This window comes from Ovis canadensis, chromosome 2 (genome assembly GCF_042477335.2).
Source record: "Ovis canadensis isolate MfBH-ARS-UI-01 breed Bighorn chromosome 2, ARS-UI_OviCan_v2, whole genome shotgun sequence".
Lineage (NCBI taxonomy): Eukaryota > Metazoa > Chordata > Mammalia > Artiodactyla > Bovidae > Ovis > Ovis canadensis.
The window spans coordinates 167901609-167973697 of record NC_091246.1 but is presented as its reverse complement, the minus strand read 5'-3'; the positions used below and the strand labels follow the sequence as shown (position 1 = coordinate 167973697).

The following is a 72089-nucleotide window of genomic DNA, read 5'->3' as shown; positions in this document are numbered from 1 at the left end:
AACGCTACTTTTGACCCTGACACGGCACACTAACTACTTCTCTAATTTAACTGTGGGATATCATTAAATGTCTCCAGTCATCCAAGGTTTCCACTGAAACAACTGACTATATTTGGGTAAAATTTGCCACATATAGTCTAACATGGGCTATGCACTGAAAGAGCCATCCAAAGAAGATTATCAAACCAAGTTTCACAATTGCCCTGTGAGTGAACTTGTGTTCTGGAAACCTGACACTTGACTGAGTTCTTTATTTACCAGTTTCAACTTCTTCCCTGGATTATAGTTTTAAGAACAATTCAGGAAAGACTTCAGGGCTTTCCTTTGTGTCCAAGTCTCTTCAAAATAAGCCTTCTCTTTCAAGCGTGACACTGATGAGGCAACTATTAATGTCTCTCTGTACTGCTCTTAGAAATAAAACTTTCACATATCTGGTCTCATTTATTCAGAATGTTAGTTTTTGACAAGTTATTGTGGAAATGAGTTACTTATTTGTATTGATTCATTTGAAATCCATACATCTTCTGAATGTTATTTCAGTTAAACTAAATTAATTAGATAGGTATTAACTGCTTGCAGTATATAAAGAACTGATTTGGAAGAGTGGGTAATATAAAGAAAATATTAGCTCATTAATGCCCTAAAGTGAAAGACTTTATTTTGGGGGGGGGGTGCCTCCAAAATCACTGCAGATGGTGACTGCAGCCATGAAATTAAAAGATGCTTGTTCCTTGAAAGAAAAGTTATGACCAACCTAGACAGCATATTAAAAAGCAGAGACATTACTTTGCCAACAAAGGTCCATCTAGTCAAAGCTATGTTTTTTCCAGCGGTCATGTACGAATGTGAGAGTTGGACTATAAAGAAAGCTGAGCATTGAAGAATTGATGCTTTTGAACTGTGGTGTTGAAGACTCCTGAGAGTCCCTTGGACTGCAAGGAGATCTAACCAGTCCATCCTAAGGGAAATCAATCCTGAATATTCACTGGAAGGACTGATGCTGAAGCTGAAACTCCAATATTTTGGCCACCTGATGTGAAGAACTGACTCATTAGAAAAGACCCTGATGCTGGGAAAGATTGAAAGCAGGAGAAGGGGACGACAGAGGATGAGATGGTTGGATGGCATCACCGACTCAACGCACATGAGTGTGAGTAATCTCCAGGAGCTGGTGATGGACAGGGAGGCCTGGAGTGCTGCAGTCCATGGGGTCGCAAAGAGTCGGACACAACTGAGCGACTGAACTGAACTGATGCCCTAAACTAATTTACATTTGGGTTGAGCAGACTAAGCAAACAGTCTGCCAACATAGAACAGCCTGCATTGGCCAACATATTCCAAAAAACACCTGTTGAATGAGTGAATGAAGAACAAATAACTGTTTCAATGTGCAACCCAAATAACAGGGAGAGCAAACAAGTACCTAAGATCTTGCTATTACAGCCTGAGAAAATCAAGTTATCTGGAATTATGAAAGTGCATTCCCCTTTCAGAGCACTCCCTTTTTAGCCTAAGAAGTAACTGGCTGTGTGTATATGTAGAGACTTGAAATTGAATGTAAGGAAGTCATGTTTCCCCTTCTTTATCCCAGTTCTCCATCCTAGATCCATGCCATCCGCTGAACAAGGCCTTCGGAACCTCACTATCCCAGATTACTTTTGGGTCCAGAGAAATCTCTTTGTAGTGCATCAGAAAACTGTGACTATAACTTGAAGACTAAAGAAATTACTTGAGTCCCCTACTTACTTACAATGGTTCAATTTAGGATTTTTTGACTTTACAATGGTGCAAAACTGATACACATTCAGTAGAAACGATACTCCAAATTTCGACTTTTGATCTTTTCCTGGGCTAGCAATACACCTTAGGGAAACAAAACTTGCTACCTCAAAATATGTATTTGGCATGTCAATTATTTTGAGAAAAAGAGTCAAGGTGCAAAAGACTCATTCCAACAAGGTTTTCCTGTATGCATCCTCTAATTTCTTCATGGTATTTTGTCACTGAAATGCTTTGCATTCTTTCTTTCCCTGAGTGTTTATGATTTTTTTGTTGTTGTACAGGTTTTGAGCCTGATTAACTGTTTCCTTCAAACAAGTTAAGAGGTCTTGTTCTCCATTGACTTTCTGATACTTCTTCCAAAATTCATTAGTCCTATTTCTAAATCAGTCATCAAAATCAATGAATAGTTTTTGGAGTCTAACCCAAAGTCTTGGAACCAAGATGTCTACAACATAATTGGACTGACCATCAAATGTCTCTTGATGAGTCACCATGATGATTTAATGGTTCCATGGGAAGTTTCTATAGCTCTTCTCTTCTAGATTTTTTTCATGTGCTCTGAGATCCTTAAGAAAATCAATTTAACACACTTAACATATTAGGCTAAGCCTGCCCATATGATTTGAAATTTCCATAAACCAGAAAATAGCTTTTAGACTTTAGAGGTATGCAGATTAAAACTTCACACATTTTGAGCTGTAAAAGATCAAGTGGTCACATGACTTCTTGGAGTCTTCAACAAGTGAGGAATGTTGATTCAAACTGTGCCCTTAGGGAAAGAGAGTTAGATTGGACGTGGCAAGGGCCACCCTGGGCAAAGCTACTAAGAAACATCCAATGAATTTGACATGTTCAGAGCCCTGCGGCCTCCCTCTCTGGGAGCCTTAAACATTGAGCATTGGGAGAATATTTGGCATCAGACAGTACACCTCACCAGACCCTCTTGTGTGGACAAGTTAATTAATGACTTATCTGCTTAAATCTTCACCCCACTCTGGGGAAAAAATAGTAGTGAGGATGAGGGAGTTTAAGATACTTTTATCATTCTCTTACTTTCCCAATCTGTGGACTAAGAGGTGATGAAACAGGGCCCAGAAACAATTTGAGTGTGTAGAATTGTAGGAACTACCCGATTTCTCAAATTTACAGGGATACCATGCTTACCCAAAAAGGAATATATTATATAAGAAAATATCAGACTCTATTTAAACATAATACATCCATACAAAAAATAAGACATTGTCAATTTTGTTAATTCTATTATAATGACAGTAAATGTATTTTAAGATATTTTTAATAGAATGGATGGATAAGAGTAATTGAAGATCTTTATTGAGTATCTCCTTCGATCCAGAATCTCAGAGGAAGAGACAGCGAACTGACTTTGGGGAAGAAGAAGGGAAAAATAAGAAATTCGCTTGGGTATATGTAGAGACAAGTCAACAAAACCCACCAAATTGAGAGGTGGGGTTGGAACACATAGGTAAGAAAGAATTTTTGTTTTTAAGTTTAAAATAGCAAATTAGCACTGCTTGGTTCTTGGTAGAAAGTAAGGTAGGAGAACAGAGACATTATCTGTGTTCACAAACCTGGTTTATGACATACAGCTAAAAGCTGAGTTTATCAACTGGAATTCATTCTGACAGTGCTGGAAATGGATACTATTATACTTATGTGTTGTCTCAAAAATTTGCAAAAAAATTCTACCAAGCTAAGCAACACATTGCAGAAAATGTGACAAAACAAGCAATACGATTTGCTGTCTCTGTATTCATACTACACTGGCTACCTTATTCTGTTTCCTACTGTTTACCATTTAAATAAAATTTGTAGGTTGATTCAGCTGAGAGAAATCAAACGAAAAAGTAGCATGCTTTTTAAAGCTCATAGTCTTATTTTATGGACTAGCATTTGTTTATTAGGGACATTTCACTTTTCAAAAAAGATTATTCTGGGGGGAGGGGTGGAAATAATAATTATGAGAGAAAATATTTTTTGCAAAGAGTATAAAATTTAAAATCTTCAAAGCTAGATCTGTAAGTCTCGACAGAACTTAGAATGGGAAAAAATAAAACTGTGTTGATGCAACAGGAAATCTTATAGGAAATACCTCTAGAGAAGCAAAATGTGGGTAAGAGATAAAGATCAAACTCCAGCCTGGTGAGGGCACAAGGTCATTCTAGCATTGCATTCTGCAGCCCCATACACACATAGGCACTGACAAATTCTGTTAGAAAGAAAGACTCCACCATTCTAATTTTAAAAATCCAGACTTCCAGCGGTAAAATTCTGAGTTATTTTTCCATGGATGTTGTTACAAAGAGACAAGCAATATATTAGAAAAAGCAAAAAAATTGACCACGCCTAACTTATTCAGTTGCCTAACTTATCCAGCTGCCTCAAAAGTGGTTTCCTTGGGACAGAAACAACTGGTTGACAAAGTACAGCAAAACTTCAACATAAAAATAGATCGATTTAGGTGGTATCCTGTCAGTAACCAATCAATTTGCCCCATATTTAAAGTTAGTGGACTAGATATTTTTTGTCAATATGGAGATGATTACAAATGCTTTTTCTTAACAAAAGTATTGTCATGTTTTCTGTATGATCCCTGCTAAATTGCTATAAAGTATTGTTAAAGAATAGAGAAGGAAATGGCAACCCACTCCAGTATTCTTGCCTGGGAAATCCCACTGACAGAGGAGCCTGGTGGGCTACAGTCCCATGGGGTCATAAAAGAAATGGGCACAACTTAGTGACTAAACGACAACAACAACAATTGTTAAAGAAAGAGGTACTAAGGTAAGGACTTGTGATATTTCTACAAAGAATCATGGAGTAAACTATTAAATGTCTGAGAAAAAAATCAATCAGACCTATATAGAAATACGTAACATAGAAATAAATGTGGGAATTAAGACTGAAACAAAGAGCCAGTTTATCCACCTACAATTCCCTAATCTAGTGGAAGATGAATAATTGAACTTTCATTTCAAAACCAGGACATCTTGGTATTATGTTATTAAAATATTTTAGAGTATGGCAAAATTTGTGGTTTCATTCTTATTTCAATTGTTTCCCCCTTTGGCTAAAAACTTTAAAAACAAAAATGAATATACTACCCAAAGCAATCTATAGATTCAATGCAATCCCTATCAAGCTACCAATGGTACTTTTCACAGAGCTAGAACAAATAATTTCACAATTTGTATGGAAATACAAAAAACCTTGAATAGCCAAAGCAATCTTGAGAAAGAAGAATGGAACTGGAGGAATCAACCTGCCTGACTTTAGGCTCTACTACAAAGCCACAGTCATCAAGACAGAATGGTACTGGCACAAAGACAGAAATATAGAACAATGGAACAAAATAGAAAGCCCAGAGATAAATCCACACACCTATGGACACCTTATCTTCGACAAAGGGGGCAAGAATATGCAATGGAGAAAAGACAATCTCTTTAACAAGTGGTGCTGGGAAAACTGGTCAACCACTTGTAAAAGAATGAAACTAGAACACTTTCTAACACCACACACAAAAATAAACTCAAAATGGATTAAAGATCTAAATGTAAGACCAGAAACTATAAAACTCCTAGAGGAGAACATAGGCAAAACACTCTCCGACATACATCACAGCAGGATCCTCTAAGATCCACCTCCCAGAATATTGGAAATAAAAGCAAAAATAAACAAATGGGACCTAATTAAACTTAAAAGCTTCTGCACAACAAAGGAAACTATAAGCAAGCTGAAAAGACAGCCTTCAGAATGGGAGAAAATAATAGCAAATGAAACAACTGACAAACAACTAATCTCAAAAATATACAAGCAACTCCTGCAGCTCAATTCCAGAAAAATAAATGACCCAATCAAAAAATGGACCAAAGAACTAAATAGACATTTCTCCAAAGAAGACATACAGATGGTTAACAAACACATGAAAAGATGCTCAACATCACTCATCATCAGAGAAATGCAAATCAAAACTACAATGAGGTACCATTTCACACCAGTCAGACTTTTGTGATCCAAAAGTCTACAAGCAATAAATGCTGGAGAGGATGTGGAGAAAAGGGAACCCTCCTACACTGTTGGTGGGAATGCAAACTAGTACAGCCACTATGGAGAACAGTGTAGAGATTCCTTAAAAAACTGGAAATAGAACTGCCTTATGACCCAGCAATCCCACTGCTGGGCATACACACCGAGGAAACCAGAATTGAAAGAGACACATGTACCCCAGTATTCATTGCAGCACTGTTTATAATAGCCAGGACATGGAAGCAACCCAGATGTCCATCAGCAGATGAATGGATAAGAAAGCTGAGGTATATATGCATAATGGAGTATTACTCAGCCATTAAAAAGAATACATTTGAATCAGTTCTAATGAGGTGGATGAAACTGGAGCTATTATACAGAGTGAAGTAAGCCAGAAAGAAAAACACCAATACTGTATACTAATGCATATATATGGAATTTAGAAAGATGGTAATGATGACCCTGTATGTGAGACAGCAAAAGAGATAGAACAGTCTTTTGGACTCTGTCGGAGAGGGAGAGGGTGGGATGATTTGGGAGAATGGCATTGAAACATGTATAATATCATATATGAAACAAATCGCCAGTCCAGGTTCGATGCATGATACTGGATGCTTGGGGCTGGTGCACTGGGACGACCCAGAGGGATGGTACAGGGAGGAAGGAGGGAGGGGGGTTCAGGATGGGGAACACGTGTATACCTGTGGTGGATTCATGTTGATGTATGGCAAAACCAATACAATATTGTAAAGTAGTTAACCTCCAATTAAAATAAATAAATTTATATTAAAAAATAAAAACTTTAAAAACAGAGCTAGTTATGTCTGTGAGATTGAGGAAATGTTACAATCACATGTACACTCACTGATTGGAACTACTGTAATTGGAATAAAAAGATGGCCAAACTAGCAAGCTATTGGTAATGTCAAGTTAAAAGAGACAAGAGAAGGCCAGTCTGTAGTTTAACTATAAAGGTTCACATATATTAAAAAGAAAATAGTGGGCAATATCATTGCTATGGTTTCTAATAATCTTAAATACAGAACATGAAAAAGAGCAATGGAGATTTGAATGGAGAAATGATATGCATTTCTTTGGATTTAATAATTACACTTACTAATTAACACACTTTAATAAAATGTTGTATTAATAAGCTAACTATACTTCAATTTTTAAAACAGGAAAGAGTAACATGGAAACTTACATTACCATATATAAAATAGATAGCAAACAGGAATTTGCTGTATGGCTCAGGAAACTCAAACAGGGGCTCTGTATCAACCTAGAGGTGGGGGATCGGGCAGGAGATAAGAGGGAGGTTCAAAAGGGAGGGGATATATGTATACCAATGGCTGATTCATGTTGAGGTCTGACAGAAAAAACAAAAGTCTGTAAAGCAATTATACTTCAATTAGAAAATAAATAAATGAAAAGAAAATGGGAAAGAAAAAGTCTCTAGCTAAAAATGTATATTTATATTCAAGTATTTTAAGTGAATGAACAATCACCTTTTAGAAATATCTTTGATAATCTATGACACAGAGGCTCTTAGGTTGTGGGGGTGCTTACTGAAACAAAGGGCCACATATATAAATACTTACAAAGATCTGATAAGTAAATATAAAAATATATAAGTTAGAGGGCTCTGTAATTAACAAACAGTATGACTTTGGGAAACTTATTTAACCATCAGTGACTCAGTTTCCTAGTCTGTAAGATGGGGGAACTTTTGCTTTACAAGTTTCTTATGAGGGTCAAATGAGTTTATACATACATATAGTGATTAGAATAGAGTCTCATACACTGTAGGCTCTATATAGGGTGGGTTTACTTTTGTTATGATGACAACATGGAGAAGAGAGTTTATATATCCTAGAAGTTTGATTAGACAGAGCTGAGTCAATTCAACATGGGCTAAAAGGAGAGGAAGAAAGTGGACAGTGAGGAGTCAGAAAGGATATTATAGGCACTAAGAACAGCTTTTGTCAGATGCAAAAGTGAAAGTTATAAAGCCCTGGTAAGCTTTATTTGCAGAGCTAATATGAGGGGAAAGTGAAGCTCTGATATGAGATTATGCAAAAAAGCTTAGGGCTAGATCATGAAAGGCCATGCAAGCCAACTAAGGCACTTATATCACATCTTGCATGGATGATGGAGAGACACTAAATATGTCTAATCAGGGAAATGACATGATCAAAATGGATTTATTTCTGGAAATGAAAAGATTGATTTTAGAACATCTTAACTGGAAGATATTGAAAGACCATATGTCTATGACTATTTCTGAAGTTAAATGACTATTAAAGGTTAATGTATAAATAAAAAATTAATTCACCAAGTTAGCTTCTTATCAATAAATAATAATTTAATGCCTTTATCTAAGTGCTTTCTATAGCAATAATCTATGGTGAATGATCCCAGGAACCACCGTGACCATAAGTTTTGTTCAAATCTAATGAAAAGATTTAGTAAAACAGAATCTATATGAAAAATAGCAATGTGGACCAAATACTGAGCAGAGTGCTCAATGATGCAATAAAATTTATAGGCTATCCACCAAATGTATATCTAAACTTTTTTCAGGGGAAGTAAACCACAGCCATGTCATCTTGCATTGACATAATACTGTATAAGCTACTTTCAATGCCACTCCTTTTCTTATTAGTGTTAAATTTTCCATCTTATTGTAGTGGCTGGACATTTTATTCACTGAGAAAACACTATTAACTTGCTTGCTATATGCAGACACACTTCTAATTGCTTTATAAATTTTTGCTCTTTTAATCCCCAAAACAACCTTGTGAGGTAGATGCTTTTAACTCCACTGTATATACTAGGAAACTGAGCCATAGACATGTTACAAAGTCCACAAAACAGAGCCAAAATGCGGACACAGGTGACCTGGATTCCAAGTCTGTGTTCTTAACCGCTCCATTTACTCTCACATATGGAAATTTTTATTCTGGATGGAATCTGGATAACTTTGACTATTCAACAAAGACAACATTTCAAACTTATTCTAGCACTATTCTAGCACTGCTGATGATGTTATAAGAGGAAAATCATTCAAATTGTCTATAGATTTCAAAGCTGAGTGAGGTTGTTTCTAAGTTGCCTCTTCCATTTGCTTCTTTATAAGCAAAGAGACCACTCACTGACTTGAGATGAACACTCTTCACTCTTCCTTCTTCTTTATGTCCTGGCCCCTTCTCTACTCTGCAGTGATTCTGCTGAAGGGACAACCCTTCCCCTCCTTGGGTAAGTGACATGTAATTAATGGGAAGCCTGTTTTTACAGTGGTTATTCTGGACCTTGCTTTCTTATGACTTCAGTGCTCTGTCTGTGTTGATATCTAAAGGACTCACAGGTTTAATCTTCTCTGGATGAAATGCCCACCTCCAAACAGAAGATAGGGAGACAGTACTTCATAAACAAACCACAAACCAACCCAGGCTCCCTGTGCAGAAAAGAGCTACATATAAATAAATGTAATAGACAAAGGAAGGAATGAAATTAAAAAAAAAGAAGGAAGGAAGAAGGGAAGAACGGAGAGATATAGGATGATGGGAGGGAGAATATATCCCCCAGCTTGCAGAGATTGTGTAAAAATGACTGACTATGCAGCCATGAGTTGAAGCAAGCTCTGGGAGTTGGTGCTGGACAGGGAAGCCTGGTGTGCTGTAGTCCATGGGATAGCAAAGAGTCCGACACGACTGAGTGACTGAACTGAACTGATGCAGCCCTGAGACGAAAACGCCAATCTGTTCCTAGAGCCAGTCTCGTGACTGCTAGAGAGCCTGAACAGGATCCTTATATAGAGAGTTCTCACTGAGAGATAATCCTGCTTCTTGGCCACATTCAAGTAGGAAGCAGAAGACCAGAGCCAGATGCTGCTGCCTTAGAAGGGCCCTATGGGAAAATCAGTTCTCTAAGAGCCTCAGACATAAATGGCTATGGGTATTACAAGAAAATGATTTTCCACTGGCCTACTGGCAGCCAACACAGATGACAAATGATGAGCCTTGATAATTGTCTTACCCACTGTAGGAGTCCTAGTTTGCCCTTCAAGAAAATTTTAAGGGAACCCTAATTAGACTATGCAAACTGCCTCAAGGTGGCAACTCTCAATGGCCTGGGAGGAGTCTGTGTAAATGAGACAAGACCAGAGTTTGTAAATATTCTTACAAACATAATAAACAGTAAGTTGAGAGCAGTGCTGAGGCTTGCCATCATTAGCACCCTTTTTCCTTTACAAACTTTTAGGTGCAAAGATTGCACAAAAGAAGCCCATAAAAATCTCCTCAATAGGCCCCAGGTATATTGCATATCACTAACAATAATTACTGTAACTGCTGTAATCTGAGTTCACAGAAATGGCAGGAGCATTTTCAAATTACTTTATTAATGGTTTCAGAGAATTTATTCCAGTGCAGAGACCCCAAATTCAATAGAGAAGAAGCTTCCATGTTAGCGAGATCTGTAAAAATACAGCAACATCTGAGGTCGTAGTCCAGAATTATTCTCCTGTGCAGCCATGCTTAATCAGGGGAAATGTAGCCAAAGCAGATGACATCACTGCTTATCAGGCTAATAACTGTGACTTCACCCAATTTAAACACACTGAAGACACTAGTTGCAGAGGAGAGGTATTTTGTAGTGCATCTAATTGGCTATTGACAGGTTGAAAAGCTTGAAGTCCTAGTTCTAATATGCCCTTAAAAAAGCAGTTAGTGAGGGCAGCTCTTCTCAAATTATTGTAATCCTGAAGGGTTCTGAACCTATCTATACTTTCTTTAGGAGAGGCACAAAGTCCACTTCCATTATTATCCAGTTAACTGATATAATGACTTTCTCTACAGAGTGGACAGATTGTTGGGTTTATCATAGTGAAGTGACGCGAAAGTCGCTCAGTCGTGTCCGACTCTTTGTGATTCCATGGACTATACAGTCCATGGAATTCTCCAGGCCAGAATACTGGAGTGGGTAGCCTTTCCCTTCTCCAGGGGATCTTCCCAACCCAGGGATCGAACCCAGATCTCCCGCTTTGGAGGCAGATTCTTTACCAGCTGAGCCATAAGGGAAGGGTTTATCATATGAAAGATGGAAATATAGACAGGTCTCTTATTGAGTGTTATATTTGCTGAGAGAGGTCATGTTTTTCTAGTATCGTTCATGGTGAAGTTCTTAGTGTCTACATTTACACTTCAAAGGGAAGGGGTAGGAGGAGAAGAGGGGAAGGGCAGAGAGAAAGAGGGAGGGAGAGAGAGAGAGAAACTATATTTAATGTGCATGAAGACAGAGCAATCAAAAGAAGAGCAATCAAAAAGAAGAGGGTGCATGTGTGTGTGTATCTATTGGGACGATCTAATTCTGCTTAAGTATCTGATTGATTTAATCTAAAATTCTTGTCTGAACACTTCTGAAATTATTTTTATATCTATACAATCAAAGTAAAAAGGAGAAATTACCTAAGACCCCAATGTACTCAATATCTATAATTAAATTTTACACATAGCTTTTATAAAATTCTAACCTTATCTTCCTCATCATTCTCTATCATGACCCAGCAGAGAACAAACAAAAAATTACAAGGTATTCAAACACTAATGATGAATTTCAGCTACATTCAGAAAATGTCTAAGAGAGGGTGGAAGAGAGAAAAAGAAAAGGAAATAGCACAAATAGCATTTTAAAAGGAATTTATAAAGCTATTTCTTTTTGGAGACTATTTTATATGATACCAGAAAAAAAAGAGAGAGCACAAATTCCTTTTTTAACGTTTTGCCCTAAAGAGAATATCACAAAGTCTTTTCTCACCAATGTTTGTAGGATGTTTGAGAGTATTAGAGACCTGAAATATAATATCAGTTTTTGATCTTTGATCTCAGTTTCTTGGGCTTCGTCAGGCTATTTCTCTCAGGGATTAAAAAAAAAAAAAAGTCCTGGATCTCCTTGGGCAGAAATACTTTTGAACAGGAAATAATATACCAGAAAGCAATGCATTCAGAAACATTAGACATAATGTAAGAAGTCTCTTTGCTATATTCTTTCTTGCAGGGTCACATCCACTTAACATTTAGAGAAGGAAGAGCTTGCACTTGAGCATTCATAGATCATAGTGCATTTTAAACTTCCTGAATTAGAACCAAGAATAGTCAGGCAAACATAATTTATTCCATTTCTGATTAAGCAATTACTTTCTAAATATGGTAAGAAGAACTCTCTGCCTTGGTCATCCATAGAGCAAAAAGTGGAAAGAAAGTTGATTTTAAAAATACACGTTTTTCAAGAGAACGAAAAGACAGCCACAAACTGGTAGAAAAGATTTGCAAAGGATACATCTCATAAAGAACTATTATCCAGAATAAAGAACTCTTAAAAATTAACAATAAGAAACCAAACAACCCAACTAAAAGTGAGCAAAGTATCTTAACAGACACCTCACTGAAGAAGGTATACAGATTGCAAGTAAGCACATGAAAATATATTCAACATCATGTCATTAGCAAATTGCAAATTAACAGTGAAATACCACTACACATCTATCAGAAGGACCAAAATACTGATGGTGTCAAATGTCGGCAAGGACATATAGCAACAGGAACTCTCATTCACTGCTGGTGAGAATGCAAAATTGTACAGTCACTTTGGAAGACAAAAATAAGCATGCTCTTAGCATACAATCCTGCAATCATCCTCCCTGATTTACTGCCAAAGAGTTGAAAACTTATGTCCACACCAAAATCTGCATGTAATGGCTTAGAACAACTTTGTTGGTAACTGCCAAAACTTAGAAACAATCAGGAAAGATATCCTTCAGTAGATTAATTGATAAACTGTGGTACATCTAGACAATGGAATAGTATTCAGCACTAAAAATAAACAAGCCCTCAAGTCGTGAAAAGACATGAAGGAAACTTAAATGCATACTACTCAGTGAAAGAAGCCAATAAGAAAAGGCTACATACTGTATGATTCCAACATTCTGGAACAGGAAAAACTGGGAAGGCAATTGAAGGATCAGTGCTTCTCAAGAGTTGGGGCAGGGGATGACTATGTAGAGCACAAAGGATTTCTAGGACAATCTATTCCGTAAAATACTAAAATAGTGGGTACATACCATCATAAATTTATCCAGTTCCATACAATACACAATGCCTAGAGTGTACAGTAATATAAACCAAGGACTCTGGTGATAACCATGTGTTCATCCATTTTAACAATGCATGTGGGATGTTAATAGTGGGGCAGGCTGTGTATGTGGGAGGGCACAGCTCTTTGGGTACTCTCTGTACTTTCAGCTCAATTTTGCTCTAAAGGTAAAACTTCTCTAAAACATAAAGCTTATTAATTGAAAGAAAAAGCATATTTATGTTCTCTATTGCTATTTTCTCCTTTAAACGTGAACTGCTGCTCTTGCGGCTACTAAGTCACTTCAGTCGTATCCGACTCTGTGCAACCCCATAGATGGCAGCCCATCAGGCTCCCCCGTCCCTGGGATTCTCCAGGCAAGAACACTGGAGTGGGTTGCCATTTCCTTCTCCAATGCATGAAAGTGAAAAGTGAAAGTGAAGTCGCTCAGTCGTGTCCGACTCTTAGAGACCCCATGGACTGCAGCCTACCAGGCTCCTCCGTCCATGGGATTTTCCAGGCAAGAAGAGTACTGGAGTGGGGTGCCATTGCCTTCTCCATAAATGTGAACAAGTATGTGTAAATTAAGTGCTTTCTTCAATCCAACCTTAATTTTGTAACACTTTCTTATTTTTAACCATTAAAAGAGAAGGGGAGTGGAGAGATCCCTTCCACCTCAAGGCTGACCCCTGTACAGGTGAAAAAGACCTGTCCACAGATTCTCCTTCAGGCTCAGAATTATTATTCCACTAGAGATTACTAACCTCACCAGCTTCTATAAATTAGACACATTAGCATGCAATAGTATAGCATCAGTGTTGGTGATTTTGAGCAATGCTGCCTTGACTTTGAACCTCTTCGTTGCTTTCTAGCTCACAGAAAAGTGTTTATATGAATTGACTTCACTATGACTAGAGGAGACAAGATAGACAGATGAATTATTGACAGTAAGTGTATTTGGGGTGAAATATTCCTCTAACTACCCTTTATAATAGAATAATTCTTCTATATTTGTTTACTTGCCGAAATCACCTTAACATACATTGTTGTTTTGGTTGTTGTTGTTGTTTGTAATTTCCTCTTATGTCTAATTAGTTACAAGGTAATTCAGTCAGGATACAGATACTTTGGAAACATATGGGACAAAAGGGGCTGGAAAGAAATTCAGAGGTTATTGTGACTTAGTTGAAATTGATGGTCAAATAGTTTTTATTATCAAAAAGACAATTTATGATGTCCCTGGTACTAGGAATTTAGTAGCTGAGAATAACTTAACATTTCATTACCATTTTTATTGCCATTTTGGAAAACACATCATGAACTCAAAACAGCCAGTCAACCACATTTATTGAGCATCACAGCATAAAGAGCCTAGCTTTGATGGTGTGGGGAGAATACAGAAGAAGCGGCTGTTCATATATCCAAAATCTGCCTTGCAGATGCTTATCATCTTATGATAATTTGAGACCCAACAAAGTTGAGGATGATCTCCTCCAAAAGGAAGCTATCAGTATTTAAAAGGACCAAAATAGCTAATGTCATCTCACTAAGATGAAGAGCAGGCTATGGAACCATGCATACAGAATCATATAAATAAGATGCATAGGTTACACCATAACGTTAATGGTTGCTATCTGTCATAGTTGAATTGCAGGTGATGTTGGCTCTCTATGTGCCTTTCTGAAAGTTTTCAATATTAAGCATGCATACTGTCTTTATAAGGAAAAGATATGTTTAAAATAAGAGCAGGGGAGAGTTATTGCTATGAATCAAAAGTATATACAAGTTTTAGTGATTTGATAAGTCTCAGAAAAATTCTTCTCAGTGAAACAATATTAGAAAAAATAATAATTAGAGTTGTAGGAGACAGAAGAGATACATATGTTTCCTTTCCTCTAAGTAGCATGAATATGAAATTGCCACAGACTTACCGGATGCCTGGGTTTGACTCATTCTTTGGTCTGCAAACCGAAGGGTTAATTATAATTTGAGCCAGAAGGGGGCAGCAAGGAGCTATTCATGGGGGAAGAAATATATATAAATATATATTCATTCTAGAGGCCTTTAGGCTGGAAAGGGGAGGTAGTGATAAGGTCAGCCAGCGATTATACAGAATAGGGGCAAAACCAAACATGGCCACGAGAGGGAACTGATGGGGCCAGACGTCACTCCAGCAGCCGAGAGAACTAAAAGCCTTCAGGGCAGCATCGGCCAAAGCTGAATTCTGTGGCAGGTTTAGGTACCAAGACAGAAACATCTAAAAAGAGGGAAGTAAATGTCTAAAAAGATTGCTTCATGAGGTGGTATCTAGAGCAGGAACCAAATCATTATTGTTTCAAGTGTCAGGAGCCAGTGAGGCCCCATGGACGCGTCTGATGAACAGAGCTCTAAATGAAGCCTCTAGATCGGCAAGCACACAACCCCGTCCTGATGCCCCTGAGACTGAGTGCCCAGAGAATCACGTGATACACGGGTGGCGCGTGGAGCATGTAGTTGACCTGTTTGTGAACCCAGACAGAATTTAAAGGCAGAGTCCACATCCGGCCATACCAGCCACACTCACAAAATAAATCCTCCTGATTATCAGCCATAGAACTGATTTTGAATCTGGTTTAATTCTAAACCTTTCCCTAGTACTCAATATTTTCGTTGAGAGCTAGTAATACAACAGATTTGCTTTAGATGGAATATTCATTTTTTTTTTATTACCCCACCCTGGAGAGGCATTAGCCCTCTTTTTTCTTCCTTTCCCTCATTCCGCGCTGAGATTAGAGGCAGTGTTGTCCATAGGTTAGGAGCACAGAGCTAGAATTCAAATCATATCTTGTATCTTCAAGTGCAAATCCTAATCTTAAAACTGGTGCATAATTTCTCTAAGTCCTAGTGTCCCTACCTTAAAAACAGTCCAAATACCAAAAGTCAGTTCAGCTCAGTTGCTCAGTTGTGTCTGACTCTTTGTGATCCCATGGACTGTGGTAAAGAACAAATGATACAGTCAATTTATATAAAGCATTTTGTGAGGTGCCCAGAACAGTGTAGGTGTTTGATAAAAGTGGGCCATATTTTTCCATCCTTGGCTATGTACCCCAACAAACTAACAAATCCTAAAGTAGTGTCTTTTCATGAGACTCATTAGAAGACAGGGTGTCAGTCTTCCTACTCCTCTATTTTTGCTAGGACATGTTTTAAGTATTTATAATTGCTATTGAGATTGGTGATAATTTCCATTTCACAAATTGGCTTTTCTTACAACTATGCTCAAAGTCCTCTTTAAATGGTTCTTAAATGTATTAATTATGCAAAATTTATCACGTAACATCTAAAAAGGCTAAATTTCAAATGATTTCAGAGTAAAAGGAGGGCCAAATATTGAATAAAGGGCCTCTCCCAGCCAGTGATATCAAGATGCTTATTTGAAACTAGGTCATGAGCCTGCCCAAAGAAAGGAAGCCCTGAAATGTCTCTGAAGCCAACAGGCAGAAGTTTCTTTATGAAAAAGGCAGAATCCACCATGGGGAATTGGGCTAAATGTAGGACTGATAGAATACTCTGAAACTATATTTTCTTGCCTTTAGCAAAATTACTGAACCCCTTGAGATCCTATGGCTATAAATTTGATGCTGCTGACAAGAATATCAAATCTACCTGTAAAAACAGTGTAAGTGCAGAGTAATGGTTATATAGCACTTTGGAAATAAGTGTAAACACCTTCTAGAATGTTCTTCAGTCAAGACTAAAAATGCATTTTGTAAAAGCTCAAATGAGTATTCTGCTGTGAAAATAAAGCCTCTGGGTCAATTTAGTATCACTGACAAAACTACAGCTGCAATATGAGTAGTTGAAAGAACAATTTGGACTTACTCAAATATGTGCCCTTAGAAGGCAATAAATAACTTTATCATTTTGACAGGTAAGTCACCTGAGGTGCTTTAAACAGAAATAGGACACTGTCTTTGTGAGTGAATGCTTTCATCTGAAGACTTCTCTTCTTATAGCTACAATACTACCTTGAATTCAAGTGACATTTGTTTACTAAAAATATAAAAGAGCTCCCATTTCCTTGTCTTTGTTTGCACTAGTGTCCAAGGAGTTTTTCTTACATCACACCAGCAAGACCTATGCCTCCGCAAATTATCATGACTCAGTAACAGGAAAAAGTAGGGGAAATGAACTCTGAATTCAATGTAAAGGTCCATCAAAAAAACTGCAATAATGAATTCAGGACTTTGCTAAGAAACAAGCAGAAACATCTTTGCCCCTCACTCCACATTTTCCTGTCTTCTGGGGCCACTGGAGGAGTACTGTGCCATAGGTAACATGAGGTCACCAGGGACAATTTCACTGAACACAGAATAGAACTACTGATATCCGTAGACTATCTCATATCCTTTCCAAGGAGTTTCACGTGTATTATCACACACATCAAAAGCTATTTTCTGCTTTTGCAACAGAGGAAACTTAGATAGAGAGAAGCTAAATGTCCAGTGCCCTGCTATGCTATCCTGTTTATTCATGTCAACTCATAGAGAGAAGCACCCAGCCAATGGTCACAGACATCATTCAAAAGGCATTTGCAGGTTAGAAATGGGAAATCTGAAAGTAATTGAAACTGGACAGTGTTCTCATTCCTACAGGGTTTCTGAGGAACCTTGATATTTAAGAGCAAGGGCCAAAGATAGAATGGCATTTAACCAGGCAACAATGTGTTTGTGAAGCCTTGACCTAACTGTATTTCTGGACTAAGGAGGACCAGCTCCATTTTTATTCCTATGAATTCTTTCTCTTGTAAAGTGGGTGTGTTTGATGACAGTATAATTGATGATATAGATGACAAGATATGAAGTTTACATGGTATTTTTGTAAAATATTTGTGTCACTTCATTCCTAACAGAAATATCCCATGTCTTTTGCACAGAACATCAAATTTGATACAGAAAACAGGTGGCAAAAACAAGTTAGTTAGGAGGATTGCAGGAGAACTCAGCAGCGTTATCTGACAGTGACCACAGTTATGTCAAAATTAGTATTTTAAGTATTCATCTCCCCTCAGATATGCCAAATATCCAACATGATTTGAATATGGATGATATTAGCTACTTAAAATGGAATCTCAAAAGCATTCTAATGGCGAGAACCAAGAAGAAGCTTTGTGGAGCACAATATTTTCCAATTTGTAAAAACTACTGTAGAGACATTTTGCTTACGAATCTACTTTGGTGGGGACCTCCTTCGGTCACATCACATTCCATCAATCCAAATAAAATGAGGGCTGGCAGCATTCCAAAAAGTAGTGACACCGCACTCAGCTTTTATTTAGAAGTGGTACCTCAGGGCTCCTTACAAATATTTTCTCAGAAAACCCACCTCATCATTCAGCTTCATGTTCTGATTAAGCTTCATGTTCTGATTAAGCTCCAGAACACAGGAGATCTTTGAGGTGCTTGTGTATACCCTGCTGTTTCTTGTCTCTCCGTGTGTGAGTTTTCCTAAGCTCCTCCATGGAACTGCTGCCTGGCATCCAATTGTTTGATGAGCTGACATTAGCCCCTTATAGAAGCACCCGAGATAACAGCCTGCAGAGTCACAAGTAAATATAAGTTCCTGATACAACTTCCCTAGTGGTAAATAATCTCCCCAGCTTCCCAGAACCTTTCCCTTACATTCAGAGCTTGCTAAAACTGCTGCTCTTTAGTTTGAATTGACCAGTCTGGCCTTAGCCTGGGAGCCCCAAGGCCCTTCACCCGTGGACCCTAATAAAGGCACGTGACCCAGCCCTGCTGATCTCTCTGCCTGCATCCTGGCTTGATCTCCCTATCTGGCCACCTGAAGCAGAACGTGGACCTGTGAGTAATAATTTCTCTGCTTCCATCTTTCATGCCCTTGTACTGAACTGTGGCTCAGCCTCTACTTGTGTGTGTGTGTGTGTTAGTCGCTCAGTCGTGTTCAACTCTCTGCAACCCCTGAACTATAACCCACCAGGCTCCTCTGTCCATGGCACTCTCCAGGCAAGAATACTGGAGTGGGTTGACATTCCCTTCTCCAGGGGATCTTCCTGATCCAGGGAATGAGCCTGCATTCCTGGCAGATTCTTTACCATCTGAGCCACCAAGGAAGCCCCAGCCTCTACTTAACAATGTTAATTTAACAAGGTCAGGACGCTCTTCTTTTGCTTAATATGTTCTTTTTGGCAGAAATGTCTTTCTTCTGCTTGCTTCTAAATTTATTATCTTCAGTCATCTTGTCTGAAAACAGTCTGAGTTGTGAAGAGGAAGTTTACTGGGGAGTGCCTCTGCAGGAAAGTTAAGATAGGAGGATGGGGCAGAGAGGGATAGGACTGAACAACAGAAGCCTCAGAGGATCCCAGGGTAAGCTCTGGAGCTAAAATGGGCCTTTCGCACTTTCCTGCCCTGACGAAAGGGGGCTCGGCTTTTAATTATCCTCCATTAACAAGTCAGGGGATGCCAGAGTCTCCATGAGAGGGCATGACCTTGACCCAGGCAGCTGTCTTCTGATGGAGGCAATGGCTTCCACTGTTTCTAGCACTGAAAGAGTGCCTCAGGATGCACTACACCTGGCCACTTATTACCCATTCTTTACGGCGCTCAGGCATTGCATCCTCTGAAAAATCAAGAAGGCTTTGCAAACATTCCCCAGGCTCTACGTAAGACAAACACCTCGAGTGATCCCATAAACTTTCTACCTACCTCTACCTTTCTTACTCTGTCACACCACAATTATCTGCAGATTTCTCTGCCTCCCTCATTAGAATGTAGGCTTTGGGCTTTAGGATCTTTCCTTGCTTACCTTAGTATCTTATACTACCCAGCATGTGACCTCATACATAGCAGGTGCTCCATATATGTGGTTGAATAAATGAATAAGTATGTGCTTGACCTTGCTCTATAAATCCTTTGTTCATCTAATGAACAGTTTAGGGCACAGTACACCTGTAGTTTAGGGCACAAATGGGATGTCCAGTGGTTGTGAGATGCATTAACACGGGAAGTTTTGAGAGTGCTAAAATAGGTCAATATTTACTTTTTAAAAAACAAAGGAAAACACATTCAAGGTAATGTCTATAATAACATGGCTTTCAATCATTTGCATTTCAATATTTTCCCATGAAAGGGTTTCTTGGTGGCTCAGACAGTAAAGAATCTGCCTGCAATGCAGGAGACCTGGGTTCAATCCCTGGGTCAGAAAGATCCTCTGGAAAAAGGAATGGCAACCCACTCCAATATTCTTGCCTGAAGAATTCCATGGACTGGGGAGACTGGCGAGTAACAGTCCATGTTGTTGCAAAGAGTTAGACACGACTGAGTGACTATCACTTCACATGTTCCCTTGAGTGGGAGGAAAAAGAGTGGGTTTCCATCTACAGAAGTAGGGAACACATAATACCAAAGCCTAGTCCATCTATTCTATAGCCACTAATAAACAGCCTCTAACAGTTTTGGGGATTTCAAATGACACATGAAGCTTTAGTTTTCCCTAAAAATCCTATATGTTTCCTGGAAGTCCACTGTGACTCTTAACATTAGCTTCCCTTCCTATCACAGTGAAGAATCCAGAAGTGTAAACAGTACTGTTTTAAGAGCACCTCAATTTTAGCCAATAGTTTCAACAATCTAGTTTTAAGGTCTTCGTAGAAGCACAGCAGTTTTCATTCCTCATTACACCTTTGCCCCCACCTGATGCATTTGTTACCAGGCAAGAAAAACAAAACAGGCAATGACTTCACCATGAGGGAAAGAGGAGCAAGCTATTCCAGGAGCTCAATAATATAGTACTTTTTCATTTTCCCAAGGAAACACAGAGACAGAGGGAGAAAGGATGAAATGAAGTTGTACTCTTTCTCCAAAACAAATACTCGGAGGTGAAGATGCCCTGGAGTAGGAAATGGCAACCCACTCCAGTATTCTTGCTAAGAGAATTCCATGAACAGAGGAGCCTCATGGGCTACATACAATCCATGGGGTCACAAGGAGTCGGACACAACCGAGCAACTCACACATATTTATAGGAAACGTGGTCTGCAGGAAAAATTAATTTTGAGGAAAGGAGTGCTTTGCCCATAATGTATTGCAAGCACTCTCCTGACTGAGCTTCCAGCTGCTCCTGGGTCATTTGGCTAATGGCATATACCTCATCTCCTGCTAAGTGGGCAATGACAATTCTAGTTAGTTCTTCTTCAACTGACTGTTTAGACCAAAGAAGAGACAGAGTGATCTAATTATGGATGTTTAAAGGCACTATTAAGTGCTTTGCTTTCTACCAAAAAAACAGAGGAGAGTTTTCAAGTGGGACTAATAAGATCGAGTCTTGTTTCGGGTTCTGCAGTAACTCACTGTGGTATGAGGAAGTTCTTTCCTGTCTCATCTCAGTTTTCTTACCGGTAAAATTTGAGGGCTGGCCAGCTTGAATTTTAACATCATGTTTAGGTTCTATGACTTCAGAAGGACTGTGATAAGACAGTTCTGAGACCTTGGAGCCAAACGGCCTGAGCTCAGATGGAAACATACCTCTCCCAGCTGTGTGAGCTTGGGCAAGTCATCCCACCACTGGGCCCACTTTCTTCATTGCAAAAGATGGCACTGTTTATCTTACTGATATATGAAATGTCTCAACATATATAGAGAATGTAAATGCTTCTTAACCTATTATAACTACTATGTAATAATAATCTACTTATTAGCTAGCAACCTATAAAGAACACTATAGTAACTTAGATTTGTTTCGCTACGGGTCAAACCAGAAGTGGTTCTTTTTTTTTTTTTTTTACTGTAATGTAAAAAGTCAACAAATCATGTCCTTGCTCTGGGTACTCAGATTGTAAAAAAGAATTTACCAAATGTGGATTTCACCTACATATTCTCTGAAGAGTCTGGTTAGAGTCTCCAGAATTATGTTAACTTGTAGATTCCACAGGTGCCCTCCTCTGCCACATTCTGGGTCCTCCTTTCAGGTGAATGACTTAAGAAATTGCCCTTTTCAGCTTGTTTTTTCCCTAAGAAATTGCCCATTTCCACTTGGACCATTCCAAATATGTTAATAAATTTCAAAGGCTGCTTGATTACATGTAAGAGATCAAGATATCTATGTTATAAAATTTCCCCTAGTCCCTTAAAAACATGAATATTCATGAAAAATTACCAGAAAATGTCTAGAATTCCTAGATTGTAGCCTTTACCTATAATAGACCCAGCATATATAGAAATCATATTACTGGAAGAACTACACAATCTACAGTAGCCAGTTGTTAGCAGGGCTGCCAGAGAGCAATGTGTTCCCTTCTGAAATTACACGCTTATTGCTCATGTTGTTTTATTTGTTCTAAAGGTTAAACTTTTGCTGCCCTTAAAATATTGTATGTCATTCTTTGAAAATCATATTAAAAATGCTGAATTCAGGGTTTTATTTCCATATAACTTACTGGTTGGAAGGAGAAAGAGTCATTCTTTACATTTTGTTCTCTCAGTGGAAAGAGATCATTTAGAAACAATAGCATCTACTTTTCTAAACAAGGGAGTTATTTTCATCCTGGGGCTCATATGTCTGAGAATAAGCCAAACATTTAATGGTTTTTTTACTGAGCCAAGAACCATTTGAAGTGTGTTCTAAAACCAAAGGACAGGAGAAAGGAGTAAAAGAGAATTTTAGCAACTGACTTTAACTAGAAAGAAAAAGTTAAAAATGCTCCAACTGTGGCCTTTTGGAAGTTATTTCAAATCTACCCAAACAGCAAATGTTTTTCAGGTGACATGTAAGAACCTGTTGAATTCAAAATTTATCCAAATCGCCCTCAGGGCCAAAATGAACAGGTAGACTGGTTTCAACTTGTCCTTCTTGTGAGCGTTTCTGAAAATATACCTTCAGAAATAATGACATATTTTAGCACCATCCTTCCTTTTTCTGAAACTATTAAGTTATTATAAGCTAAGTACATATTCTCTGAATTAATAATATGCTATTTTCAAAGTCAACACTCTTGTTAATTTGCATGAGTTTCTGTTTTCCTTTGGAACACACACACTCTGGCTGTTCCCTAGCACTCTCTTACAAACGAATCTTCTTCTTATCATGCTTACTATAGAACTGGAGATGCCACAGCCCTATTGCGAGGGAAAGAAAAGCTGCTCTTATTTCAGAACTGGGTTGGTAGGAAGCTATTGGAGCATGTCTTCAGGTATTTCTGCTTTTGTGAATACTGATTTTCAGCTGGGGCACAGTTCATTCTGCAACAGCCCTCATCCCTGCCCTGGAAAACTGAGAATGATAATATTTTATGCCAAGACCATATGAGCCACACCATTATAATATAGAATCATAGGGTATTAATGCCGGAAGGAATTGCTGATACTCTAGCTCATATGTCTAATTTTATAGATAAGAAAACTGAGGTGTAAATACACTAAATATTTTGTAGCTTAATAAAGAATAAGATCTGGAACTCAGGTCTCCTGACATTCTCTCCTATGACATCTCTCCTGAACATCTCTCCTGACATTCTCATTGTGTCATCTTGCAACTCACAAAATGTATTTGTTAAACAGTTTAATTATGTCTCAAATCTAATTTTCTCTCTTTTTCCAAGTAAAGCCAGCTTTCTATCAATATGTCTAATGTGAGTAATCCATTAGCTATGGTAATTCTGTCTCCCTAATACAGTGATCCTCAACCTTTTTGGCACCAGGGACTGGTTTTGTGGAAGACAGTTTTTCCACAGTTGAGATGATTCAAGCAAATTACATGTATTGTGGACTTTAATCTAATACCACTAGTGATCTGATAGGAGGTAGCAGTCCATGGCCCAGAGGTTGGGGACCCATGCCCTAATGGACAGAACTATAAGAAGGGGTAGTTTTATGTTTTATTTCCATCATTTGATTTAAATGTGACTCTACCAGTTGGTATCATGATCTGGCAGTACAGAATGCCAATGGAGAATTAATATCTCTTTGAATAACTTTTAATTTTAGGATTTGATGAAATGGATACAGGAAGTCTGTTTGGGGAGATTAATGTAGTAAAGCAGAGTCTCCAGTAACCACTGAGTTTATCAAAATGGAGTGGTCACGTGGATCAGAAAACAGAGGTGCAGATGTATATCAGAAACTGGAAACAGGCATCAAAACATTAAGACAGACAAAATGAAAGCATTACCTTTCTAATATTTTTTTCTCCTTGTGAGGAAATTGCTGGTCAGTCCCAGAGCTCAGTGTCAGTCCCCGTCTGTTGTCCAAATTGTTTGAAAACTTGGGCTTCCCTGGTGGCTCAGATGGTAAAGAATCTGCCTGCAGTGCAGGAGATCCAGGTTCCCTGGGTTGAAAAGTTCCCCTGGAGGAAGGAAATGGCAATCTATTCTAGTATTCTTGCTTGGATAATTCCATGGACAGAAGATCCTGGCTGGCTACAACCCATGGCGTCTCAAAGAGTCAGACACTACTGAGCAGCTAATGCTTTCACTTTCACTTTCTCAGAAAACATTTCTCAGGTCATATGCACTCTCCCAAATTCCAACCCCAAATCTAGAAGTGGTGTTTTAAGAAGGATATAAGGAACTGTCAGGAGCTTTGTAGATCAGTTTCTATGCTTTGTTGGAAGCAAAATTAGCATCTTAAAAAAACACTGAGGTGGTGATGTGGGGGCAGCCGAGTTTAGGGAAAGTGAGAAGAGAGTCTGACCAGGGCTAGTTGGGAACCTGACCCTTCTTGCCACCTCTGTCTGATACTTTAGCACCTGGAATTGAGGGGAGTCCTGTCTTCCTCGTCAGACATGCATTTAAGACCTGTTTTCTGCCATAGCCCTTCCTCAGCTTATTGCTTGCATGCCAACCCCTCTTTTCTCACATCATACTGGAGACTTTACCAATTATACTAGACTCCAACTTCATGTGCTCTTGTCCAAGTCCTACCTGTCATGCAATTGAACTAAAACAGCCATTTATTTGTTTGGAATTGAGTTCTAAAGTTGTCAAACTCCCCCTAAGACTGCTGTTCCTTCCCATGTCCATGTTTACCCCAAACTCCTCTCCTCTCCAAATTACCTTTCATACTCAAGAGTGCTGTGGAGCCAGTATGTTAACACCAGGTGAGAGTCTGGAGACAGAAGACTGGCTTTACTTCCAACTTTCACAGATGTGGTTATATTCATCATAGATGAAGATAACAACCTCTTTTAGAAAAGCTGGCTGTTGGCTAAAACTCTACTTTTTTTTCACCTCTTGAGAGCTATCTGATACGTTTAGACCAATGTCTTCAAAATGGGGTACAAGCACAATACTGGGTGTGAAGGCAATAGTAAGACTTCCATTTGTGTCTAATTTTATTTCTTCCTTTTTATTAGCTACTCTTACAAACACTAAATAATGTACATAGATTAGTACAGTAGTATCTGTGTATAATTTATAAATAGATAAGATTTTCACTGATAGAAGCATATGACCAAAACTTCTGTAGAATACTACCTTATTGGAGCAAGCACCTTGTAACCCAGAGTAAGTAATCAATTAATTATACTAGAGTGATTTGTTAACAGATGGATAAAGCAAATGAAACTACTACTGTGCTCTGGGGCATGAAAAGTCTTTCTTCATCAATCAATCCCACTTGTACCCAGTTCATTTTTGGTATCATCACTCCTAAAAGTGTTCAGGTAAAAGGAATTTTGTCTTCTAGAGAAAGTTGTATCAGTAGATTGGCAATGCATGGGATATAAAGTAACATAGATGAAATTAACGAAAAAGTCAAATTTTGTGGGCAAAAGTCTCAGTAAGATCTGAGGTGAGCCTTGGGGTGTATTTCAACTGATTTAAAGGGACTTTAATTTTCTCATCTCAGAATTACTGAGAAAGTTCACACTCAGTCACCTTGTTTGTTGGAAAGAAGAAATCTCCTCAGAATAGCTTATTCCTTGACATGAGGTTTTGAAATATTTAGTTTCACTTAGAAATATCCAAATGAATTTAAGGGTAAACAGTCTAGGATTTAAATGAAGCGTATAATGACAGGTTGATTGTCTTATGTAGCTGTGAGTTAGAACCTTTGAAGTTATCACACGCATGTTCTATACTCAGTGAAGGCTATTCTTGTGGGACTCACATAAGTGACATGATTTCAACAATGTGTTACAAACCAATGATAATGTAAAATAATTAATGCAAGGTAAAATACCTTGTAAAGTATAAATAATGTAATAGCAATGCAAAATCATCTGGAATTCGCCTGAGGACTATATTTGAAGCACAAAGTCTGTAAGGGCTAATAGAGTGACTCTTTATGATCAGCCACACCATTTTAACTCAATATGGAATTGTTGCTGTCCTTTCATCATTTGAACAAGAGTAGCTAATTTTATTTTGAGAAACAACTATTCAGTGAGAAATAGAACTTAGTAACAGATATCTATAGAAAACTCATGCATTTCCAAGGAAATTGGATTCTGGAGAAACACAGGTGTCTGCAAAAACTTGCTTGTAAGGATTTGGGAAAGTTCTTTGGAAAATACTTCCCCTTCAGAACTACCGGTGATAATCCTTTTATGGAGTTCCTACTATGTGTTAAGCTTTGTCCTAGGTGCTTTAATTAACTCTTCATTAGTCCTTCAAATAATCCCACAGAATTGAAAACTGAGATTTTGAGAGATTAAAGGCTTGCTAAAGGACACAAAGCTTGGAAGTTGTGATGCTAGATTTTAAAGGTGGGCCTATCTCATACCAAATCCTCTGCTCTTTAAAACTATCTCACTTATTGATAAATTTTTAGTTATTTAAAGTCCAAGAACTACTACAATAATGTATGTACTTTGTCCCATATGTCTGTTGTGAATCTGGGCATTTCTAAGGTGAAAAGGGGGAGCAGAGAGTGAGAAGCACATGTGAAGAGATGTAACATTGCGCTAACATTCTCCTTTTATCCATAGCCTAAAATTGCTTCTCAAGGTAGTAAAATATTCAAAGTGAAGATTTTCCCAAAATATTTTGTGGTAACATTGCAGTGAGAAGTAATGGCAGAATATGAATGATAGATCTGAAAACATCTAGTGAAAAGAAAATAATTCTGAACCTCTCATGAAGGGTGATCTTTGGAGGATAGGAGAGGGTGGTAATTATCTTCCTTTACCATAGTAAGTAAAGGAACCTTGGACTTTCAGTGCCTGGGGAAAGAGAGAGACCATTTGAGTGATCAAGACTGTTGGGGAGAAACTCTGAGAGAGGAGTCAAAATCCAGAGAGTAAAAGAAAAAGTGGAAGAGGTGTAGTTGGGAAGGATGGTGAGGTTTGAGAAGAGCAAGCTTTGAGAAGCTGAGATGAAAAATGTCTTAGACAAAGCCAGTCCTCTACAAGAAGACCACTTCTCATGTGCTGACTCTCCAATTTGCAGTCAATCTCAGTATAAATGAAAAGTAAGGGCAATATCCCGTCTTCTGCCTGCTCAAGTGTGGCACATGACCTCTGCAGCCAGTCAGAAGCCTTGCCAGGACTTTAGAACTTTCAATTCAGTTCAGTTCAGTTCAGTCGCTCAGTTGTGTCAGAATCTTTGTGACTCCATGGACTGCAGCACGCCAGGCCTCCCTGTCCATCACCAACCCCCAGAGTCTACCCAAACTCATGCCCATTGAGTCGGTGATGCCATCCAACCATCTGCTCCTCGGTCATCCCCTTCTCCTCCTGCCTTCAATCTTTTCCAGAATCAGGGTCTTTGCCAAGGAGTCAGTTCTTTGCCATTGAGTGACCAAAATATTGTAGTTTCAGCTTCAGCATCAGTCCTTCTAATGAATATTCAGGGATGATTTCCTTTAGGATTGACTGGTTGGATCTCCTTGCAATCCAAGAGAATCTCAAGAGTCTTATCCAACACCACAGCTCAAAAGCATCAATTCTTCGGCGCTCAGCTTTCTTTATAGTCCAACTCTCATATCCATACCTGACTACTGGAAAAACCATTGCTTTGACTAAACAGACTTTTGTTGGCCAAGTAATGTTTCTGCTTTTTAATATGCAGTCTCAGTTCAGTTCAGTTGTGACCCCAGGGACTGCAGCACACCAGGCCTCCCTGTCCATCGCCAACTCCTGGAGGTTACTCAAACTCATGTCCATTAAGTCGGTGATGCCATCCAACCATCTCATCCTCTGTTGTCCCCTTATCCTCCCACCTTCAATCTTTCCCAGCATCAGGGTCTTTTCAAATGAGTTAGTTCTTTGCATCAGGTGGCCAAAGTATTGGAGTTTCAGCTTCAGCATCAGGCTTTCCAATGAATATTCGGGACTGATTTCCTTTAGGATGGGCTGGTTGGATCTCCTTGCCATTCAAGGGACTTTCAAGAGTCTTCTCCAACACCACAATTCAAAAGCATCAATTCTTTGGCGCTCAGCTTTCTTTATAGTCCAACTGTCACATCCATACATGACTACTGGAGAAACTATAGCTTTGACTAGACAGACCTTTGTTGAGAAAGTACTTTCTTTGCTTTTTAATATGCTGTCTATGTTGGTCATAGCTTTTCTCCCAAGAAGCAAGTGTCTTTTTATTTCATGGCTGTAGGCACCATCTACAGTGATTTTGGGCCCCCCCAAAATAAAGTCTGTCACTATTTCCATTGTTTTCCCATCTTTGCCATGAAGTGATGGGACCAGATGCCATGATCTTCAGTTTCTGAATGTAGAGTTTTAAGCCAACTTTTGCACTCTCCTCTTTGACTTTCATCAAGAGGCTCTTTACTTCTTCACTTTCTACCATAAGGGTGGTGTCATCTTTAGATTTTTAGGGAGGGACAAAAATGAATGGGATCAGGTGGAGATTACTCACAGTAGTTGCAATGTAATGCATTCTCCAAGGGCCCATGGAGCCATCGGTGGTATCCTTCAACAGATCAGATTTGTGGCAGAGATCTGCCTGTATCTGCCTCCTTTAGTTCCTGCCAATCCTGGCTTTATAGCCTTGACACTGATACCCTTCCAATAAATTATTTAGCCAGAATTTGCTTCTGTTGCTTGCAGTAAGAACCATAATTATTATACACTGGAATGGATATGTGTAATGCATGGTGAAAATGATGCCTGGAAGATGTAAAATGAAAGTTTCTACTGAGAAATATTTGGAATAAGTTGGATGAAGATTGACTTGAATCCCAAAGCACTATTTGAACAAAAGTCATCTGAAGACTATCAGGGGAAGAGAAATGAGCAGGACAGAGCCCTGCCAAACATCCCACTGAAACTAAGGGAATACAGGCTATCTTTTATGTGTGCACAAGAAGTCTGCACCAATTTAACTGTGGAAAGCAGAGGAGCCCCTTTCCTTTGTGCATTCCAGTGATCCTCCCAGGGTCATCACTAGTGGCTCTGTCGATACCTTATCATCCTCTTCCTTATCTTCTCTGTATACATGAGCAGTCAGTCTCAAGTTCTCCAATGTGACTGAAATCTATACAGATCTGGAGAGATGGAGACTTAAACCAGCCCAAAGTTAATCCTGCTACTTTCTAAGCATCATTCACAACATGTTCCAGTGAAGACTATCTTGGGAAATTACCATAGTCATATTGACTCTGTAGAAATCCATAACTCAGCTCCCCAAAATAAGAACACACAACTGAATTCTATAATTAATCCACATTGTGGCAGTTTGTGAATTGTAAGTTATAAACTCACTGTTGAGTACAGCAGTCCTGCTGTTCCCAGAATGTTAATTTTCATGGCTCCATCCCTATAGCAACCTTTCCATTGCTAAGTGCCCATATTCTTCACAACCAAGCCTTGCTTGGCGGTGTTAAACTTTGTAAACCAGTGTTTCATTTGCCCTCAGAAAAACTCTTAAGGTTAACATGAATCTCATTTGAAGACCAGGAATTTGGAGCTCAGGGATACTAAGTGACTTATTCAACACCACACAGTCAGTAAATTGCAATTTCAGGAAAGAAATGCACCATGTTTTTAAATAGAGCTTAATGATATTGTTAAAGGGCATTTGTTTTTATATAGATCTCTGTGTTATGATTACTGTCTTTTCAAGACAAATGTAAAGCATAATTTTCATAGGTGGGGTATTAGAAAGTCCTGCTGACTAAAAATACCTCCCTTATAGAAGAATGAAAGATCACTGCTACTAATGTATTGCTTTGAGTTAAGCATTTGTTTCACCCTTTGCCTACCTTCTTTTAAAATGCAAATGTCACTGGAAGAATAACACATCATATCAATGGTTTTTGTCTTTTTGCTCCTTTTAATATCTAGTTAAGTCAACAACAGCAAAAAAAAAAAAAAAAAAAACAAGGATAACTACAAAAAAAGCCAAAGGTCATGAGAAGATGCTTAAGGGTGAAAGAGAAAGGAGATAAGAAGACAAGCATCTGCTCTTCACAGTTTCCTGGATCACGAGGGGGCTTCCTCACTCTCTACATCTCCCTGTCCACGTGCCCAGTCTCAGGACCAGAAATAGCCATTGAGATGCCAGGACCATGCTTGTCCTAGCACTCATCTTCCCTGCTGAAAGTGCAGCTCTTAATTCTGGGGCAGATAAAAATAGAGGTGGATGACCAACCTCACAAATGGTTTTCCCAGGGTGTTTCCCTGACACTGATTAAGCAAAGGTGTGGAGTGGTCCCACCCATCTCTATAGTCCTCCACAGGGGTCTCTTAAAACTGCTACAGAAAATCAGATATGGCTGACTCACAGATACTATCCTCAGAAAATTCTTTCAGAAACCTACCAAGACATAATTCCCTATTTTACAAAGTAATGAATGCACAAAGTAAACAGGAGTCCTTACTCTTCTGCAATGCTGAAACCCAGAGGTGAGGCGACTCTGACGGCAGCTCTGAGAGAGGTTCAGCCTCTCTTAGGTGATGACCTTGGAACATCAGAACCTCTGAGTTTCCAGTTGGCCGCTGCTATCACCTCTATGCTATTTTACATATTTAAATGAATCCCCACTCTGGAAAACTCACATCAGGCATTCATTGAAATGAGTAAGACTTGCACTCTCTTAAGATAGCTTTTATGACATAGAGGTCTCTAGTATGAGTTTATTAAAATATTAGATATTAGGCCACTTTGTAAGTTTTGCAAGCTGCTCTATTTTTTCCCCTTTGACCACCATATTAAAGAGGACAAAGATTTTTGCTTTTGTTTTTCTTATAATCATGGAAAACTTCTGTTATTTATTTAATAATTTAAATTCATTTAAAAAACTAAATTTATTAAAGAGAAAAATAATCTGGACCTTGACTGAAAATTATTAGAAAAAAATATTAGAAAATAATTTTAAAGCTTTGTATTTTCAATTAATTAGATAAAAATTGTGAGAAAGATACATTCCCCAAATATGAAGATAAACAATAAAAGTATAAAAACTATTAGCCAAACAGACTGAACAGTCAAAAATCGAAACACATCTAATTATTTTTTATTAATGTAAAAGTACAAATGATATATTTAGAATTTTTTTGTAAAATTATTTAATGAGTGTTCTGAGGCTCCAGTACTGTTGGCCAGTGAAACTGGAGCAACACCTTCCTAACATCTATTTGCATTGTAGCTTGGATCCTTAGCTAATCCTGAGTATTGATTCTCAATTACTGATTTACACAGCAGACTTACCCAGAGTCCCAGAAGGAGAAAGACCATGGCTCAGGACTTCATGGAGATATGTGTGTGTACAGAAATACATGTCCAGTGGAGCAGCTGCTTGGATGGAGGTTAAATTGCAGGTAAAGAATAACGGGCTCCTGAGACGGGGTATACCTTAGAGGGAAAGGAGTAAGGACATATGAATTTAAAATAGCCCCCCAGGATGAGGGAGATAGAGGAGTACAATTTCTGAGACCCCCATGTTTTTGTTGTTGTTGTTTAGTCACTAAGCCATGTCCTACTCTGGTTGTGGTTTTTTTTGTTTGTTTGTTTGTTTTTTACTTTATTTTACTTTACAATACTGTATTGGTTTTGCCATACATTGACATGAATCCACCACGGGTGTACATGCGTTCCCAAACATGAACCCCCCTCCCACCTCCCTCCCCATAACATCTCTCTGGGTCATCCCCGTGCACCAGCCCCAAGCATCCTGTATCCTGCATCGGACATAGACTGGCGATTCGTTTCTTACATGATAGTATACATGTTACAATGCCATTCTCCCAAATCATCCCACCCTCTACCTCTCCCTCTGAGTCCGAAAGTCCACTCTACACATCTGTGTCTCTTTCCCTGTCTTGCATACAGGGTCGTCATTGCCATCTTTCTAAATTCCATATATATGTGTTAGTATACTGTATTGGTGTTTTTCTTTCTGGCTTACTTCACTCTGTATAATCGGCTCCAGATTCATCCACCTCATTAGAACTGATTCAAATATATTCTTTTTAATGGCTGAGTAATACTCCATTGTGTATATGTACCACAGCTTTCTTATCCATTCATCTGCTGATGGACATCTAGGTTGTTTCCATGTCCTGGCTATTATAAATAGTGCTGTGATGAACATTAGAGTACATGTGTCTCTTTCAATTCTGGTTTCCTCAGTGTATATGCCCAGCAGTGGGATTGCTGGGTCATAAGGCAGTTCTATTTGTAATTTTTAAAGGAATCTCCACACTGTTCTCCATAGTGGCTGTACTAGTTTGCATTTCCACCAACAGTGTAGGAGGGTTCCCTTTTCTCCACACCCTCTCCAACATTTATTGCTCACAGACTTTTGGATCGCAGAGATTCTGACTGGTATGAAGTGGTACCTCTCTGTGGTTTTGATTTGCATTTCTCTAATAATGAGTGATGTTGAGCATCTTTTCATGTGTTTGTTAGTCATCTGTATGTCTTCTTTGGAGAAATGTCTATTTAGTTCTTTGGTCCATTTTTTGATTGGGTCGTTTATTTTTCTGGAATTGAGCTGCATAAGTTGCTTGTATATTTTTGAGATTAGTTGTTTGTCAGTGGCTTCATTTGCTATTATTTTCTCCCATTCAGAAGGCTGTCTTTTCACTTTGCTTATAGTTTCCTTTGTTGTGCAGAAGCTTTTAATTTTAGTAAAAGAATGAAACTAGATCACTTTCTAACTCCACACACCAAAATAAACTCAAAATGGACTAAAGATCTAAATGTAAGACCAGAAACTATAAAACTCCTAGAGGAGAACATGGGCAAAACACTCCCCAACATAAATCACAGCAGGATCCTCTATGATTCACCCCCCAGAATTCTGGAAATGTCCTACTCTTTGGAACAGACTGTAGCCCGCCAGGCTCCTCTGTCCATGGGATTCTCCAGGCAAGAATACTGGAGTGGGTTGCTATTTCCTTCTCCAGGGGATCTTCCTAACCCAGGGACTGGACCCTCGTCTCCTGCATTGGAAGGCAGATTTCTTTACCACTGAGCCACCAGGAAAGCCTGCAGTTTCTGAGACCCTCAAATAGCTTAAAAGAACCCATCACAATCCTGTCACCTGGGAGCATCAGTTGAACCTTTGGGAAAAAACTGTGTGTGTGTGTGTGTGTGTGTGTGTGTGTGTCCTATAAAGCAGTGTCACTAAAGAGCTATAGCACTTTGCAATCCAGACACCGAGGGACACTCCTTACTAACAAAAGAGGCAGAAGTGAAAAATGGCCCACTTGCATTGTGAAAACATGCTGTGTCAGCAAACTGTTAACCAATCTCTTGTAAATTTTGTCATCAAGATGGCAGGAGATAACCCCAAAGGTGAACCACCTCTCCATAAAGCTGTCAGGAAGAGGCAGCCTTAGCTACTATCAGCAGCACAACAGAGGACTTTGATATGTAACCAAGGGTAACAGGTTTGAGCCACTCAGAGTCCTGGCTTCTCCACCTCCACATGGCTATCTGAAAGACTGCAGTGTTGCAACCCAGCCTCCAGGAAGACAGTTCAGCTCCCACTTGAGAGCAAGTGGAGAAAGGCAAGTGAGAAAATACAGAGTACTGTCTTGTAGACACAGGTTTCAAGCTCTGGAGGTTTGAAAATTTTGCAAGGAAAAACTACAAGAAAGAATCAGAGAGCTTCTTAGTAATACAAGTGAGGTTTGGAAACCATCATCATTTGGAATATAAGTGTAAATGTGGCCTCATTGATACAAATACTCTTTAGGCCTATAACCTAGTAGCTACTCAATAATCTTATTTTCTAGTTTTTTCCACTGCCCTACTATTTAGGAAGGTCAAAGAAAGATTGATACAACTTAGTGAATTATACAATTCAGTTATACAAATCACAAATTATCCAAAACAGTTTTTTTCTTTTTTAGAAACCCTTTTTTTACAAAATAGTCCTTTCATTCTGTGTTATAAACATTTATTCATTTGTGTTGCAGTGTTTCTGTGGACTGGCTGCCACTTCTAATAGAAGGTCTTTGAGATTAGAACATTTAATGTGACTTGGTTCATATCAATACTTAACACTTTTGGGTCTGATCCTTTTGAAAATGTGATGAAATATATGAATATTCTTCTCAGAAAGACACGTGGATGTATAACCCTAGAGTATGCCAGCTTCTGATTCCCTTCAACACTTCCTCTCCTCCATCATCCTTCATACCTACAGTCCCTCCCTTGAACCCTTGAAAAATCTTCCTGACACCAGCCTCCCTGCTTTCTCTACTTCTTTCACCAACCCCCTTCTCTAGGGAACCTTCCTGACCCAGGGTTCAAACACAGGCCTCCCTCATTGCAGGCAGATTCTTTACTATCTTAGCCACCAGGGAAGCCTGCAAAGACATTGAAGCGACTTAAAGATGCACAACCATCGTTAGGCACCATGTTAACTGCTGAGGCTGTAAGGAGAAAGAAGATTTGGTCTCTGCCCCCAAGTCGCATGATAATCTAATAGGAGTTATATCAAGTAAAAGGCAATTGTGTGAACCCATAAAAGGTGCCTCGAACCCTGCCTTGGGGCACCAAGAAAGTCTTCCTAAAAGAAGCATATGTAGACTGAGAGTGAGCCAAGCAGACTCAATCTCTGGAAAGGGAAGTTTGAAGCAGAGAACACTGATTGAAAATGTTTAACCTGAAATCCAGCCTGTGAAACAAGACTATACAGGATAGTGGAGAGGGGAAACAGATGTGGGTCAAATCAAGGTTCTTTAATCATTGGCTAATATTTAAAAGCCACTTGCATTTAAAACTTGTAATAGTCATAAGATTGGCTCAGTATATGGAACAGATGGCACAGAGCAGACATTCAGTACATCTTTGTTGAACTAATATAAGAAGGAATAGAGAAAAGAGATTTATTTTTCTGGATAGTTTATTTGCAAGCACTTTGGGGTAGTATGCAATGAGGGAAAATTTTCCAACTCATAAATTTCCTTGTAGAGATTTATGATTTTGCTTAAAATATTAAAAACTCCATGACTCAAATTGTAAGTATTAATTTAGATTCTGATACCAATGACAAGTTATATCTAAATTATCGACAGCCTTGGGTTATCTGTTCTGTTCTTTGGACCTCCTGCCTTCATTAATGAGTATATTTAGAAGTTGATAATGAGAATCATATGTGTGGTTAAAAAGTCTCTGAGAGAAGCAAAACCCTTCATTTCAAAAAAATACTCAAAATATCAAACCACAACATATTTCAGGATGATCATGAGGGGAATACTGTCTACTGGAGAAAAGTTCAGTACCCAGGATTCAGGTGATCTATAATTGGTTAATTGCTAAGCCTTAAGGAAATGATCTATGTCTTATGGTTTTGAGAAAGCCTCACTCTTTTCTAACAATGTATTTTTTATTCTACTCTTTTACTCAATGATGCAAGAATTTATAGTCCTCAGAAATATGTATGTATATTCCAAAACTGGAGTCTCTTACCCATTGCCTTATTATTCTACACTAGAATCGTTATGGGAAAATCACGAAGGTGTATGCATGCATGCTAAGTCGCTTCAGTTGGGTCCAACTCTTTGCTACTCTATGGACTATAGCCCACCAGACTCCTCTGTCCATAGGATTCTCCAGGCAAGAATAACTGAGTGGGTTGCTATTCCCTCCTCCAGGGGATCTTCCTGATGCAGGGATCAAACCCATACCTCTAATGTCTCCTGCATTGGCAGGCTGGTTCTTTACCACTAGCACCACCTGGGAAACCCATGAAGATGTATAAGCTTTATTAATTTGAAAGCTAAGATCTTTCTAAGCAGGTAGCACTATAATTGTACAGTTTCTTTTTCTTACTGTTTGGATTAGAAAATCATCACTTTGAGAGAACACTGGTAGGTAAAAGACCCCCATAGAATGAGAGTGACACTAAATAAAGACACTGGGTTTATTGCACAACTTGTAATATGAAGTAGGTCCAGACATAATCCAGACCTAGATTCTCACTTCATTTTGGCCAGTACAAAACTTTTCCCCAATTGTTTAAGGGCTTATTGTTTAAGGGCTCATTATGGAGAGAGTATTTACAGCTAATGCTCTGCCTAAATCAGGGCAGAATATATACTAAACTCTTATATTGAGACCCAGAAGTATATAATCTCCCACTTTTCTTAACCTTAGTTTTGGGAATTTTGGAAAAGAAAATAAGTCTTTGTGTCTTTGTTCCACCACTTGCTGATTATATGCTCTTAAAAATATCATTTAATATGTCTTATTATCCCAATTTTACTGAGGCATATGCTAACACCTACCTCACAGGGTTATAAGAATGAACAAAATAAAATTAAGTGTTTCAAAAGTAGTCATGTAAGGTTTTATCAGATAGTCCCCTTTGCTGAGGCAAGAACGTGTAAACATGCTTCCAAATGAACAACAAGGGGTTGAAACCTTTATACTAGTTCCTTCAATTTTCCAGAACATACATACTCAACATATGTTTATTCTTCCATTCAACAAATATGTATTAACTGTGCATTTTTAATTTTTTAATTATTGGGGATAGTGCGGCACTCAAATCACATTTTGGGGGACCAACAGATACAGAGAGTGAGCCAAGCATTACCATGACATCAAAGGTCAATTTGTACATCATTTTCATCAGTTTAAGTCTTTCAAGCCACACGTTGAGCCCAAATTCTGAATTAACTGAACTGCCAGAACTGTATGCCATCCCAGGAATGTCTCATAGAGTAGCACTGTTCTGTAAAAATAACTTTGTCTTATATTTTAAAAAAAACCTTGAAAGATCCTGGAATGCCATTTCTTTCCAAAAGAGTAGCCATATTTGAATTTTCTTAGCAGCTTGCTGAGAGGGTGCAAAGCTAACAAGAATCAAAACAGACTCTTTACATAGTTTGTTTGGGTCTAGAGGAAATCTGTCCATGAGCTTTTGTGAAGGGGCCAACATGTCAGCATATGCCTGACTACAGTGAGTTTATCTTTCAATTGATTTAGTCCATTCTGAGGAATCAAGATGATGCAAGACTGTGGCACATAACCAAGCTCATTCTCTTTTCATTGACAGAGGTGCTAGAAATGTCTTTATTCTTGTGGATCACTTGATCAGAGTCAGAGACGATGTTTAAATTCCTATGATAGTTATTTTTTTCTGCTTCAAGATTGTCTTAACATATGATATAATGTTTTCAACAGTAATGGTCATCAACAGCAAAGAGATAGAGTGGATCCATGTTTCTGCTGCCCTGCGGTTTACATGCAATTTCCTGGAACATATGTTCTCTTAATGGAGTTTGAAATTAGGCTTTCACCTTCTGAAAATGCTTGAAATTGAGCTACAATGGTAGTGGATATGTTTTTGTGGTATTCTCACAAATAATTCAGTCTTGGATATTCCAAGAAAATGTCCTCTATTCAAAATCTGTTTCTTTGAAGTTGGCTGGTATATGTGAATACCAAGGGTAAAAACTGAGGTTAAATTGAGATCATGCACCTGAGTGGCAGTCACCTCAGGCTTCTCTTTCTCCAGGTTATTTGCACAATTTCTCCAGGTTGTTTGCTCAAGCCACAGAACTCTAGAGAACAAGACAGCAGGTGCCAAAGAGGTACAGCCCACAGCTGGCTAGAGAGCGGCTGTGCCCAGCACCTCGTTTCATATAGCAGCTTGTGAAGCACTGCCAGGACCACCAAAACACATGGGGTTAGAGGGAGCTGCGGTCTCACAGAAGCAATAGAGACATGTTAAGGTACTGAAATGCCAATGCAATGTGGTATAAATGCCAATCTTATTTTTATCCACAGGCTGGTGAAACCTGGTGGCATATGGTTATACATAAAATCAACAAATATTACTTGAGAACCTAATATGCCCAAGGTGTACACACACACACAAACAAACACACACACATGCAGTTAAATGTAAAAGACATTTATATAACAAAGTTTACTGATTATGTAAAAATTTTTAAATAACAGGAATTAAGGGCCTAACAAATTCAGGCATGCTAATCTTGTTTCTGGTTAAACATCTACTGAATGATGTTAGGTCTCTGAATAAAACATTAAAAACCTAGGTTTTAATTCTGGCTTTTCTTAACTTTGCTTAAATATGATTGTGTTTTTTCTATTCATATTTGGAACATATTTTAGCTATAGAATAAAATAACTCTGGGAGATGAGCTGAAGAAAACCTAACCAGCCTGACCTTAATTATCAGGAAACAAAACATATGCCAAGTCCATTGCTATCAACACGGTTCCCTCTTCCTTTCTCCCCTGTTGTCTCCAAACAAATGCTATGTCTGGCCATCAAGATCAAGGAAGTCAATTATCAAATGGTAGACCCTTAGTGACTGTTCTCCCTTAGCTCCTGGAAACTCTGAACTCTGTTCCATTCCCTCTGCTTACTTGATCCCAAAGATGCTCCTCCCATATCTTCTGTATTCATAAGTCACATTGGCTATCAGCTTTGCCCTGACATGTCTCTGGTTTCTTCTTCCTTTTATTCTAACAGTCTTTTGTCTCTCAAATACTCAAATAAAAAGAACCTTGTGCCAATAAGAGGTGGAAAACAACAAAATGTGTTTAAGACCTCTACAAAGCTGAATGTGGCTGGTACATGGCCAAACAGAGATTTACACAGACAGGATTGGAGAAATGGGGCTTAGTTAGATAAAACCTTAGAGTTCAGTGGTGAAAATTTTGAATTTTTACCCAAAGCATAATACAATATCAATGTAAAGTGTTTTGTTAGCTGCTGAATTGTGTCCAACTCTTCGGGACCCCATGGACTATAGCCCACCAGGCTCCTCTGTCCTTGGGATTTCCAGGCAAGAATACTGGAGTGGGTTGCCATTCCTTTCTCCAGGGAATCTTCCCGACCCAGGGATCAAGCCCGAGTCTCCTGCATTGCTGGCAGATTCTTTACCATCTAAGCCGCCAGAGAAGACTATCTACGTAAAATGGGAGATGTAAACATCAGATGCTGACATTCATGAAGGAAAAAGGTAACTATGAGTCGTGTTAGGGAAGACTTGCAGAGAAAAGAGCCTTTAAAAGAGGGCAAAGTATGCATGGCTCAAAAGGAGGCAGGCGGGGGGTCATGTATGTAAATGTCATGTTTGCTGCTGCTGCTAAGTCACTTCAGTCGTGTCCGACTCTGTGCGACCCCATAGACAGCAGCCCACCAGGCTCCCCCATCCCTGGGATTCTCCAGGCAAGAACACTGGAGTGGGTTGCCATTTCCTTCTCCAATGCATGAAAGTGAAAAGTGAAAGTGAAGTTGCTCAGTCGTGTCTAGATGATGCTAAGCTGGTGTTTCTGGTTGGAACGTGTGTTTGAGGGGAGTGGTAAAGGATAGGTGTGGAATACTAGAGTGGAGTCATACTATGATAGGCTTTAAGTTTAGACTGTTTAAGTTATGCTTTATCCTTCAGAACCACCCTTTTCCTATGCCTTATTTGTCTCCCAGAATCAGCTTTGGGTCCTATTTTCTGTCCTTATTCATCCACATTGTGGTGAAGGGGTACTTCCATCTGTTATAAGTCTTTGTCAGTTTCTTCATAAGGCAGATGGTCTATTTCTGTTTCTAGACTTTTCCAGATCTCCTTGAGGGTTTCATCCTTTATCCCTGGGGATTTATTGCTGGTGCATCAACAAATATCATGTGGTAGATGAGTTTAGAGGATGAGTTTTAATAGATTTATTCACCAAGGAGCCACCCTAACACATTAACTAATGGCATCCTCTGTTCATAAGATACAATGGCTAAGAGGAAGGTCAACACAATTTAAGCTGGGATTAGGTCAAATTTTTATTGATTGTCTGTGGGTTTTTTTATGGATTTGTTTTTCTTCCCTGCAATGATTTCATTATTCAATTTATCCTTTTGCATGGACCAAAAGACAAAAAAGTTATTAGATATGTCCCATTTTCCCAGCACCACTTACATGGAAAGATACTCAACCTCATTTATTAGAGATATTTTCCAAATCAAAACTGCAGTGACATATTACCTCACACCAGTCAGAATAGCCATCATCAAAAAGTCTACAAACAATAAGTGCTTGAGAGAGCGTGTAGAAAAGGGAACACTCATGCACTGTTGGTGGCCATGTAAATTGCCACAATGTAAATTGATACAGCCACTATGAAGAACAGTATGGAGGTTCCTTAAAAAAACTAAAAATAGAATTACTAGCAACCCCATCTTGGGCATATACCCAGAGAAAACCATAATTCAAAAAGATGTATGCACCTCAGTGTTTTTGGCAGCACTATTTACAATAGCCAGGACATGGAAGCAACCTAAATGCCCATCAACAGAGGAATGGATAAAGAAGAGGTGGTATGCATATATACAGTGGAATATTACTGAGCCATTAAAAGGGAAAGGATTGGGTCATTAATAGAGCCTCGGATGGACCTAGAGAGTGTCATACAGAGTGAAGTAAGTCAGAAAGAGAAAACAAATATATTAATATGTACATGTGGAATCAAGAAAATTGAAATAGACGATCTTATTTGCAAAGCAGAAATAGAGACACAGATGTAAAGAACAAATGTATGGATACCAAGGCAGAAAGGGAGATGAGAGGTTTGGGAGAGTGGAACTGACCTATATATACTACTGACACTATTTATAAATGATAACTGATGAAAGCATACTGTATATAGCACAGGGAACTTCAAGCTCTGTGGTAACCTGAATGGGAAGGAAAGCCAAAAAAGGAGAGGATATGTATTTGTGTATGGCTGATTCACTGTCCTGTACAATAGAAACTAATACAACATTGTAAAGCAACTATACTCCAATAAAAATTAATTTTAAAAAGATATTAGATGTGTCCCAGTTTGTAGCTGAGTTTGGCTACCTGATGCAAAGAGCTGACTCACTGGAAAAGACCCTGAGGCTGGGAAAGGTTGAGGGCAGGAGGAGAAGCGGGCGACAGAAGATGAGATGGTTGGATGGCATCACTGACTCAGTGGACATGAGTTTGAGTAAACTTGGCAGACAGTGAAGGACAGGGAAGCCTGGTGTGCTATAGTCCATGGTGTCACAAAGATTCAGACATGACTGAGTGACTGAGCAACAACAATAAGCTGAGTCTTGAGAAAAAACTATGTGCCTGCTCGTTTTTTCAGACAACCTCAAGCCTTTCCTTCATTAATAGTTTCAGCTGGACATGGACCTAAGAAAGACTAGGAGGAAAATAGGGAATGGGAAAAGGGGAGTTTAAAATCTATGCTCATTTAAAACTGAGAATACCATCTTTGGGAAAAGATGAAAACATATTTTTTTCTTTTTTTTTATTTTTGCCATTTTATTTTAGTTTTCCTCTTTTTTTTTTTAATTTTACTTTATTTTACTTTACAATACTGTATTGGTTTTGCCATACATCAGCATGAATCTGCCATGGGTGTACATGAGTTCCCAATCCTGAACCCCTCATCTACCTCCCTACCCATACCATCTCCCTGGTCATCCCAGTGCACCAGCCCCAAGCATCCTGTACCCTGTATCGAACCTAGACTGGTGATTTGTTTCTTATGTGATATTATACATGTTTCAATGCCATTCTCCCACATCATCCCACCCTCTCCCTCTCCCACAGAGTCCAAAAGTCTGTTCTATACATCTGTGTCTCTTTTGCTGTCTCACATACAGGGTTACTGTTACCATCTTTCTAAATTCCATATATATGTGTTAGTGTGTTGTATTGGTGTTTTTCTTTCTGGCTTACTTCACTCTGTATAATCAGCTCCAGTTACATCCACCTCATTAGAACTGATTCAAATGTATTCTTTTTAATGGCTGAGTAATACTCCATTGTGTATATGTACCACTGAAGCTTAGACTCTTTCTTCTTTTCAGAGTTCAATAAGATATCCACTCGTTTCTTCCCAAGTCTTCGTGAAGTCTGCCTCAAACATATCACTAAAGAACTGAGTATTCTCCTTAAATATTATAATACTGTTTTAAAAACTAAGAAAAGTACATCTTTATTTGAGAATATTTTTTAAAGCAGATCAAAAGATTGGCCTAGAGGCCTATAAACTTACCTCTCTAATACTCACTTCTCAGAGCTGATCTTTATCTCATTTCATATTCATTATGAGAATTTTGTCTTTTTCATTTAGAAAATTTTCGGTGGAATGAATGCTGACTTTCAGTTAAAAGGGAAGAAAATGCTATCAAAACGTTCTTTGTCATTTTCATACTTGCTGAACAAAGGATCAGGGAAACCACGACTGCGTGCCCGTGTGCGTGTACACACACTTCTTGTGTGTCTCTCATACTCTTAATCTGTGGAAGTTTTATGACACTTTACAGAGCTCAAGAGGTAATCTCTTCTCAGTAACTGGATTCTACTGAGGAGGACATAAGATGACAAAAATCAAAGGACAAAAATTAAGACTTAACTTCAAAATGTTGAATTTATAAACACTAGCTTAAAGACATGCGTCACACTGTGTGTTCTGAATGAAAATCAGTCACATTTTGAGTACCTTAATGTAGCCAGATTTCTTGGTCACCAAAAATGTGTCAGAATGTCTCCCAGAAAACATTTTAATTCATTGATTTTCCAGGCAAATATTTAAGTGTCTAGACAAACTAAGCGACTTCACGTTCACTTTCACTTTCGTGCATTGGAGAAGGAAATAGCAAGCCACTCCAGTGTTCTTGCCTTGAGAATCCCAGGGACGGGGGAGTCTGGTGGGCTGCCGTCTACAGGGTCGCACAGGGCTGGACACGACTGCTGCTGTTAGCAGCAGCAGACAAACCTTTAGGGAGAGAGAAATTAGATTTTTTTCTTAACAAAGCAAAATTTCAGTCTCACCTTTGCCAGACTCTCAACTCTTTGTCTCATGCGTCTTTCCATTCTGGCTTCTACCAGAATGTTTGAGAAGTAGATCTTGGTTTGAATCTGAAGTCTTACTTGTTTGTTTTTTAATTTTGTGTGTGTGTGAGAGAGAGAGTTGAAATGAAGGAAGTAAATTGGTTTAATATGTTTCTGTTCCTAGCAAAGACAAAATCTACATGGGAAGGGTGGGCTGAAGCTGGCACGAACTACCACAGAAATTTGCTCTTGATTTAATTTTAACATATACAATCCCTGGATATATTTGAAATGAAGATGCGTTGGGCATCTGGGCAACTAAAGTATTTTGTAATGCTGTTCTTTTACAATGTCTTGCACTCTATTTTACCTTATAGGGTATTTTCCCCTGTAGAATAGATTACTGACACTCAAGTACAAACAGCCAAAGTATTACACCCTCCAAGAAGCAAAGCCAGCAGAGAGAAAATGTCCTTGCTCTTGTCACAGTACATTTTTAGAACTAAGCAGCTGATTTTATTTTCTAATGAAAAAAAATCTGTGAGTAAATTTTAATTGTGCTGTGAGGGAAAAAATCCATTTGCAGTTGAATCCAATTACAATTCATTTGTGATTAAGATTTGGTATTTAATATTGATGGGTTTATATTGTTTTCTTATTGCTGTCTATGGAGAATTCAGTATGAACGATATGTTGAACAGAGAATACATAAATGCCTATTGTTTCTTTAATCAATAAATATTGGATTGGATTTATATGATAAACATAAAGGAGTCATTTGTTAAGAGCATTTTAAATTAAAAAAACATGAATATGCATAAATGAAGAGCACCAGAGTTCCTGTCTAATGAAACTCCATAGGAAGACATTACACAGCATTTAATATACAGACTGCAAAGGAAAAAATATCAGGTTACCTTTAGATAATAAACCTCTCCAATTCCCAAATTTCCTCTTGGCAAAACATGTAAAGAAAGATAATTTTCCATGTGATTTGTTGGAAATTAGACTTGACAACAGATGTTTGATTTAATAGCTAAGCAGTTCACTGTTCACCTTTGAACTACATCACAGATAGACAAAAGTTTGCTGTCTCAGTCCTTCCTGCACCTTTTTCACTCCAAGTTAATGGCCTCACAGGATGGGAGAATCTACCTTTGGCTTTGAAAGTTGCACTTGGCTTGCATAAAGGAGAGAAAAATAAGGCAAAATAACAAACAAGCACAACCACAATGGACAACAAAGGGGAATAATTAAGTGAATTATAGTCTACCTATGTAAGCAAAATCATAAAGACATGAATATATCCAAAAGATGCTAAAATACTTAAAAATGAAAAGGAAAACATTTATATTGTATTTTTAAGTGATAGAAGGTAGAATGGCACAATTATAAATACATTAAAAAATACATAGCATATGAAAGAAATGTAGCAAAAATTTTAACAATTTTTTAATCTAGTTTGGGAACTGTAATTTTTTCTTTATACTTTTGAAATTTCCCAATTTGTATAATGGGAATGTATTATTTCTAAAACTGAGAAAATACACAGTGTTATGTGAATAAAAGTAAACTAATACTTCCTCTGTGCAAAACAAGGGGCCACCAAAAACTGAGGGGAAAAAAATGGCATCCAGGTGCCCATGTATTATAAATCATTTCCTTGCAAGTCTAAAAAACAGTGAAAGCCAGAGGAAGAGAGAATCAGGCTAATTAAGATATTGTTCCAACAAAGCTGAAGCCATAGATATTGCATTCCCTCAACAACACCAGCGTGTTTTCCTGGCCAAAGCTCATTCCATAGGAATTGCTTCACTCCACTCCAGTGTTTCAGCCAATCCCTAGTGTCTATGATTCAGCTGAGAGAAATGGCCTATTCCAGTTCTCTTCCCAGTAACCTCCAGCACTTAGGCCTTCACATCAGATCACTCACTCTTGGGAACAATCTTCCCATAATATTTTGGCATTTAAGATATGTTAGAATTAATGGACAGGGAAGCCTGGCGTGCTGCACTCCATGAGGTCACAAGAGTCGGACACGACTGAGGGACTGAACTGAATTGAATCGAGAATGAATGGATTTATAAATCTCAACTGAACTCCCAATATTGAACTCCCAATACTGAACCTCTTTAGGGTACACTGCACAAAATATGATATTTTTTCAAGTCTCATTAAAATATATAGTTTTCATTCTATTAACAGGGTTTTAGAGCAGAAAAGTTGTTTTTGTGTGACTGTTTCTTAGACCAGGCATAGGAGCTGGGTTCTCACCCAGCTGATGAAGCTTGGGGAGAGGCTAGATTTTGTCTTTAAAAACTGGGGACATATAGAATAGAGTAGGATAGGCTTGTGTGGAGAAAACCAATATTTTCTATTCAGATATTGGGGGAGCTTAATATCTGCACTGCAAAGAGCTTAAGGTGGAACCTGAGTTCAGGTGTACTAGTTCTAAGAGACTAAAACGAGATGAAGTTGAGATTAATGCAAAAATATTCCATAAAGGAAATAGTTCTAGTTAAGCAGCATTACAGGGTCATAATTTCAAAGAGTATCTGATATCCTGGGTAGTAGTTATGAGATTGCAAGAGTGACAAATCAGGCAAGATTAAAGAGTTGAAATGTATACTGTGCAGTATAGGGACCATTTAAGAAAATCCTAAGTCGCTTGTACCTTAAATACACTCATTTATAAATATAATATATTCTTCAAAATGTGCCCAAGTGTCTCATTTAAGTGTCAAAGGGAAAGATTAATGATTTAACTTTATCTAGACTACTTGACTACTAACTCAATACACTACCAAGTAAGCAATACTAAGTCTCATACAAGGATCAACACAAACATAAAAATTATTTTAATATTAACTCATCAATTTCTACACCTTCTAAGATTGTAAGGCATTGCCATCAGTGAATCCTAACTTCCATATAGCAGGATTAATATCAGTATATAACAAATAAAACGTGTTATGCAATTTATTTATTGACAATCAAAGGTCCCAAAGATAATATAATGAAACAGAAATAAGTGGTATCTTATTTATTCATTTGCCTCTCGTTTTTTGAAAAGTTATGATATGTTAAACTTGATGTTGAGGTATAATAGAAGATTGCCAAGGAAATAAGACATAGTTCTTACCTTTAAGAAACTTGAAATTTAAAGGATAAGAAATGAATGTGAAATATTTTAATAATGAAAATAGTAATGGTCAGATTAGTCCCTTCAGCTGAAATAGTCTCACCATCATCATTCCTTCTTCCTTCACTGTCTGATGAAGCACACCCTCTCATTGCCACTTCAGCTAAAAACTGCATACACCATGCAAAAGGTAGCATCCAGAAAGTATATTCAACCCTTGCTAGCTTTGTTATCACTCTAGAATCCCTACCTGCTTCTTATAATGTACAAAGGAATAGCTCTTCTGACAACTTGAATCCTTCAATAAAAATAATATTTACCTACATTTATTACAAGATATCCCTGGTGGCTCAGTTGGTAAAGAATCTGCCTGCAATGCAGAAGACCTGGATTGATCCCTGGGTTGGAAGACCCCTGGAGAAAGGAATGGCTACCCACTCCAGTATTCTTGCCTCGAGAACTCCATAGAGGGAGAAGCTTGGCAGCTACAGTCCATGGGGTCGCAAAGAGTTGGACATAACTGAGCGACTAACACTAATGCATTAGAGCTACTGCCCAGTACTGTGCTAAGTACTTAATATGCATTGCACTATGAGTATTTCCTGAACTAAGGACCCAGTTTTGTGACAGAAAAAATTAACTGATGAAGAGGCTATGAGATATTTTGATCTGATAAGATGCTAATCTGCTGTCAAAGGTACTGTTAGAAGGATCAGATGTTCGCCTGTCCTAAGGTTGGTTAAAGAGGTCCCTCCAGGTTCTGGGAGTCTATGAGAGACCCACAGAGTTCTACAGAAATATTTCAGAATAGTGATGTTGAGCTGCAGAGTCTGAAAAGAGGAGGGAAAGAGTTGGAAAAAAAACCCTCACATCTGAAACATTTTTAGGGGGAAAAGCAAATCACTGTCTGGTTGGGTTCAGTAATATTCAACATCCTTATATCATTCATCATTCTTTATATTTTCTTCACGTGGGAAGGGAGGTAGGAGGGGGTTTCAGGATGGAGGGGACACATGTATACCTATGGCTGATTCATATTGATATATGGCAAAAACTATCACAATATTGTAATTATCCTCCAATTAAAATGAATAAATTTTTTAAAAAAGAATTGACTGCTAGTCAATTCCTTTTCTTTATTTGCCCAAGAAATCTAAAAATGTGTTGATAATCACATTAATACACCTTTCAAAAGCTGAAGTCCACTTTTCATTCATTTGTGTGTGCTTGTCTCCCAACCCAAGAGCTGTGAGTAATAGCAACTGTGGTCTGATAAAATTGGACAGCTGCCTTTATCCTAGGGCTGTACAGGCGACAGTCTGACTCCAGATTCAGTGCATTTTAGACTTAGAGTTACTTGGCTAGGGAATAAGAGAAAGATTATATAATATTTGTGATTTGATATTCCCAATTACCATATAGAGTTAAACCTATGCATATTAATTAGAATATGAGAGCACTCCTTTCTCAAAGGATTTGTATCCCAAATGATTCCAGTAACCGTGGGACTTTATGATTATGTTCTCATTGCGTTGCCTTGGATTATGATAAACCAGCAATTGCAAATGGTAGGGCTTAGGTCTAGGTCGTATATGGACCACAAGTGTATTCAGGGATGCTGAACAAGTGTTCAAAAAATAAGAGATCTACACAAGAGTACAGATTTCTGACTCCTGTTGGACATTCTTAGTGGACAACAATCAGCTGTTCCAAGTAGCACTTACTCCATTAGACACAGAGTGTGATTTCCACTTTGCCACAAGTCCCCACTGAAGTGAACCATGCCTTTTCCACCTTTCATTTAAATTACCTCCTTTCCTCTGTCTGCATTCGAGTTTATAATTCTAAGCATAGGCTCTGATATGAAATTCATGAAATTCACGGTTTTTGAAAGTGGTAAACACCTTGAAAATAAATGACATTGTGTCTGTAGCATAAATGTGAAAAATAGATATAGCACTAACTTGCAGATGAACACTTAATTAAAGAAATAAAATCTGGAATGTTCTTTATCTTGGTTTGGCAAATCGTACATGAGTAAACACCATTGTTTACTGCTATGAATGGACACATTGTATTTTTATTCATTTGCATGTTGAAATCAAAATACCCTAGGCATATTTGAATTGTGCATATTATAAAACTAAGGGCCAGTTTCCCAAAGTCATTACATTTAGAGGCTGGTATTTGATCTATTAAGTTTCTGTAGCTTTCATCTATTCTGCATTGACCTGTGCTGAAGGACTTCAAAGTGTTGTCCTTCAAAAGAAGCTGCAGTTTGCATTGTTTCCATTAGATGGCGCAGAAGATTCTTAAGGTTCCAAACAAACAGGCGCATTGGCGAATTCTGTGTCATCAGCTATGTGTAAACACCAGCAGATTCAGTCCCACCACACTTAATTTAAAGTATTTCAAGGGAGGAGTTAGTTTGTAACTCATGAACTATTTTTCCATAAATACTTTAATAAGATATGAAACCATTTCCTTTGCAATCCAAGTTTGTTGTTCCTTGGTTATAGCCCTATTCCTTATCAAACTTGTGAAAAATTATACCAAGTATTGCAAAAGATATGGGATAGAAAAAAAAAAAAGAAGGTCACTTTTACACAACATGGAGCAAGGGTCAAATTTGAAGCCCGTGAGATATTAACAAACATTTCTAAAAATTTTGTCATTGTCTATAATTACCAGAATATGCTGTTAGACCATTTACGGTCATTTTTGTCCAATCACACTTTGAGTTTTCCCTCTAACATTATTTTTTTCCTTTTGATAATTTAGGATATAAAATGGTTTTCAATACTTTGGATAAACTTGGACTTAGTCACATCTAAGTTCTTTAATTATTCCAAGTGCCAATTATTCTATTATGCTTCCTCATTTGTGACTTCCAGAGTTTTTTGCGGTTCTGGAGGATTTGAGCATTGCTTTATTTTAGATTCCAGAATAAACTGTCCCACGTTTATTTTATTGGTAATTTAACTGAGCACTGCACTTGATTATGGTCCATATTTAGAGAAACAGTTTGAGCCTGAACCATTAAGATGCCTGATGACTTAGCTTGGATATCCTTAATTCTTCCCTTCACATGTGTTGAAAGATTTAGGGAAGTCCCATGAGACTCCATGCATTGGCTAACAGGCAAGCCCAATGTTTTATATAAACAGGAAGAACATTTTTCTACCAGATTAGAAGGTTCAGCATACTTGAACCAAAATCTGTTGAGCCAGGAGTGCAAGTACACAGTATTTGTATACTGCCCTTACTACTGTCTCATGCCCCATAATTAGTGCAATCTCTTCTTCAAGTGGCTCATTTCCATTATTCTCTTCTATACAGCTGTCTAAACATTTATGTTTCAAAGTCAGGCCCATCTTGGAAAATCACAGCTTAAACTTATCACAGGGTCATGGTGATAATGCTGAGCACTGGACTGCTTTGACCATCTCTCCATGGAGATATGAGCAGAGACAGCAAAATAGATTATGAGGAACTAATGGCAGACGGGCTACATTTAATTCTATGTCCTTTCCATCCCTCTTGAGGTAGCTTTCTGGTGACAAAGAATGTAATTTTTTATACAATATGTAGTCCCATTTCAATAGAAATGGAACGGCTCTAAGGTGAATTGAGGACTCAAGGTAAAATCTGCACACCTTGAAAAACAGTACAGTGAACAATGCATCATTGTTTCAGAGAATGTCTTGGAAACAGAACAATTAGAAATAGGAGGATTATGAGCTCAACTGAAGTGGCTCACATAAAATTGGAAAAGCAGAGGGAGCAAACTCCATGAGGCCTTTTTTAGTGTGAACCTGTGGATATTAGGATTCTTATGATGGCGCTAATGGCAGGCTTCACTTAGCACAATTAACATAGTGATCAATTTGAAAGAATTGAAACATAAACCTTAAATAAATAAAACTAGGTTAGGAGACTCTTAGGACATTCTTGCTAAGCACTAGACAAAGGCATCAGAAGGTCTAAGTTCAGTCCTTATTCTTACTTATACCGAGTTAAAATTCATCTCACTAAAGCTTCCTTTTATTGATTTTATTTTTAGTCACATAGGCACACAGTATGGTGGATTTTCTGTCCTTTAGGAAGCAATCAGCACTTTGTTGTTATTTTCATTCCTTCAGATCCATAACACACACAAACACACACACCTTTAAGTCCTAAACTTGCATAGCGTGGGTATTCTGCATTAATCTTTCTACAATTCTTTGGTCTTTTTTTAATTTTATTTTATAAATGCTTGATCATTGTAATTGCATACTCTAGAGCACACACACTTGTTCAAATCTGAATAACACATGTTCACTTCCAAGTAATAAAAGCTGTGAACTTGTTGATATGACAATAGTACTAATATCAATCCAATAAAAATATAATATTTCAAAAAATAAAAATACTGACTTTTAAAGAAATGAGTAAGAAGCAAAAGCCAGGAATACCAATATAATAAGAAATGGAAAGTTTGAAATTAAATGACTATTTGGTTTTAGAATCAAATACCCTATATTTACTTTTCAATAATTGTTTTATTATTTATTCAAATCTGAAAAGAGGGCATTTGGTTGGATCAAAAGCAGATATACCTGTATAACTTATATTCTAAATTCTTTTGCAGATTCTACTCTTTTTCAGTTCTGAGTAGATAAAATAAGTGTGGAGAGAGAAATTGGGGAGAAAAGCTAACCTTTATTTTGAATGGTGAAAGTTTTTTTGGATGTGAAAGGCACTATTTTCAACCCAGTTTGAGTTTGATTTATGCTACAGATTGTCTTGTCCAATACCGGCTGTAAGTTTGGACTGATGTTGCCATTACTTCTGATCTCAGTTTGGAGCCTGTGGAAAGGTGAAAAGGAGCTCGACAAAAACTCAGGTTCTCAGAGAAGAACAAAGTTAAATGGTCCACACAGAGACTGAAAACCCTGACCCTGGAGTTAATGACAACATCCCTGTTTTTTTTTTTTTTTTTCTCCGCACTATATTAAAGAAAATCTCTCTATCCTGAGAAATACCTGTCATATGAGTTACAAATGGGTGTTCTGGAAGACAGAAAAAGATTCCATGAGTTCAGAAATCTCTGGATACATTATGCCCCTCTTTGAAATTCACGATCTACATCAACAGAGAAAGTATTCTGAGGAAAGCTGTTCTGAAGAATCCTGGTTAAGAGAAATGTTTCCAGACTTAATTGGCCAATATCAGTATCTAAGAGGATATTTGAGCATATTATCTTGAGAGAAAAATAGAAGATGTTAAAATGATAGTATTGAAAATTAATGACATAAAGAATGTTTTCAACTCCTCAGTTGTAAATAGGTTCTAAGGAAAAGTCTACTTTCCTCCCACCAGTTCTAACTCCCATTAGGCATTACATAGGAGAGCATAAGAAATTGCCACAAAATAAGGGAAACCAATTTGGCTATCATCTAAGGACCCTGACAAATGATTTCATTTGAAAGAAAAAAATCACAAATCAGCTTTCTGTCACAGGCTAAAGCATGAAAAATATTTTATTATAAAAACTGAATTTCATCTCCAACTTCTTAAATATTGCTATTTTCATACTTTATATCTCTTTCTGTGGGTCTCCACCATCATTATCCATTGTTAAACTTCATAGGAAAGGAAGGTGTAACTGCCATTAAACCCTAATGCAGAGACATCTGCACTTATACATTAACCCTTTTATAAATTATTGCAAAGTAAAACTTTCTATCCATATTAAAGGAATTTTAGGTGGCCATTAAAGCTTGCAGAAGGGTCTTGAATTAAACAATTATAACATACAAGGGTTTACTACAAATCTTATTTTTATTTTATAATTTCCTCTTATAAAATTATTTCTTATGCTTTTTTTAATTTAAAAGAAATGGATTTACTTCATGGTTAAGGATTTTCAGGGTGGAGCATGTACAGTTTATATATGGAAATACACATACTCTCATGAAGTAATATTGACAATAAATGAACAAATGAATAAATAGATTTTTACCTGCTGAGAAAACTTGCCTATACAAGCTTTGGCAGTTCTGTTCAAATATGTGTGTGAGTGACACAGATTTCTCAATTCATCTCACCCTATGCTCCAGGGCAAATTGTCAGGTGGATGTGCAACAGGAGACCAAGATTAAGATTTGTTTTGATTTTCAGCTAGCACTAGTATACTTGAAATTTTTTATTCACTTTTTTTTATTTTGCAAAATTTATTCAGAGTGTATGAGGAAGAAATATTAATGTATCAGATGGAAAGACATATGCAGGACAAAGGCAAGGACAGAGGATTAAGTGAATGGCCTGGAACATAAAAGACTACAAACAGAAGTACAGTGCCCAAGTGAGAAGTCTCCCCAATAGTATATTCCCTGTAATGATTCACCTTCATCTCTCATCGACTTGCTCCGAATAATCACATGAGAACTATAAAGAAAAAAGGTATGTTACTTAGAAGCAAAAAGCATGATCAAAGGGAGAAGTCAACTGTAAAGAAGGAGCAAAAGAAATAATGTGAAGTGTTCACTGTCCCACAGCACTGTCTGCTCTGAGAAAGCTGCACTCAGGGAAATTACAACCTGGACTCACACCTGAGAGGAGCAAGGTGAGAAAGGCTACATGTAGGCTGAGCTAGCCCTGGGCATCTTTGTGAAGTGGGAGCTTTGTATTTTTCACTCCTATCTTTCAATGCAAGAAACAGAAAACCCTGTCAAGACAAGCTCCATTTAAAAAACAAAACAAACAAAAAAACCAGAATGTACCGGTTCATCTCACTGGAACCTAGGGCCAGAACAGACCTCATTCAGAAGCCAAACAGGGCTCAGGAGGGTATTTCTGTGGTTCTGTTGCCTTCACTCCATATCCTTGATGTTGGCTTTAATTTCAGGTGTATTCCACTATGTTGTCCCAAGATGGCTGCCAGCAAGTGCTTGGTTGTGTGCTTCCTTCTTTGGGTCTGTCAAGGAAGGGGAAAATCTACATGTTATCATTTCTTAGCAAAGTCCTCTTGGTTCACTTTGATAGTACCAATTTAGAACACAAGCCGCTTAGAACACAAATCACTGAAGGAGGGCAATGTAACGTAATTGCCCTCTGACTGACTAATGTCTGTGTTATGTACCTATTTCTAACTCATTTACCAGGATCATAAGAATGGCTTGCTCAGATTATCCTAATGAAATTAAGGTCCACCTCTGGAAGTAGGAATGAGTTCTCCTGCTGCTGCTGCTAAGTCGCTTCAGTTGTGTCCAACTCTGTGCTACCCCATAGATGGCAGCCCACCAGGCTCCACTGTCCCTGGGATTCTTCAAGCAAGAACACCCAAATGACTAACAGTGAGGGCAAGGTGTGTGCATATGTGATTGTGTGTATATGTGTGTATGTGTGTGTTGGGGGTGGAACATCGCTAAGAAAAACATAGACTCTATGCCAGGAAGGATGAGACACAGTATCAGACAGCAATCCAGGAGGGCTGCCCAGTATAACACTCCCTTTGTAGATACTAAATCCTTGACTCTATGTATTGAGCCAGAATGCCATTTAATGAGTACCTAAATTCAGTTAGCCCCTTGATTCATATGAATTCACTTAACCCAGAAATATCTCAGAACTCACTTGAAAGCCTACCTACAGAAACATTTTTGAAGGAAAAAAAAAAACCTTATTTGAATACTCAAGTACTCTTGCCTAGAAAATCTCATGGACGGAGGCGCCTGGTGAGCTGCAGTTCATGGTGTCGCTACTAGTCGGACACGACTGAGCGACTTCACTTTCACTTTTCACTTTCATGCATTGGAGAAGGAAATGGCAACCCACTCCAGTGTTCTTGCCTGGAGAATCCCAGGGACTGGGGAGCCTGGTGGGCTGCCATCTATGGGGTCGCACAGAGTCGGACACGACTGACGCGACATAGCAGTAGCAGCAGCATGCCTATATAAGCATGTATATTTTGAAGCAGAAAATGGCACCCCACTCCACTATTCTTGCCTGGAAAATTCTATGGACAGAGGACCCTGGTGGGCTATAGTCCATCAAGTCTCAAAGAGTCAGACACAACTGAGCACACATGAATGATATATACAACAGATATACTTAGGACGTGTTCATCGATAATGCAGGATATAGTATCTGAAAATGAATAGTAAGTTATAATGTGGCCAGTATAAATGCAACATAATAAACTGGTTAAAATCAAAAGTATTAGTTCTTTACTGCTGTCTTAACAAATCACCACAATCTCAGCAGCTTGAAACACTGGCCATTTATTAGCACATAGACCCTGCAGGCCAGCTTTATGGCATGGCACAACTAGACTCTGTTTAAGATCTCATTAGCATAAAATCAGAGCATCATCTGAGGTTGTTTTTCATGTGGCACTCAGGATTGGCTTCCAAGCTCTTTGGTTGTTGATAGAATCCAGTTCCTTGTGATTATAGGAATGACATTGCCATTTCCTTGACACATGACTTCCTTCATCTTGAAGCTAATGGGGTTTGTTCATTGAATCCCTCTAATGCCTTGAATCTCTGTGCTTTCCTCTTCTTCTCTTAAAGGCTTGTGTGATTATGTTACATCTACTTGGATAATACAGTAAAATCTCCCATTTTAAAGTCAGCTATTTAGTAATCTGCTTTATTGACTATGCCAAAGCCTTTGACTGTGTGGATCACAAGAAACTGTGGAAAATTCTGAAAGAGATGGGATTACCAGACCACCTGACCTTGCCTTTGAGAAACCTGTATGCAGGTCAGGAAGCAATAGTTAGAACTGGACATGGAACAACAGACTGTTTCCAAATAGGACAAGGAGTATGTCAAGGCTGTATGTTGTCACCGTGCTTATTTAACTTATATGCAGAGTACATCATGAAAAACGCTGGGCTGGAGGAAGCACAAACTGGAATCAGGATTGCAGGGAGAAGTATCAATAACCTCAGATATGCAGATGACACCACCCTTATGGCAGAAAGTGAAGAAGAACTAAAGAGCCTCTTGATGAAAGTGAAAGAGAGTGAAAAAGTTAAAGCTCAACATTCAGAAAACGAAGATCATGGCATCCGGTCCCATCACTTCATGGGAAATAGATGGGGAAACAGTGGAAACAGTAGCTGACTTTATTTTGCGGGGCTCCAAAATCACTTCAGATGGTGATTGTAGCCATGGAATTAAAAGATGCTTACTCCTTTGAAGGAAAGTTATGAGCAACCCAAACAGCATATTAAAAAGCAGAGACATTACTTTGTCAACAAAGGTCAGTCTAGTCAAGGCTATGGTTTTTTCAGTGGTCATGTATGGATGTGAGAGTTGGACTATAAAGAAAGCTGAGCACCAAAGAATTGATGCTTTTGAACTGTGGTGTTGCAGAAGACTCTTGAGAGTCCCTTGGACTGCAAGGAGATCCAACCAGTCCATCCTAAAGGAGATCAGTCCTGGGTGTTTATTGGAAGGACTGATGTTGAAGCTGAAACTCCAGTACTTTGGCCACCTGATGCAAAGAGCTGACTCACTTGAAAAGACCCTGATGCTGAGAAAGACTGAGGGCAGGAGGAGAAGGGGATGACAGAGGATGAGATGGCTGGATGGCATCAACGACTCGATGGACATGAGTTTGGGTAAACTCCGGGAGTTGGTGATGGACAGGAGGCCTGGCATGCTGGGGTTCATGGGGTTGCAAAGAGTCAGACACTACTGAGTGACTGAACTGAACTGAACTGACTTAGTAAACTTAATTATGTTTGCAAGCATCCATTGGCCATGTAATACAATCACAGGTACAACAACAGAGAGTGAAGACAAGAAGGGGTCAGAATTCTGACTCCCACACTGGATGTTTCATTTTCCACATTGGAGGTGAAATTAAGTGAAATTTGAGGAAGCACACATAGGCAGGAATCTAAGGGTGGGTTCTTCATCTTTCTCATTTTGGTGAAAAACATCCTTATATCTATCGATATATGTAGATACATATGTAAATTACAGAAAGATAAAAGGTGCTGAGACTTTTCATTTGTTCTGATTTAGACTTTTAAAATCTCTGTTCTGCAGACTAGGAATCAGTAATAAGGACAACTTTGAAAGAATCTGCCTGCATTTATCTTGTGTTTCTTTTTTGTCAGACAGTACAAAGAAATTAAGGTTTTTCTTCTTTGCTATACATATAATACTCAGAAGTGAAAGCTTAATTAACTTGTCAGAATCGTGGCATCTCTTTTCTTGAACTGCTGTATCCACCTTCCCAAAAGATTTGAAAAAGGAAGAATAAACCTCCCAAACACCTTAGCTGGAGGAATGCAAATCCACAGCAATCTTGCCCTCTAATATGGCTTCCTGTCATTACAAGTGGTGTTTTCATCCATCTGGGTGAACACACACTTTCACATTTGTCAAGAAATGTCTATGGTGCAAGAACACCAGTTGTTTCATAAGGTAGGGCCCATCAGGTTACAAAGAGGAAGCAAAGCAGAGCAGCTAATTACCATGTACCAAATTCATCTTTTTCAGCAAGACAAAAAAAATTAAAAGAAGCAAAGTAGTTGACAACTCCACTGTTGCCTGTAAGTTAATTTTCACTTTCTCACAGCTGACTTTTTAGTATTCTACTGTCTCGGAAAATGATGTTCCCAGAAACACCTCAAATATCAGACCAGATTCTCTCAGTGTGTAAGCTTTCCTCTGGGTCTAAATTATTTGCCTTTGAAAGCTGCATAAACTCCTTCCAGAGGCTAAGAGACTGAGTATAAATTGTTTCTTTCACTTATCATGGGTAATTCTAGGGATCTGAGTTGCTTCTATAATGAAAAGGATTGACAACATTTTTTTCAATCTTTGACATTCACTTTCTTAAACCTCCCATTGACCCACATCAGAACTTAGCTTTTCTAGGCACTGCTTCTCTGATACAACCCAACATCTCTCTGGCTACTCCAGAAAGGATTTAACTTTTCCCAGTTCTTGTGTTGCTGAGTTATTTGGTATGTCATCTGTGCTGGTGGGTTCCAACTTCCCAATTGAAACACAGTGTGCACAGGAACAGAGACCACAGTTCGTATTGCTAATGGCTCTCAGTTAATATTATTGACATGATCATAAGTCTGACAACATTAAAATAGTTAATAGTCTGACAATTTCAAAATCTCTGTCATATCTGAGTCTAGTTCTGATGCTTGCTCTGCTTTTCATACTGCTTTTGTCTTTTGATGTGTTTTATAAGTTTTTCCTGATAACTGAACATAATTTGCCAGGTAACAGCAACTGCTTTAGAAAGGTCTTTGGTAATGTAGTGGTGAGTTATGAGGGACGGGTAGGTTGACGAATAGGCTTCAGTCTTTCGGCACTCCACTTCTGGACTGTGAAGTTCACTTGTGCTCCTCACTCTTCTCTGCCCCCTCCCAGCTCGGTCAGGATGGCTACAGTTGGCTGAAGTTGAATATTTCCTTCCCCTTGGGTCACTTAGTAAGTAAGTGAGTAAAGTCGCTCAGTCGTGTCCGACTCTTTCTGACACCATCGACTGTAGCCTACCAGGCTCTTCTGTCCATGCAATTTTCCAGGCAAGAATACTGGAGTGGGTTGCCATTTCCTTCTCCAGGAGATCTTCCCGACCTAGGGATTGAACCCGGGTCTCCCACATTGTAAGCAGACGCTTAACCATCTGAGCCACCAGAGAAGAGGGTGGTTTGGGTCACTTAGACTCTGATAAAACTCTAGCACTTTGGTCTCTGGTTAACTATTATTAATAGTTTCTCCCAAGGACAGACTTCATCAAGTAGAAAAGAGAAAGTATTCTGGAGTATTTCAAAATTGTTTCTTTCCCCTCCACTGTAGGAATCCTGAGAGGATTTCTCTCTGTGAGAACCTGGTCAAGCTTCTGGAGGTAAAATTCACAAAAGTGTGAGAGTCTCTGATGATTGATTCCCCCAGGACTTTTTAGCTTTAAGACTTGCCAACTCTGAGCCTCCAGCAATTCATCAATTACAGTTCAAATCTTTCTTCTCAGGACACTGGATCCTGCTCCAGCAGGATGTGATTCTCTATATTTACCTGTTTCTCCAATTTGGGGTTGCAGGGAGGAGGGTGTGAGGGGTGGGAAGTGGTTTGCCCTGTGACCTCATGAATCTAAAAAATCTAAAAAGAAGTATTTATTTTGCACTGTATCCAGTCTTTTACTTGTTAAGACAGTGTCAACTTCTAGTTTCTTACATGCTGGACTAGAAACCACAAGTCCTCAGCTTCTAGTTTTTAGCTTTTGACTTAAACATTTACCACATGTCAGGTGCTGTCCTAAGAGTTTTACAAATATTCAGTCATTTAATCTCCCTACTAACCCTATGAGACAGTTAATATTATTATCAGGTAATATTATTACAGGTGAGAGTCACAGAAGTCATAGGACTGGTGTGGGTGGAGCTGGGATTCTGCATACTTTACTCACAAGAGATAAAATCAACAAGGTATAGTTTCTAAGTATAGTTTCTCTCTGCAATGAACTGAAGAAAAGTACTCCCTCATCATGAATTCCTATCTTTTGAGTATCTACTGGGTTTGAGTTGCTCTTACATATTCTCTTGGCTTTTACTTTTGTAACAGGAAACAAACCTTAAATGTTGGATCTATTTCTTTAGGCCTAACTCTTGTACTCCAGTGCCTGTACTTAGTCATGCTGGCTTTGCACCTTTGTAAAAGAATGTTGCCTATTGCCTAAAATATACATGATAGCTTATTCTCAAGGCGCTGACCTTTAAAGATACAACACTTTTCCATTCATGTAAGAATAAAAAGTTGCAGAACAGAAAATAACAGTGATCTTGTTAGAAGTTACAGGAACACTGTGACCAGAACTAAGCAGGCAGCTGCAAGAACAAAGGATTCTTGTACCAATAAGTTTGTAACAACCAGCCATGCTATCTCCCCTTTTAATATAAAAGATGCCTGAATTCTAAGATGGTTCCTTGGGATGCTAAATCACCATCTTATTGCTTTGCTGGCTTTTTGAATAAAATCACTATTTCTTGCCCCAACAACTTGTCTCTCAGTTTATTGGCCTGGCATGTGGCAAGCAGTATGAGCTTGAACTTGGTAACACTTTTTCCAGGTAAACCACGGTCAACCTTGTTTGGCAAGCTTTATCACTCATCTTCCAGACTGTTCAGTGAGCCTACATGCTCCTTTAGGAACTAAACTCTCATGTAAAAATGACTTACTTGCTTGTCTGGCTTTGAACTAGGAGGCGGGGTGAGGTGGGGCTTTGTGGTTTATCACGTGTAAGATTCCTCTTTCCAAAGGATAGTTTCTTAGAGCAGTTATATCATCATTTCAGATGCAGGCAGATAAAATATGTCTTAAAAAGAAAAACAAAATGAATGTCAAAAACCTGGTCAAAGGAGATGTCTTTGGCAGGAAAAAAGTTAATTTATAAATTCATTTCAGTTTAAATATCAACTATGATAAAAGAAACTCCTGGCTAACTTAAGAAGAACCACCTTCTGCAGAAGCTCTTCCATGCACAAACAGGTTAGATTGTAAAAGGCTTTCTGTAATTTCATGTGTCAGAATGTCCCCAAGAGCTACTATACTAAGATAGCTTACTATCTGTTGGTGGAATGCAAAGTTGACACTTTTTTCCCCCTTAAATTTAGCTTGTCATTTATTTATATATGCTTTTAAATGAAAGTTCCATAAGTAGAGGGGTTTCATTATCATGACTGAAAGTGTCAACATAAATAAATATTTACCATTGTAATCATTTACCTTTGCCACAACAATACTGCATAATAAGCAAACAAACCTCACAGGCATCCGGCAGAATTTAGTTTCCTCAGCTATCTGTCAGTTACCTGGGTGCTTCTAAACTGGCTTATCTGAGCTGAACTTGTTCGTGTGACTGTGATCAGTTTTCAGTCTGGTGAGGAGATGGCCTGTCTAGAAGTTCTCGGTTGGAATGACTTAGCTTTGCTTTTCTTGGTCTCTCATCCTAGAGCAGGCATGCCTGGGCTGATTCTCAAGATGGATGCAAAAGTCCCCGAGAAAGAACAGAAACATATATGGCTTCTTGAGGTCATCGTTTCTGCCACATTCTGTTAGTCAAAGAAAACTATACCACCATCTGAGCTAAGGCCACTCCAGGCTGAAGAGGTAGAGAAAGTGATTCTATCTTCTAGTGAGAGGAGCTGCAAAGTCACTTTGCCAGGGGTGAAGGTATGAGAGTGAGGGGAATAATTGTTCTGTTTGTTACCAAGTCCAAACTTCTACCACTTGCTGCATGACAGGCCAATAAATTGAGAAGAGTTGTTGGGGTAAGGAGCAGCGACTTTATTCAAAAAGCCAGCAGACCAAGAAGACGTTGAACTAGTATCCCAAAGAACCATCTTAGAATTCAGGCATCTTTTATACTAAAAGGGGAGAGGGTGTAGCTAGTTGTTGCAAGCTTCTTGGTGTCAGAATCCTTTGCCCTTATAGTTGCCTGCTTAGATCTGTTCACAGTGTTTCAGTAAATACAACTGGAACACAACTGTTCCAACAAGACAACTGTTATTTTCTGTTCTGCAACTTTTTTTGCTACATGAGTGGAAAATTGTACCTACAAAGGTCAGAGCTTTGAGAACAGGCTATCGTGTACATTTTAGGCTGAACGGGCTATCATGTACATTTTAGGCTGCAGGCAACATTCTTTTACAAAGGTCCAAAACCAGCATGACTCAGTACAGACACAAGATTTAGAACTAAAGGAATAGGTCCAGTATGGAGTCTTCTCTGTTACACATTTTTGCAGTTTTTCTGCCATACCAATCTCATGAGTAGTGTTTCAACATGCTTGAAGAAATTCAAATATATTTACCTATACCATATCAGATACAATAAAACAGATTCAATTCAAGCAAATAATTTGTGGAAACTAGAGAAAAAAACATAAAAATTATGCTAGTATGTCTTGTTTGATAGACAAGACTAGCCTCATTTTCTTTATTTTCCAAATCTGAATAACTTTCGAAATCTCATGAAGTTCAACCAAGACTTCTTACATAAAAGAAAAATACATCTGTTTGTGTCTTGCTTATTTGTTTTTGAAGCTAATGTAGCAACATTGTGATGGAGAGAAAAGAAAATAATATTTTCTTAGAAGGTACTTTTTATTATTTTTTCTAAGCAAACTTCATAATATGTAAGTCCATTTTAATTTTAGTGAGCCCTTGCACTAAACTTAGAGTTCTATCTGTCTTTAAATTCCAGGGCTACTTTATGTAATTGCAAGCTTACACACCCCTATTCCTTTTACCCTGTTGAGAAATTCTATTCCCTGTTCTCATTATGAAAGGTGCATAAAAATCTGAAATTACTGAGTCCCACATTTATTTCTACACATGTAACTAATTAGATCTGGCTTAAAAGGAAAAAAAAAATTAGTACATCAAGGTAATGGGCTGGAAATATTTTATCCAGACAATTTCTGACCGTGTGAATGTTTAGGATCAAGCTAGTTTTGAGACAGCCTTTTTTTTGTTGCTAACAAACATGCTCCCTGAAGAAGACCTTTCACTGGAGACTAAGCATAGTCACACTTACACTGGAATTGAGAAAGACATAATCTTTCAAGATACTGGGGCTCTCATTTAGTGCTACAAAGTAACTTATGAAGCAAGTGTTGCCTTTAAAATGTCAGCATGGTGCCATATGGTCTTATATAGAACCCTGCCCTTGTAAACAAGAATGAAATGTGACCTAGCCACACTGGGTATGTTCCTTAAGAATAGTGTTTCATCTCAGATTCCCAATAAAAAGTTCCTTTAGGGAAATGAGTGTGAGCAGAAAGTACCTTTCTTTAAAATATACTATAGTAAAAAGCTTTTTCAGGCAAGGCAGGTAGAGAATTATGCCAGTTGGACAAAGACTCTGAGAAAGAGAATTCACATTGGCTCAGGGGGTCTCCTGCTTCCAGCTCACCTACTTTTAACTCCTAAGACATATGTGCGAAATAAAGGACAGTGAGGAATCACCCACATTAGTAGAGTCCCTCTAGGGAAGAGTTCTAACTTTTTTCTAAAACTGCGGGAGAAATAAATAACAACCCAAGAGGTGACCAGCATAGTCTAACTCGTTTCTTCCTGTTGCCTTGATAACAGTCTCAAAAAGCTAACAGCCTGTACTATGTGACAGGGTGGCCTGGTGGTCAAGCACAAGTTAGAGGCTCTTTCAATGACTCGTTTTGAGACTGAACAATTCACTAATTGCCTCAACTCAGGAATACCTAAAAGGAGGCAATGAGGACCCCTCTACCTACCTCTACCACCTCAGAGGCACTCGTGTATGTGTGTGTGTGTTAGTCACTCAGTCGTGTCCGACTCTTTGTGACCCCATGCACTGTAGCCCTGCCGGTCTCCTCTGTCCATGGGATTCTCCAGGCAAGAATACTGGAGTGGGTAGCCATTCCCTTCTCCGAGTATCTTCATGAGCCTGTGATCGAACCCAGGTCTCTTGCACTGCAGGCAGATTCTTTACTATCTGAGCCACCAGAGAAGCCCCTGGATGAACTCTATAACCATGAAATAAAAAATAAAATGTTTAAATGTTACTAAAGGTGCTGTGAAATTTTAAAGATCATTGTAATCATTAGATGGAGGTGGGGGAGGATGCAGAAAAGTGCTGAAGAAACAGCACTGGATTAGAAATCAGGTGACCTGATTTCTAATCCCAGTTCTGCTCTAAACTAGCTGGATATCCTTGGGCAAGTCATTCACATTCTGGGCTATAGTATCCTCACTGGGCAACCACATGAGATTATGGCAAGATCAAAATGAGAAACTGGGAAACCAGAGTAAATAAGGCAGTTTTTGCCCTGGAGGAGTTCACCTCCAGTGGGAGAGATGGAGATGTAAAGAGATGAAGATGATAAAAGGATTATAGAAGACACTATGCACTCTGCTTGGAGAGGAGGGAGGAAGAGTGATTCATATTGTCTTGAGGGGCTTTAGGTGAGTTCCACAGAGAAGGTAACATTTTAGCTGGATCTTAAAGGATGAGTAGGTGTTTCCCAGACAGCAAGAAGGGGCTGGAAAGCTTGAGCTGTGAAGGACTTTTCATATCATGCTGTTTATACAAAGGGACAGGTGACAGCACAAATATCTGTTGATTGCATGGCGTCATTGGCTACAGGTGTGACATTATTAATGGCTCATTCCCAAGTCTGCCTTTTTATTCACACATGTGAATGGTACACGCAACAGTTTAGGGTTATCCTGGCTATAAGTTCTGGAGCCTTATCTTCTCTCTTTAATGGATTGTCTGTCTTCTGCTTGCATAGTTTCCATGTCCTAATAGCAAAACATAAAACCCTAAGGTCTATATGTGTGTGTGAGATCAGTAGGAGATAAGGATGGGCTCTAAAGAACTCTAATACAGTGCTCAGTATCTTGCTGTTCTTGTAATTGAACAGCTCTGACCCTCAGCTCCAGTTATGACTTGTGTTAAGATCTTACCCCCTCAACTCCTTTATCTGATTTCTTACGCCCAGGTCCTCATCCTGATTATTTGTAGTAAGCACTTCATAGCCTTTTGGAATTTGGGGGCATTTCTTGTTCCTTATTAGCCACTTTGATCCAAAAGCTTGTCTTCTGCTGATGGACACCCTTGGAAACATCCACTGAGGCATCTGACTAAATGCTAATTGGTGAATATTAACCTCTCTAAGATTTCTGCTGCTGGTCATTACTATGCTCCATCTGCTTGTGACATCGATCTTGCACTTTCTGTTGGACTTCCATGACCTGCTCTGCTTACTGATGATCCTTTGGTGCATTGCTCAAATATTGTCCTCCTTTCGACCTGGACTTTTTCCTCATACCTCCAGATGGGCTTATCCTTGTAGCCTGCTTCACTCTACCAGCCAGGCCTGCTTCCAGGTCTCTCTGGACCCTGCAGTGCTACCTTCCACCTTTCCAGTTAGCCATGGCCTGCCAGGACAGGACACAAGCTATCTCATACACTGTGTAACAAAAATATAAACAAAAATATCTCATAATGGTAAGAAGTCTTCCAAACTCAGGCACTCAAGTCCTCTAATAAAACTGAAAATATACCCCAAAAGGAAAATTGGTATAAATAATTACTACCACAAATACACCTGCCAATACATTTGTACTATTTTAGTTTTCCTGTCATAGTTAATCCATCACCTACCAATGCTTTGAGGACAAGAAATACAGAATAACACCTAATGAGGGGCCTATAATAATCTTTCAAGGTAAAGGTCATGATATTTCACAAAGGTAGAAACTGAGATAGAAGCTAATTTGTCCAAGGAAAGCAACCAGTTAGTAAAAAAAAAAATAACACCCTTAATCTACACCCCTTCCTCCCTTTAGTCTTTGATTTGTGCATCTAACAACTTTTACTGATGGCTATATGAATCGTCACTAGTGTTAGTGTTAATGTTGTCGCTCAGTTGTGTCTGACTCTTTGTGACCCCATGGGCTGCAGCCCACCAGGCTCCTCCGTCCATGAGATTTTCCAGGCAAGGATACTGGAGTGGGGTTGCCATTTCCTTCTCCAGGGGTCTTCCCAACCCAGGGGTCGAACCCAGGTCTCCTGCACGCCTAAGTTTAGGATATCACTGCAGCAGAGAGAAATAAACAACTCAGCGGAAGACAGCACCGCTCCTGTTATCCCTGAAGCATTTCTTCCTGGTCCTGTCTTCCTGTGGTTTCTGGCCTCATGCTTTGTTTCTTAGGAAGCTTTATTCTCTAAACTCTTCCTCACGCCCTCTTCTTTCTTTCGGAGTAGCTGAGCCCTCAATTCAGTGATCCTTTATAGGTAGGTTGGTTCCTGTAGAAGTGTCAGAAAGCAGGAGAAGAAAGTAAGAAATGCTTCCAGCACAGAACATGCTGAGACCATAGGTCACATATTGTGGAGGTTGGGTAGGGATATTGGTGAGGACAAGGAAAGGTAAACAAATTGCACACGTTTCACAACTATGTTGAGAATCAGTATCCTGCTACCTAGCAGTGAGGATGGATAAATGAATAACAAACCTGACTTAGGGGCACTGTGCAAAACGAAGGAGAGGATACTAGATTAGATACTGTCATTAGAATAATCTAGATGGATGAGAACAAAGAATAGTGTAAGCTGTCTTTCAGTATATCTTCCCAGTTAAACCCTACATTGATCTGAACTTCTGGGTTTTGAACCATGCTTTGCCTGCTTGGTCTCACTAAAGATTACAAAGTCATTCTGTGTGGAGCTGTTAACATGTGAATCTCATTGCTGGGGCCTCCTCTCCCTTGCTTTTGGTCCTTTAATTTCCATCACCATATTGTAGGTTCTTTTGCCACCCCAGAAGCTCCCTCTGCACTCCCACCTCAGCCTTGGCAGAGTATCTTATCTTATACATCAAGCATATATGTGCAAACTACGTCAAAGTACCTCCATTCATCCCCATTAGATTCATCGTGTATTTTGCCACCTCTAACTCAAAGAAAGTCTTGTCTCTAATCCTTTCCAAGGCAAACATTCCCATGTGTACTCAAGATTTCAGTCCCTTCATATCATCTGAAAAGTTAATTCTTAATAAATCCCTTTTGTAGGTTCACTCTTTTCTTCTCCGCCCATTCATTCCCCTCAAACAGCATATTCAGGTGTCTTTCACTCCCAAAATAATTTCTTCATTTTTTGTTTCATTTTTAGCACTCATGCTCTCCTTTCACTTCCCAATAGCAGTAATTTTTTGAAAGAGTAATTGAAATTCTCAGCCTTTAATTCATTATTTTCCATTTATTCCTCAGCTTAGTTTCTGTTTCCACTATTGTGCTATTAAAGTTGCTCTGATGATGTCATCAATAACTGAAACTCAGGTAGGATCTCAGGCCTGCTTGAATCTTGGAAACACAAAGCTGGAGAAGACGGGGAGCTCACTTCTGAGACTGGACTAGTAGGATTAGGGAAGTAACCCAGACACAAACATAAACAATGAGCAACACAGGATAACATTTAGAGTAAAATGAACTGTAGATGGGAAATTATATATATATTTATATAATATTCTTGAAGAAGTTACATAAAATTCAAAAATATGTGCAATGCTTTGAGTAAGTGCTCTAAAAGCTATTGATGAAGTTTGAAATATGTATATATATATATATATATATATATATATACACATAATAGAAGACAATATACATCTAGAAAAGACTAAAAGATATTCACCAAGATGTTGACTTTGATAGCCTTTTTGTGTGTGGAATTGTGGGTGACCCTGTTTTCATGTTTATAAATTTTTATTATTTTTAAGTGTTTAACAATTTTTTTCCAGAGATACAGTTTGTAAAGGAAATATCATTGTTAACCTTTTCAACTTTTCAGTTTTTAAATAGTCAAATTTTCACTGTAAGCATCTTTTCTTCTTGCTTTAAGTCTGTGGTTCACAGCTATGTTCACAGATATGCGCAGATGTGTGCATAAGAATGACCACAGTGCTTACAAAAAAAAGAAAAACAGAAAACTGATCCTGGACTCCACCCCTCCCACCAGAGATTCTGTTTCTTTAGATCTTCCATTCCAGGGATCTGCTCATTTTAATAATTTCTTCTATTGGTTCTGAAGCAGGAGAGCATCCCTCTATCAGACTAGATGCATCATGGGATGTCAATTATTCTTCTCAGTGTACAATACTAGCTTTTGTTCCCTTAAGGTAGAAGTCCAGCAAAAATACATGGTGGTAATAAGGCAAGATATCTCTCTTCTTTGTGGTTCTTGGAGCCACTGACCATATTCTAAGAACAGAACGTTAAGAAGACCAAGATCCAATTAAGGGGTCAATCAGAAGCCTAGTCCTAAGTTGAAGAATTAAACAAAGAATTACACCTAATATACCAAGTGGCTAATGCAAAGCTATTGTTCAGATTCAGGATGGAAGATTATCATCCCGGCACTTTCAAGTACAAAATTAGAGGTGCTTGAGCAGCTAAGACAGCTAATGAATAAAAAATAGAGAACACCAATAGTCAGAGGAAGTAGATCTACAGAAATTCTCAAACTTCATAATGAGCAATGACAGTGCTTTTATTAATCTCCTGTGGATACCAGGAGAAGAGTAAGTACAAAATTCCTGAACTATTTATCTGAGCTCTAATCCACATTTCCAGCTACCAATGAAATACTGACAGCTGATTATCACACAGGCATCAGGGACTCAAATTTTCTAAATCCGAACTCATTACTTTTCCTGCTAATCAGATACTTACTGTTTTAATCTCTTCCTCCATTGAAAATATCACCCTCTACCCACTGGCCCCAGTAAGAAGTCTTTATCATCCTGTACTTCTCCTTTGGTTGCAAAACCTCATCTTCTGGATTCACCATAAGCAGTGTGATATTGGTTATACTATGCATCAAATAGAGAATTGACAGCACCTAGCTTAGCACCTGGACAAAGTATGCATTTTAATATCCACATCTTTGCAAATATGGTATTACCTGTTAAGGGATCTTTTCCTAATTGACCTTTTAGGTAACTTTTTCAGAAGACCCCATTTAAACACTTGTGTGTTCTAAGATCTCACCGTATAAGTCTATTTTAGTATTTAAACTTCAGTAGATTATAGTTACTTATTTATCTTTCTACCATTTGGATCAAGAGAAACAGACTGCACACTATAAGAGCCTAAGTGACATTCATCAATGTGTAACAGATATTTCCCCAAACCATTTTAACCTGGGGTTGTGTGCAAGGGTCCAATAATCACAAATCTCTGACTTTGTAACTAGACTTTCTTGGAACTTTAGACCTTGTCCAAGGCCTCTTATATGATTTTAGGATGTGTGCCTGAGCTCAAAAGCAGCCCACAACAGGCAGACAATATCTATTTTTTTATATAAATTTATTTATTTTAATTGGAGGTTAATTACTTTACAATATTGTATTGGTTTCAGTTCCAATAAGGTGGATGAAACTGGAGCCTATTATACAGAGTGAAACTATTATACAGAGTGAAGTAAGTCAGAAAGAAAAACACCAATACAGTATACTAACACATATATATGGAATATCTATTTTATACTCAACTTCTCGGCCCACCGAGCTGCTGGGGGACTGCCCAGACATGCTACACTCATTATCCTGCTACCCCATGTCAATGCCGTTTCTCCACAACTGCCTCACCGAAGCTGACATCTGCTGTCTTTATCTGGAACCCTGACTAATCTTCTGATAATAGAAATCCTTTTTCTAGCTCAGAATCCATTCTTGTGGTAGCACAGATTTGCTAATCAAAATTCTCTATTATTGTTTCATTCTCAGGAAGTACTCAGGAAATAGTATACGAACCATGCCAAGAAAATCAGAGCCCCTGCTGGGACTGCTCTAAACGGGAAGGCTGTGATTCTGGGGCTGGTTACCATCTCACCTGCCACATAAAAATGGCATACTTGCAAAGTAAAGTTACACAAATCAGTAGAGCTTAGAGAATAAGCTAGAGCCCTCAAAACTTGTCATGTGAGCCAGTAAGTTTCATTGTGGTTTAAATTTGAGTAGGATTTCTATTGGAGAAGGCAATGGCACCCCACTCCAGGACTCTTGCCTGGAAAATCCCATGGATGGAGGAGCCTGGTGGGCTGCAGTCCATGGGGTCGCTAAGAGTCAGATGCAACTGAGCGATTTCACTTTCACTTTTCACTTTCATGCATTGGAGAAGGAAATGGCAAACCACTCCAGTGTTCTTGCCTGGAGAATCCCAGGAACAGGGGAGCCTGGTGGACTGCTGTCTATGGGGTCGCACAGAGTTGGACACGACTGAAGCAACTTAGCAGCAGCAGCAGGATTTCTATTATTTGTAACTACAAGAGTACCAATAGCTTCTAATACTGTTTTTACCATGGAACCTAGACTGCTTGTTACTTGAGCAAGTGACATCTGTGCATTGCCAGGACTAAGCCCCTGGGATGCCTCCTCCCCTGCCCTGCCATTGGAGATGCGTTATTCTACTCCCGTAACTTCTTACTACCTAAAATCTCATCTGTAATTCCTAAGCCTTAGCCCCTAGCTGTCCACCACAGCCTGGTGTTCTGCAGTAAGTTATTTTGCTTCAGCTCCTAAAGAATGAATGAAGATCTCTTTCTCAACCCCTTTTCAGAGGCAAGAAAACTTCTTTCTATAAAGGGCAAGGTGATAAATTTTTTTGTTTATTATAATAATACTATCTTGGCTGGCCACACTCACATCTGTTGTAACTATTCAGTTCTAACATTATGAACATAGACAATATAAAATGAATGAACATTCTGTGTTCCAATACAACTTTATTTATGAACACAGAAATTTGTCTTTCATGTAAGTCTCATGTGTTACAAGCTTTTTTTTTTTAATTAGTTCTCTGAAGTTTTTCAACTAATTGAAATTGCAAAATCATTCTTAACTTGCAATCTGTATACAGATTGTAGATTGCCTTTCCTCTGCTCTAGGCCACAGAATACCCCCGTCAGTTCCCTCAAATAATTTCTCCCCCTTCCTGTGCCCATCTAACTCTCTACTAGAATTCAGTCAACAAATTCAAACTATTTGAAATTATTCCCAAACCTATCTATCCAATATACTAGCCCAGGTTTGTTATATGAGAGATCATCCAACACAAGTCTGTTAGATGACTGGATGAAGAAAAGCTAGTGGAAGAAATGACAAAATTAGAAGGGAAAATTCCTCATTCTTTCTTAAATTAAACAAGTTTTTAACATAATATCTTTTTTCCTAGCATAACTTCATCAGAAAGTGAAAAGACCATGCAGAATCGTACTTTTGGAGGACACCCAAAGCTGTCATCTCAGTCAGGGGAAGGATTCTCCTAGTGAGCCAGTTAAAAGAGCCAAGTTGAATGTTACAGGAAAAGATTGGCCAGCTGGACCCCTGTACTTTGAATGTGGACTCTGAGAATTCACTGTGGAGAAGGGGAGAAGAGTTCTAAACTGGCAGCACATTCGGGGTTGAGTGAATCCAGACACGAGGCTGAAAAATGACTAATTTATCATTTTCAATTAATTTAAAGTTTTCTGATATTCAAACATTTTCATATTTACCAATCAACTTCCCTGTGGAGTTTAAGCATTCTGGTAGGAAATGAAGTAATTGTTCAAATTTAAGTTCAAATATCTTGCGTTTTAATGTAATAAAGATAAAATGATATGCTATTGCCAAGAAGGAGAAAAAGCCATGAGTTCCATCCCAAACACCCCAGTCCCTGGCCACCCTGTGAACCCGCTGCATCTACCAGAACTCCTGTTTCAGGCAGACTGTGTGGCTGCACATACATGCTAACCTCTAAGGGTATCTGGTTTGTTAAACAATTACAGCTCTAAGAGTCTGGAAAAACCACATCTGGCACACAAGAGTGAGAGTCTTGGGACTGACCACATTAACAAAGGTGGAAAATCACTACTTTCAGTGTGTGTGAAACAGAAAGTCAGAGGCTCCTAGGCACATGGCCTTGGACATTCTCATATTCTGATCTCACCTTGATTCTTCCCTGGCTTTTCGTCTTTTTCTTTGTTTCTCTCATTTCCAGATTCTTCCTTCTTCAAAGAACAAAACAAACAATTGATTTTTTACATTCTAATACACTCAAATTGGAAGGATTTGGAAACTTTTCTTCCAAATGCATCAGGCAAACAACCAGCTTTCTGCAAATAAATCCTCTAGCCCAGGTGTCCACTGCCACAGAATCATTCACCTGTACTACATGCCAGGAAGACACAGTTCTTAGTGCTTAGGAAATGCAATTGGCAGAAACTTGACCCCCATGACCTTTATTCCCCATTAGTACTTCTGTGAATATGTTACATTACATGGCAAAAGGGACTTTGCAGATGCAGTTAAGGTTACTAGTCAATTGACCTTAAAATAGGAAGATTGTTTTAGACTGCCCAAGGGGGCCTGATGTAATCACATGAGCTCTTAAAAGCAGAAGTAAGGGTAAAAGGAAAAGTCAGTGATTTGAAGCATACAAAGGACACAATATGCCATTATTGGTTGAATGATGATGAATCACATTCAAAAAGAGTTGCAAGAGGCCTTTGGGATTTTAGGATCTGAAAGCAAAGACTCTGGTCAACAGTCAGCAAAGGATGGGGACCTCAGCTCTTCAACTACAAGGAGCTGAATTCTGCCAATAAAGTGAATGAGCCTGGAAGTGAATTCTTCCCTAGGGCCCCTGGATAAAAACCCAGGCTGGCCAACACCTTGATGTCAGCCTTGTGAAACCCTAGGCAGAAAATCCAGTTGAACCATGCCAGGCTTATGACCTACAGAGAACTGTGAGCTGATAAATTTGCACCATTTTAGGCCACTACATTTGTTGGCAGTTTGTTACTCAGCAGTAGAACTAGCACAGGAAGCATCAGTGAACAAGACGGGGAGACAGCTCTGCCCGCATCAAGTAAAGATAATGGACAATACGCATGACTAAAAGCTAAATAATATAGTGTACTAGCAGTTGTAAGTACCAGGAAAGGAAGCAGATATAGGAATGATGTAGGTAAGTGGTAACATAAGAAAAAGTAAAATGAAGAAATAATGTGGGAAAATGTAGACAAGAGGAATCAGAATGCTGTTTGGTTGGAGTGGTGCAGATGACAGTTGAATTAACAGGTGGTCAGAGCCTCACTGAGGAAGTAGTATTTGAGTGAAGAGATGAAGGAGGTGAGGCACTGAGTCAAACAAACACTTGGATTGGTAGAACAGTACCGTTAAATGTCCTAAAGCAGGGCAGGGCTGGTCAGGCTCCAGAAATGGCTAAAGAGGTGATACTTTGGGGCAGACTTGTCAAGGGAAGAGCAATA

The 72089-nt window shown here is 38.6% G+C and overlaps 1 long non-coding RNA gene across 1 annotated transcript; it reads left to right on the top strand.

Annotated features, from left to right (window-relative positions):
• Positions 1 to 18610: 18610 nt before the first annotated feature.
• LOC138433976 (uncharacterized) lies at positions 18611 to 70447 on the top strand. Its single transcript, XR_011254556.1, has 3 exons — positions 18611 to 18800; positions 31547 to 31665; positions 70010 to 70447. It is a non-coding gene; the product is annotated as an uncharacterized lncRNA (long non-coding RNA).
• The last annotated feature ends 1642 nt before the right edge of the window (positions 70448 to 72089 follow it).